Source organism: Cynocephalus volans, chromosome 4, assembly GCF_027409185.1.
Source record: "Cynocephalus volans isolate mCynVol1 chromosome 4, mCynVol1.pri, whole genome shotgun sequence".
NCBI classification, from domain to species: domain Eukaryota; kingdom Metazoa; phylum Chordata; class Mammalia; order Dermoptera; family Cynocephalidae; genus Cynocephalus; species Cynocephalus volans.
Window position 1 is genome coordinate 146,804,626 of NC_084463.1, and position 72,089 is coordinate 146,876,714.

A 72,089-nucleotide genomic window follows, 5' to 3' on the forward strand; every position below is an offset into this window, starting at 1 on the left:
TGAGGATAGTTTTATTTATTTATTATTTATTTTGCTTCTTGGTTGTTTTGGAGAAGGACAGGAGTTGAATTGTTATGGTTCTCATTTTCTGGTTTCTTCTTACCAGAGCTTTGTATGGAGTTATACCGATTTTTGTCTTCCTTTTGTTTTTGAGATCCTAATATAATTCTTGAATATGGATAGACTAAGAGTTAAGGCTTTTGGCTGTCTTATAAGATTTCTAGTTAATAAGTGGCCCCTTTTTATTTTTTAATATACTCATTTTTTTTTATTGAGGAGAAAGGATTAGAGTATCTTTAGATTTTGTCATTCTTCTTTGCTTCTTTAGGACCTTAATTCCCTTCTTGGCTTTTACCATTATATTAGTCTGTTTCTGTTGCTTGTAGAAGAATACCTGAAACTGGGTAATCTATAAAGAAATGAAATTTATTTCTCATAGTTTTGGAAGCTGGGAAGTCCAAGGTCCAGGAAACATATCTGGTGAGAGCCTTTTTCTTGATGTTGACTCTCCACGGCAACTCAGGGTGTCCCATGGCTAGAATGGGCTGAGCAAGAGAGAGCTCACCTGCTCACTTGTTTTCCTTTTAAAGCCATCAGAACCACTCCAAGTACTCAATGAATAGATCAATCCATTCACAATCTAATCACCACCTAAAGGACCCACCTTTCAATGACCATAATGGCTTTCCCATCCTCTTAACACTCTTATGGTGGGGAATAAGTTTCCAATACATGAACTTTTGGGGGACACATTTGACCCACAACAATCACCAAGTCTCCTAAGAGTACCTTTCATTTCTACTCATCCTTTTCTCTCCCAGAAGTGATGCCTTTTGAGAATCCATCATAGGTTCTATGTACTTTCATTCTTTCCCTGTATTCAGTGCTCTGATTTACACTCATATCTTGGGACTTTTTCTTTAATGATTATCAAATTAGAGTGACTTACTCTTTCGTGGGTGATTCTGACTAAGCTCCATCTTCTTGGGCTTTCTGCTTCTCTCTCTTCTTCTCTATGGTCTCTCCAGGTTCCTTCACTCCCTTCTCAGGCTTGAGCCATAAGCTGCAGAGGTATCTCTGCTGGAACTTGATGTTTATTTGTCTACTCAGAGGAAATATGAAGTTCATGGTATTCTCAGTGTCTTAGTTATGATGAATGTATTCGTTACATGTGATATTATGTTCTTGATCTGTGGCATGGTTTTTTAGAGGTTGTATAGAGAGATTAAGATTTAAGGAGCCATCATTGCTATATAAAAGACATCTGACTACACAGTGTCAAATGTTCCTGGACTTTATTTTAATTTTTTTCTTATATAACTTTATAATAATCTCCAGTAGTTTTAGTTCCTAATTACTTGTTTCTGTGTTTCTTTTTAAGAAGGATTCTTTTCTTCTGGACAAAAACTTCTGAGTTCAATTTGATATGTGGATATTATCTCACCTGAGTTGGATTGAAACTTTAATAAGTTGGTTAACAATGAACTTGTGCCATTCCCATTAAGTATGTGTCATGTAAATGTCCACCAGATGTTAATTTTGGTTACTTATACAAAGCCCTAAGCTTCTTTCATCACTCCAGTGCCTTCATGGATTTGAGAATTTAAAATATATGCTGATGAATTGAAAAATAAAGTGATTCTTATTCACGTAAACTTATGTTTTTGCTTTTAACAAGTGACTTGCTCTTTGCTGTAAGATTGCTATTTTTTTCACTTAGTTGTCCTAAATTGATTATCCAGGAGAAGCCTCTGAAAATATAAAATCCGCTGGTAGAATCATGCGGAAGGTCTCAATTCTCTGGGGTATGATTCCTCAGTGAATTTAATTTGAAACAAACAGCCTTGGGGCAAACAGTATTTTGTTGTTCATTGTTGATTAAGTGCCCGGTCATTCTCCTTGGGTATCAATGTTACTGTCAAGATACAAAATAAAAGCCATTATCTTCCTAGACATGTACCATATTAAAGCAGTTATAGAATGCTTAAAAAATATCCAAAACAAAATCCATTTCTTAGATTATCCAGCTTTATGCACTATTGACTAAAAATATTATAAATGGTTTATTCAATTAATTTGGTCTATAAACATAATAATGAAGTTTTAATTTGTTTGATTCTTTATACCCATTTTCAACAACAGCTTTCAGACTTAATGACTCATTGATCATACCAACTGTTTATGTTTGAAGCCAACGCTGGATAATTTCATAGTTCAAATTGTACAATATTTATGAAAGTTGGGGGAGATGATCATGCTTTGTGCAGGCAAAAAGAGGTATATCTCTGTGTGACAAAGCATTTACAGCTTCCGTGACAGTGTGTGCCCTTGTCTATTCTTTGCAGTTACACTTGGATTGATATGGTTGCAGTCCTGACTTATATTTATGCAACTAAGCTATCATCTTCCAGGACCAAAGATAAAATTGGAGAAACTTGGACTGGGAACGAGTTACCAAAGAGGAAATAGAAAACCCAGGTAACATATTTTTAAAAATTCTTTACTGCTATTATAATAGGGCAAAATAGCCTAACTTTGGATAAATTGTCATTCTTAAGCAGACTTTATCCTTCGTTCTCAAATATTTTATGTCAGAACCTCCAAGAATAAGATAGCACATGCATCTTCTTCATTTTATAGAATATTATTAGAATAAGTACAATGACAACAATTTTTTTCAGATATAGTATTAAAGTTGTATAAATACATACTGAACTAGAGAAAAACGCATAGCACAACAGAACAATATAACAAGACACATATGAGAGTACTTCAAAAATTCTGTGGGAAATTAGAATTAAAAGATAATACAAATCTTTCCATGAACTTTTGAAATACCCTTGTACATGGTCTTCAAAATAACTTTTTTAAGATTGCTTTATATAATTTAGAAAATCCATCAATTATTTTGTATCACTATACCTTAAAGATAATAGCTAGGATTACTATAGCTCTTTACAAATTGCTACTTTGTATATGATATTTTTATTTATTTTTTATTGTGGTGAAATATACATAACACATTGTTGTGCAAACATCATTACTACCCATCTCCAAAACTTTTTTATCATCCTACGGTGAAACTCTGTACCCATTAAACAATAACCTCTCATTTCCCTAGCCCCCCCAGCCTTTGGCAACCACTCTTGTACTTTCTGTCTCTATGAATATGACTGTTCTAGGTACCTCATAAAAGAGAGCACATAAAATACTTGTCCTTTTGTGTCTAGATTATTTCATAACTTAGACTAATGTCTTCAAGTTTCGCCCATGCTGTAGCCCATGTGTCAGAATTCTATTTCTTTTTAAGGCTGAATAATTTCCCATTGTATGAATATACCACAATTTGTTTATCCATTCATCAGTTGATGGACACTTGGATTGTTTTCACCTTTTTGCTGTTGTGAACATCAGTGTACAAATATTTGTTCCAGTCTCTGCTTTCTATTCTTTTGTGTATATGCCTCAAATAACATTTTGATATGTAAATTAATAGCCTGTTATTACAAAATGTGGAAACTCATCTTCAGAAAAATTTAACTATTAGATTCATGAACCTGCACTTACACCTTCTAAGAAAAGGCATTTTAATGTCTGTGGAAAGAGAAGATATAAAATTTGCTGGCTATGAGATCTACAGAATCTTAAAGAAAATGCCAATATTGCTCTCAACTGTGTGTTAGCTACATAAATATTTTCTCATTTTTCTGGTCTTAAAAATAAAGTGACTACAACTAGACACATCACATTATGCCACCAGTTGACCCTTTCAGATTAAATTCAGTTTTAATGATAAATTTCAAAGAGGGGAATGAGGTATGAAGAAAGACAGACAATGAATTTCCATATAGTAATGTGAATGGTAAAGGACAGGACAGCCTCATAATTGTATACAGTAATGACCTAATCAATCTATCCCTCCCACAGGGAATGCTTCTTTCGATAATTAGAAAAGAGAGTGGATTTTGAGGAAACTCATGTAATACTAATAGTAAAGATGTGACAGTAAAGTTATACAGGGAAACAAATAATAAAATTAATATTTTGAACTTATTTAGTGTTTATTATTTCCCAGACATTTATTTCTGACCTTTATTTGCATTATCCTATTTAATCCTTAAAACCACCCTATATGTTAGGTACTATTACAATTCTCATTATACAGATGGTGTTGAGTAATTTACACAAGAACCCACAGTTGGTAAATATAGATTTGGAGGCTCAAATTCCAAACCTAATTTGGAAACTGAACTCTCAAAACTACACTAATGCAGGCATCCAAGACCACCCTGCAAAACTGCAAAGCAAAACAAAACAAAACTGATGAAGACTGTAAATGAGATAGGCAATCCACCCTTTCCAATCGTTGCTTTTCTGTATTTGTCTCTAAGGTCTATTTAATCACATGCAAGTTTGAGGTAGCATTTTTCCTTTACTATGAAAAAATTGACTTGGGAAAAAATGTGATATTTCCTTAAAATTCATTCTCATTTAGAAAAAAATCTGATGAGCTGATTAGATACTTCTTAGGACCTCAAATTTTTGCTGCATCCTTTCTAAGGTCATTACTCAATTACTGAAAAAAGCTCCTGCTAACATATGAAACAGTTTTTACTATAAAGAGAATTAAATAGAAACACATTTAGAACCATATCATGCAGTGTGATTGTATGTTTCAAAAGACTCTGGATTAAAATTTAAAATTTCAGAATCTATAATTTTTGATATCTTCGGGATTAAATGTGTTTCCCAGTATTTTACACCTCAAATACCACATAAGTGCTTTGTTTTTCTGTCTTATATTGTTGAGTTTGGTATAGTGTAGATCTACTCGAATTACCTTATTTTAATTATTATTGTGACATACTTACCACTGATTCACATTTTTTGAGCATTCCTTAACAATTTATTTGTTTTCATTTAATACATTAAGAAATCTGAAGAATTTCAGAAAAGTTTAAATCAGATATATTTCTTTTTTCATGCATACAATGCTGAAAAAATATAGAATTGATATTCTTGATACAAGTCAATAGTTTTCAACAGCTTAGAGTAGTAATAATGTCCTTAAAAACATTTTAATAGTGAAATATTTATTGTGCCTTTACAACGCTATTTAGCAAGTGTTATAAATATTGAACGAGTATGCAGGAAAGAATTTCCTACTGGAAGTTATCTCTTGAATGCTCAGACAGCTCCTATGAACTGTGAGCATTTATTTTCCATTATAAATGCAGATACAGCTTCATAATTTTAGCGAAGCTATTTAGGTTTTTCATGTAATAAATTATCAGAAGCCTCAGAGATCGCGCTCCTTTTTTAGTCAGCTGGTCTTTTCTACCGATATATGCAAAAGTTTAGAATCTGATTTTTTCTTTCTTTTCTTTTAATGCAGTTTGAAGTCTTTATTTTATTTATTTATATTATGAATATTCATGAGATAGAAAGATAATTGTCACCCTTCGTGTCCATGATGTGAGGGCCAGATTCATACTGGCAGCATACCCATTAGCAGAAATTACTTTTGTACCCCATGTCCCCCACCCAATTATCCCCCAACCTCCCTCCCCCTGTCCCCTTCCACCCCCACTCCACTCTGTAGCCCTGAGTATAGAGATTCTTAGAAGCAAGTGCTGATACTGATTCTGAGTTCCCTGTCTGGGCCACCTCCCAACCAACAGCTAAAGGAATCTGAAATTCTCTACTCGCAACTTACTCAGGCCCCTCAGCCAAACTGTTTACCTGTTTTAAAGCATATTTCATTTAGCTTATGGCCTTTGCTGGTTTCTAGCTGCCTTTTCTTTGTTATCTTTTATTTTCTTTCTGTCCACACTTTTACTCTCCCTGTGATGCCTGAGTATAACTTGGCTTGCCCAGAAGCACAAAGGGTAGAATCTTCTGACCTTCACAAATGTCGGTCAACAAATGCAGACAGTGAAACAGAGCGTATTTAAGATAATCTTGCCAATATGAAGTTATACATGTTACACATAAACATGGCCCTGGATCACATCTGAAAGCACCAACAGATGATTTATTTTACTCAAGTGGGAATGAATATCTTGTATTCAGCACAAACTCAGATAGCCAGGAACAGATAGTATGAACAAAATAATTCATGTATTTATTACTTTTATAATCAAATAGCATTTAGCTCAGGCTAAAGCACAAATGTTAATATAAAATTTTTTAATAATCATACTGATTAATATAAAAATTGTCTACCAGCAAAAATGTTATGATGTCATTTAAGATGAAAGCATCAATGATAAGAATTCAGAGACTCATACATCTGGAAAGATCATAACATTTCCAATATATATAAGGTGAGGCATAATTTTTTCAAAATGACTGAGCTAAAATCAATTAATATTGCCAGATTTTTAGTGTAGAATTCTTTCTACTACACCATGATTCTGCTTAAAATCTTCATTTTTGACATTTTGAATTGATCCATGACTATCCATAATCAATTCCAAACAAATTTGAAAAGTGGGGAAAATGTGTATGCAGAGTGTGTGTCCACTTTGATTTGCATTACTCATTTTTTTTCCCTCCAACAACCTAGGTTGCAATAAATGTCAATTCAGTTAGAGTGTGTGTGTACGTGTGTGTGTATTTTTAAACAAAACATTGCTTTCATTGGGCTTTCATGGCTGAGAAGAATTTAATGCATTTATCTCTACTCAGTTATTCTCTGAGTAGCTTTGAAATTCAGTTTAGTTAAAGTTTAATAAATATTTGATAAGCACTCACAACCTTGTTCTACAATTGCTGTGAATGAGTTATTTCTAGATTCTAGGAACTCATAATAAAGTTTCCCAGGAAGGCAAATATTTAAACATCTACCTATTATTTTATGCTCCATAATATATAAGTAAAGTCATAACATATGAGATTGTTTTCATGATAGATCTCAGAAGGCCAAAAAGCCTTTAAGAAAAAAAAAAAAAGAAATGATGCATAATGTCAAAAATGCAGTCTGTGTGAGAGATATTCTAGAAAAAGCAGCATTCTTGATTTTTGGGAGGTCATCTCAGAGACATATCCATGCACATGTATGTCCCAGTTAGAATACTAACGTCCCATCATTGTAGTTGAAGCAAGAAATTGGGAAAACGAATAGAGTAATTGTGGGAGGAAATTCCAAACACTCATTTCCTAATGGGCTACTCCGTGGAAGGACCTGTGGAAGAAAAATTGTTGAGAAAAACATCACTTTTTTGATGTGGAGCTTGCAATCATCTCCAGTTCATTATCTGTCCTTTCCTTTGCAGGCTTTGACATCTGAGTTCAGCACCTTCAGAAGAACGCATGGAAAATAGGAACAATGTAACTGAGTTTATCCTCCTGGGGCTCACACAGAACCCTGAGGGGCAAAAGGTTCTATTTGTCATATTCTTGCTCATCTATGTTGTGACAATAATGGGCAACCTGCTCATCATGGTGACGATCGTGGCTAGCCGGTCCCTGGGCTCCCCCATGTACTTCTTCCTGGCTTATTTATCATTTATAGATACTGTCTATTCTACTGCCATTGCTCCCAAAATGATCATAGACTTGCTCTATGGCAAAAAGACCATTTCCTTCCAGGCTTGTATGACTCAAGTTTTTATAGACCACTTATTTGCTGGTGCTGAAGTTATTCTCCTGGTGGTGATGGCCTATGACCGATACGTGGCCATCTGTAAACCTCTTCATTATTTGGTCATCATGAATCGGCGGGTGTGTGTTCTCATGCTCTTGGTGGCTTGGATGGGAGGATTTCTTCACTCACTAGTTCAATTTCTCTTTATTTATCAGCTCCCGTTCTGTGGCCCCAACGTCATTGACAACTTTGTGTGTGATATGTATCCCTTACTGAAACTCGCTTGCACCAATACCTACCTCATCGGACTTTCTATGATCGCCAATGGAGGGACAATTTGCACTATCATCTTCTTCATTCTCCTGGTTTCCTATGGGGTCATTTTACACTCTCTTTATGCCCGTGGCTTGGAAGGGAAACACAAAGCCTTCTACACCTGTGCATCACACATCACTGTGGTTATTTTATTTTTTGTCCCTTGTATATTCCTGTATGCAAGGCCCAATTCCACCTTTCCCATTGATAAATCCATGACTGTGGTTTTAACTTTCATAACTCCCATGTTGAATCCCCTAATCTACACCCTGAGGAATGCAGAAATGAAAAACGCCATGAAGAAACTTTGGAGTAAAAATGTGACCTTTATTGGAAGAGGTCTGTATCTGTCATGCAGAACGTGATATTCATTCTTTCACAGAAGCAAGGAATACTTTCACTACTAGTGGTTACATTTTTATCATTCTTTTTTGGTTATTTAGCCCATTTATTCTGAAACAGCAATATAAATTAATCTTTATCTATATGAAATATATTATACTCCTTAGAGACCAAGAGAATTGCATAGGTTGGATATGTTATTATGCAATTTTAAGATTCTTCGGTGGACAGTTTTTGGTTTTATTTCAAATCCTTGTTTGTGGGCTATGATACCTCCCTGGCACATAAAAATGTGACCTAATATAACTTGCTCCCTTTAGTTCAAGAGATTGATATTATAAATTTAAAAATTCAGATTGTTAAAAAATTGTTAATGTGACAGTTAAAAGCAATGTGTTGGTCGAATTAATTGATTTACAGTTTTATAGCATATTTTCATAGCTGAGGATAAAACCATGAGAAATGAGCTTTGCTGACTTTATGCTGTGATTGAGTGAAGACGTCCAGGTAGCATAAGGCTGATTTTGTGGATTCAGACCAATTTTTGGACAGAAAAGTGACTTAAACCCATTCTGTATGTTTAGATCAGTTGGCCTCCTCCAATAGTAGAAATACGTATTTAAGTCACTCATATCGCAGTAGAGTCCCAGATTCTGCCTACACTAAATTAAACTCTCTGTGAGCAGTTTTCTTTTTTTCAACACAATGAATGGTAAAACATTTTGGTAACAGTCTATTTTTATTTTACACAATGAATGCCTTTCTGATTCTCTGTGTATTGTATGTTCTAAAGGAGAATCCAATGTGTCACACTTACATTGTTAATCAGAGATGTGTAATGAGTTTATGAATAAATGCAAAACTGGTTTTATGTGCAATGGTCAGGGAAATCATTTGAACTTTCACCAGACAGCATTTGAAATTCTGTGAACAAGAATTATTTGAACTATTTTCAGTTGCCTACAACTTAGAGTTGTAAAACAGATCAAAGACAGTGAAAGGTATGAGCTCCGTAGGATCATATAACCTCACAGGATGTTCTATAGACAACACACAGACGGAAGACATCCAATAAACTTTATGTCACATTTCAAAGTCTTTCACAATATCCTGACAAAAGTTAAATATATTTAGCAGATAAATATCAAAAGAAGCACAGACGATTTCTAAATAAAATAAATTTATATAAAAGGAAAAGCATTTTCTCATTATTTCTGTTTATTTACAAAGGAATAATCCAAACTTTCTCCATCTATCAGAGTCCTGACAAAAAATAGCATACTCAAAATGAAAGATTAAAGAGGATTTAACTGATTACTTATCAAGTTATGACTAGGGTTAAAGGAAACTAATAAGGATGGTAAAGCACCTCAGGGCGAGTAACAGTAGGCAACTATTACCACAAGGAGGCCTGAGAGAGAGAAAGAAGGTGATTATAGGAACCCAGCCGGAACTGCAGCTGTAGGAAAGATCCACCCTCAAAGGTACAGCCTTTGTAGAAGGCACCCAGTCATTGACAAACCATAGGAAGGAACTAGGAAAAGAAATACCCGGATGTGCTGTTCTTCCCTCCTTGGCCTCTAACATTCAGCTGGCGCCACCTGTTGGCCAGAGGTAAGGAAGCTGGTTGCAGCCCACGACACTAGGGGTGGAGACGAGTGAGAAGATCTGAAGGGGTGAAAGGAATATAGTCCACTTTCTAACACTTTATTTAATTTTTTTCCAAGTAAGATCATGAGCACCCTTTTTCGTACTTAGCTGGAAAAAAAGAAAACATACAGGAAATAAGTAAAAGGTCTTCCAACGCACTTATTCACTTAATATTTATGAAAATCTTTATGAATCAGACACTGAACCAAGTGCTGGGGACAAAGAGGTGAACAAAACAGACACAGGCTGCTATTCTGAATTCAATTTGTTTGTAAAAATAATTTCAAATATGGGTATGTTTTCTTTTAGTAGATGATCCTGACATGCCTCACAATTGGTGACAGCATAAACGTGGCATGACACATTAGTTGCAAAACAATAATCTAAGGATAAGGACTCTGGCCCAGGATTTAGGAGGCTTGGCTTCTTACTTTGCCTTGGCAGACGATGTTCTGATTCCTTGACTTAGTTTTCCATGTCATAAAGTGGGGATGCTGATGCCTTTTCCCACTCTATAGGGGTATCATTAGAGTAAATTGAAAGGGATGAAATAAATGTATTTTACTATTCTGAATATAATCCAAGAATGTAATTATTTTTTAGCATTATCATGTTAAGATAATTCCAAAATTGGCATGAGAAACAGCTGCATTGAAGTACTGTAAACTACACTCTCATAATAGCGGTTATAACTATCACTTAATATACATCTGAGAACAATGTTTAAAAATTATGATAACCAGGAAGGATAGGTTGATAAACAAAATATTATAATAAAAATATAAAAGTCAGATAATTACCCAACTAAATACTTAATTTATACAATACCAAATACTCAGACTCTATACTAAGTTCGTTTGTTATCAGACATCCAAATTCATAAGTTGTCAACTGTTTCATTTTTTTCTCTTGACACAGTGATTTGTCATTAACTGGACTTAAAAAATTAAAGATAAATTCTGTAAAAGTTCTTCTCTGATGTTCAGTTAAGTAACATGAAATAATTGGGTTGTTGGCAAGATCTGCTGATGATAGTGAAATTCCCCCGAGGTCTAATTAGCCACAGCTAAGAAACTTCACAGAATTTGCCTGCAAACAGGATATGTGGTAGCCCTTGTGAGGCTCAGGAGAAAGACGTTATCCAAACTTGCCATTTTTATGTCAACAAAGACTTACTGTAGCTGGGCTAGTTGGCATTTTTAATCTTACAGCTTCTTCCTTTGTGAACTAACAGCTGCCTGGGGCCCTGGCCAAGGAGCTATGTCAGACAAGTTGATAGGTGAGGTATTTTTTTTAAAAGAAAATCATGTAAATATAGAATCTCAGGATTAATGGAACTTAAAAATCATAGAATCATCCCTCATCTCAACCAATCTGAAGTTTAAGTCCCTTTACCAAGAAAGATAGAATCACCTATAATTCCATTAAATTAGAAGTAAAAATATTTTGGGATCTTTTATCCCACTGACATATGTTTAAATTAAATAGGCTCATATTATACATTCAAATTTGCATCCAAGTTTTCCCCACTTAATATTACAGCATAAGATTTTTTTCTGTAATATTGCACAAGTTTAAAAAAATCTCTGTTAAAAGCTATATCTTATTCCAAAAGAAACACTGTATTTTACTTATCTGTTTCATTCTCCACAGCTCTTAATAATCATGTTGAACATATTTGTATATAATGATTTTTCTCTTTTTAAAATATTTTTCTTTAGGATTTATTCCTGGAAAGATTACCACGAAGTCAAAGAAAAAAGACAAAGCAATTTATATTTTTCATAGGTATATCTAAATTGCTTTTATTAATTATGTTTTATTCTTACTTTATGCACAACATGCTCTTTTCAGATCTTTTTGGGATGCGACCTCAGAATAAGGAAGTTCAATAAAGCTGCTGTACTTTGTTTTCATGTATGTATAATATTTTCATTTTGGATAATTAAAAAAATAAAACCCTTTATCCTATTACCTTTGAAAGGAAAAAAATATTTTGCACAGAATATATTTTGTTATATTTGTTTTCTTTTTTTGTTGTTTCTTTGGGAGACCTATGTCTCCAAATTGGGATGATTTTCCTGATCTTATTAACAATGTGATATCCTTTAACCAAAAGTGAAGTATAATGGATTTTGTGGGAGGATGGGAGAAGGAGGCATAAGAATCTATATTGCAGAAACAAAAGAGTAGGGGTGATAATTCATCATTCATCTTGTGGATGGGTGAGTTAGGGCTGTGTGATAATAAAATGTGTGGGCGGGGATTACTAAAGGCATTTGAGAGGGACATTTTTATGACTTTGCATAGACAAACATTGGCTAATACACAAGAATACTTCAAAAAGTTCATGGAAAAATTGAATTACAAGGTAATACAATATTCCCATGAACTTTTTGAAGAACTCTCATACAAAGGAAGGGTCCAGTAAATATTTATTGAGTGAGTGAATGTGTAAGTAACAGGTACTTACTTAAAGTCATTACTAGATTTTATATATGTTTGTGTTTGTGTATGTGTGTATATATATGTATAATACTTTATCTTATCTAACAGTCTATTTCTTTCTGTTCCCCACATTAAATTTCTATTTTTAAGATTTTGAAAATAAGAGTTTCCTTTACTTGATAGATCTTCACGGACTGAAAAACCTGTCCAAGAGATTTTTATTCCAGTCTATTGAAGCTATAAATTTAGAGTGGGACTATGTTATATCGTATGTGGATCATAATTTTGAAGAATGAACAATATTAATTAGGCAATGTTATAATTATCTTAAAAGTCAAATTACCCAGTAACATACTCTTTCCTAGAGGTAATTAATGTCTTATGCTTATCCTATAAAATATGCTAGAAACTATTAAACTGGAATATACTTCCTTTTAAAAGTTGATTTATGTTTTTCATAAAGTAGAGAGCATGGATAAAGAGAGTGGGAGGAGAAGAGGAGTTGAATTCCTACGTTTATGGGCTGGAAAGCACGTGTATGTGTATTCTTACATATGGAGATGTAGGAAGTGTGGCAATTCACCAAACATTTATTCATCACTTAAGAGGTGCCAGACACTGAAGACACTATGCCAGCACTGAAAGAAGCACAGCAAAAAACCAAACATAAACAGCACGTGTGTTATGGTAGATTCCAGGGAGAGTATGTCTCCAGCCACTTACACATTCCCCAATCTGCCTGCTTACAGTAGATATTTCTTGACTGTGTCTTTTTTTCACAGTTAGAGGTGTGGGTATATTCTCCGGGAAGAGAGAATAACCCTCAACTATATGCAGCATTTTACAGCTCACAAAATACATCTCAAAGGTAAATTTGTAAGCTTGTGGATACAGAGGAGGATTCCAAAGACTGGGACATTTAGCACATAGTGACTTAACAAAGTCACATGGAGTTGGAACCAGGAGAATACAGATCTCACATACATAGCTCAGTAATTTCTCACTAACTTATATATTAACTGTTGCCCTGTAGATATTTTAGAGGTGACAGATAATAGGTATCTGAAGAGACTGAAAACATCACGGAGGAAGTGAAAAAGAATAACTGAAGCAATTACTGGGGTGGGACGTGCAAGGACGTGTTCTGCAGTTGCACTGACTACTCTATCTTTGTACTATGAAATCCCAATTATAATCTTTTCATGACTGATTAGCTATCTTTCTTTATCTCTTTGTAGGTAATTCAGGCTCCGGGAGGGTGTTACTTCCTGAGTGGATCACCTCATGCCTCCGAGCAACGTGACTGAATTTATTCTCTTGGGACTCACACAGAATCCACACTTGCAGAAAATACTCTTCATTGTGTTTCTGTTCATTTTCCTATTTACCGTGCTGGCCAATCTGCTCATTGTCATCACCATCTCTCTCAGTCCCACACTTTCAGCTCCCATGTACTTCTTTCTCACTTACTTGTCCTTCATAGATGCCTCCTACACCTCTGTCACCACCCCTAAAATGATTATTGACTTGCTCTACCGGAGGAGAACAATTTCCTTGGGTGGCTGCCTGACTCAACTCTTTGTGGAGCACTTCCTGGGAGGATCAGAGATCCTCCTCCTCATTGTCATGGCCTATGACCGCTATGTGGCTATCTGCAAGCCCCTGCACTACCTGACTATCATGCGACAGGGGCTCTGCCACCTCCTGGTGGTGGTAGCCTGGATTGGAGGGATCCTGCATGCCATGGTACAGATTCTTTTCATGGTCAACTTGCCCTTCTGTGGTCCCAATGTCATTGACCACTTCATGTGTGATCTCTTCCCATTGTTGAAACTTGCCTGCAGTGACACCTACAGGCTTGGAATGGTAGTGGCTGCCAACAGTGGAGCTATGTGCTTGCTCATTTTTTCCATGCTACTCATTTCCTACATAGTCATCCTCAGCTCCTTGAAATTTCATGGCTCTGAAGGACAGCATAAAGCCCTATCCACATGTGCCTCCCACTTTACCGTTGTTGTACTCTTTTTTGTGCCTTGTATATTTACCTACATGCGTCCTGTGGTCACCTACCCTGTGGACAAGTTGGTGACTGTGTTCTTTGCAATCCTTACCCCTGCATTAAATCCTGTAATTTATACAGTTAGAAACACAGAGGTGAAAAGTGCCATGAGGAGTTTGTTGAAGATGAGAGTAATGTAGCCTGTTCATAATGCCAGAAAAGTGAAGATGTATATAAATAGGCAGGATTATATCTGTGGTAAACTGTGCAAGAGAATAAACAAAGTTTACAGATCATTGGCAAAACAAACAAACAAACAAGCAAATCCCAGAAACTAACGATTATTGAGCACTTAATGGTGGATAGGGCTTTTACTAGGTGCTTTTGATAGCTTTTAATATACTTTACCAAGGTTTCAATGTTTGTGTGCATAGATTCTGGATATGCAATGGAGAGAACAACTATAAATTCCTAGTCTGATGGTTCTAGAGTACGCTTTTCTCCAGAGTCTCATTGCTACTTTACTAAATTTTTCACATATATTTCACTAGGGTGAAATTGGCTTTTCCATAGCATCTTGATCTCAGAACTTTGTATTTTTGCTTGGCCTGTGGTAAAGCAAGAAAGAGGCTAGAAATCCCTAGATGGATATATGGAAAGTGAACAGCTAGGAAGTGAAAAAAACACTGTCGATTTTCTTTTCTGTTTTATTTTCTTTACTTTTTTTTCTGGTTGGGAGAGGAACCATGAGTCTACCAAAAGCAAAAGGGAGACATCCACAAAAGTAAAAAAGAAACATTTCATAACCTACCTCTCAATTTTTTTCTTTGGTACAAAAATTATGCCAAAATTTTTTGAAAATTACTCTTAATTTGTTCTTATTTTCTAAAATACCCTCATGGCTCACAGTTTTTCTTGAATGAAAGAAGTTTTTTTTCTTTTTTCCTTACCAAGACTTGAGGAACCATCTGAAACATGAAGGGTAAACATTCTTTTATTTGACCTCAACAAAAGGGCATATTGTAAGTTTCCAAGGCTATTGCCCTATAGATGTCATACACACATTTACATTAAATGAGCATTTTATTATCTATCGGACACATTTGCTTAAGTTAGGTGAGTTAATCCATGTACTAAATTAGTAGTTTCAATATTACTGTCCCCATTTTACAGAAAAGCAAATTGAAACAAAGAGAGATTTACTATCTTACTGCCTTGGGTCATACATCTAAGAGTTTAAGCCACCCAGTTAGAATCCAGGTCCTCCAAATCTCAGTCCTGCTTTCTTCAAATAAAACATAGTTGTTTTGGTATATTTACATCTCTATAGACAAGAAATTTATAAGTAGTTTTAATGGTTCACTTTATCCTTCAAAAGCAATAATACCAAATTTGTTATAGCCTTATCTCACATTTAGCAATTTATTTAAGCAGTAATGCTCCTCTATGCACATGGAAAACACCAGGTTATTCTACATTACAATGGAACACATTATGAATCAAAGCTTCTCTGACTATCATATTCCAAGTCGTGCTAATTCTCACAAATGTCCATTTTTCAAACTCACTGGTCATCTGGAGCTGTTTCTTTAGTAAGTTGACAATACGGTAATGATAAAGCACAAAACACTTATTTTTTAGGGTGACTGGTATGTTCCAGCTTATGCATGGATGTCTTAAATTCATGAGAAATAGAACCATTTCCCACAAAGTCTAGGCCAGGACGATGATATAATCAGCAATTAATCTATTAAAAAATGATCAAGTTTGCAATTGCTGGTGAGAATTAAACATCTCAACAGAATCTAGACTGAATGATTTACGGTTCATTTTGTCTTATGGTTGTTAGACAGGAGATGAGGATTAGCCAGGGATAAGAACAGGAGAAGTATTGAGAAGATGTCACTTCTCTTCTGAGTCAAAAGGTAGGATTGGAAGAGGGAAACTGAGGACAATGATTGCATCTTAGAGGCTATACCACGTGCTCAGGGAGGAGTGAGAAGATTAATGGGACACAAATTATAAACTGTCAACAGCGAACTTGGAAGGTATAGGAAGTAAAGGAAGAAATGTAAGTAACAGTAATGTTCTCATGGAATGGAGTTTTGGTGGTTTGTAAATAACTTAAGGAAATATTAAGATGTTCCTTTGTACTCATCATCGTGAATCTCTCATGAAGACTAACTGTCATCTCATTATTTCTGGTGCTTACAAATAAAGCAAAAGAAGTTTTTTCCTAAAAATTTTTCTCCTAAGAATGTTTTCTCCTAAAAAATAGTAAGATAAATATTTGAATATATTGCATAAGGATACTTTGGTTTAATCTGGACATTTAATTCAGTGAAAATATTAGGCATTATTTAAATGAGAGGAGTGAGCTAACCATCATGAAGACCAACTAGGCATATATTTTGTTAGGTTTCTTACATAGTTTAACTCTCTTAATGCAGCCACAGTATTATTTGATAAGTCTTCACACCACGTTACACAAGAAAAAAACGAGACTCAATGAGGTTAAGTAACACGTCAAGTCTTTTAGATTTTGCCTCCCCTACTCTTCCTATTTCACAATACTCCTTGCTAGCATGATGAAAAAATATAAAAATAGGAACTGATGGCTGGCCATATTGTGAAGATTCTCTTGAGTCTTCTCACCTTATTTTTTTTTGGTGGGGAGGTTTATTCTGTCTTTCAGCTCTTCCTTGACCTCTACTTCCCAGATTACTCACACTTTCCCGATTCCTCTTATGTCAGGCACAAGCCATCTGCTGATCTCTTTCCCACAGATGTATGAACATCATGAAAAGTGGGATGCAGTGGGCTCAAGAAATGCCTAATTAATGGTTGCATTTCAAAGAAATTGACACATGGGTAAGAAAGATATTTGGAGGAAGAATAAACAACCCAATCATGGAAGTGACTTGATACTCTATTTGGACATAAGAGTAGCTCCTTAAATTGCTGCTATAGGGATTTTCCCATTATTCTCCCATAGTGTTAACATATATTAACTTGAAAAATGGCTCCATGGACAATTAAGTTTAGGAAATGTTGACTTATTTGACTTATCCCCAAAATATTGTCCAGTGCCCACAGAATGTCAGACAATTTTGAGGGCTGGATATACAATGTTGAACAATGCAGACAATGTCATGTTTGCTTGGAACTTAAATTACAGTGAGGAATAGATGGATAATAAAAAAGTAAAGAAATAAATGAACAACATAATGTTGTCAGTAATAGATGTGTTGAAGAGAATAGTTTTAAGTGGGTGATGCAGAAGACAAAAACGGGGTATGGATTTGTGCAGTTGTTTGAAGCATAGCTAGAATTTTAGGTAAGCCCAAGTTAAATAACCATGTGTTTTCTATTTTAAAAAATATAAGTAAGTTACATAATAAATGCATTTGCAATGGACATGATATCTTCCCAAGTATGTAAAGATGACTTCCGGGGGGACACAAATATTTTACGGTTTTTATATATACAGCACAGATGTATATAAAATACATAAATAGGTAGATAGTATATCTGTGGTATTAAAATTTCAGAGGCAGGGTATTAAAGGAAAAAAACACTTAAAAAGTCTCCCCAGAGGGACCATCAGGAAAAACAAAAACAAAGGTTGAGGAACACCACCCTAACCCATGTCTAAATGGTTGGGTGAGAGCAGGAGTAACTTAAGAGTGTTAGTAAAGATAATCCAAGTGCAGAAGTTGGCCCATTACTTGTGAGGATCATATTCTGCAAAACTGAGACACTCTTACTTCTCAGGAGACTTCCCAGAGTGTACAGTCAAATATGTTCATGAACTAGTTGTAATCTGTGAAGTATGTTGTAATTATCTGCTATTAATATCTGTTTTTATTATTGAAGGTAGAAAAGGAATGAAGGCTGTAACTCCAAATATTCCTACATCCAAGACATGTTATTTGAGAATACTAATTGTTATGGAGTGGGAAAGAATTTAATCCTGATTTTTTCAGGTTGAGGTACATTTATTTTTTAATCCTTAATAGTGACAGCTATCCTGCAGTTAGATGTGACACAATTTCAGTAACAGTCTGAAAATATGAAGAGGCCACCAAACTATGTGAGAGGCCACCAAACTATGTGAGAGAAAAAATTCTGTCCTGATACTTGGTAGGTTGCTAAGTGATATTGCCTTTTCTTCACCTGTGTTATCAGGCAGATGGATCATTGTGCGGTTGTTCTGTCACTGAAGAACAGAGCTTCTTTGCTAATCATTGAATGGTAAATTACATGACTTTTGTGCTTGTGGTGCATCAGCTTGGCCTGGGCACCAGTGAAGCTCTGCCCCTGGGAAAAAGTGGATCACAGCAGGGTGGATGGGAATTCTCTGGTATGGAGATTAGCTCCTCAGTCAGTAGAGACACAGCCTCAAAGGGATGTAATTGGAATGATGCAAGTCTGCACATTTTGAAATTCAGTGCCATTTGAAAAATGGCACTCTGCCCTCTTTTAGCGCAGGTCCATTACCTGAAGGTGAATATCTTCTTAATGATGTTTCTTTTCAAATGTGGTTTGGACACTGTTTACAAATTAAGTTCAAAGCACAGCCAAATGACAGGCATAGTCCTGTGAATGATTTTTGTAAACAGCTTAGCTGCCTGCCTTTTTGGGCAACTTTTCATATTTAGATAAAATTTAAGTTCCTTGCCAACCACAAGTGTTGTTTTCTATTTAGGTCCTTGGACACTTAGAACATCCATTCCAAAAATTTCTTTAAAATTACTAAGAAACTCTAGTCCTATCAAAATAATTCTCCATTGAATGATTGGGTGATTTGTCACCTGTGCAAGTCTTGACTTGCTTTGAAATTCTAATATGTCAGGGTTCCTAGATCTTCTGTAGAAGAAAGTTCACGGGAGTACATCTGGTTGGGGCCAGACCCTTGGTCACCCAAACGTGATTGTAGAGTTTACTTGAACAATCTCAGCCTTCTGCTTACTGCGATCATCAGGTAACTGGCTTTTGGAGATAACAGAGATGATAACGGAGATAACCAGATGGTTTGGAGGTGGCCTTAAAAATTTGAGCATTAAACATGTTTCTATTAATTTGAGCTACTATTCTGAAAGTTTTGCAATAATCAAATCAACTAAATACATGCACAATTATATTATTTTTAAAGTGTGACAATAATTTGCTTGTTGGTTTTATCTGTATGGACACATTGTGGTTCTCAGGCTGAAGAGCCTTGAACTATCAACAATTTGTCCTTTAATTTACTTTAATTTCTTTTGGCAAGTAATCAGAAATTGAATTTCTACCTTTGGCCTCTATCCAGGTATTGAAGATTAGCGAATAAAAGAGTGTGTTTATGTTTCTGAGATGTGCTCTTAGGAAGAGGAGGAACAGCTTAGCAACAGCTGGTATGTCCAGGAAGGTTTTAGAGAGATTTTCTGTTTCTCTCTCTTTTGACTCTTTCTTTCTCTCTGTGTATGTGCATTTGCATGTGTGATTGCATGTAATATGTGTATATATATACTATTTTGGGTATTCAAAAATTTGTGGAAGGATTTGTATTATCCTTTAATACAATTTTTCCACAAGCTTTTTGATGTACCCTCACATATATGTGTATATATGTTCATATGTATTTCTGCTTTCCTATTGTAACAACTTCCTTTGATCTTTATTTTTCTACTAATCGCCTTTGAGAAAGAACTTATGTGGTATTCCTCTTTCTGTTTTAATTGGTGAATGAAACTTCAAATTCTGATTTTGTTTTCTAATGCAAGGATGAATTGGACTTTAAAAATATATTTCTCTATCTATATAATGATATACACATTTATCTGTGAGCCAGTCTGCCCACGGGGGTGGTTGGTGGTGTCAGTGCTGATGCTGAAGATTATGCTGATGATTTGCTGAGCATGGGGTGGTGAAATCAAGAAAGGTTGTTTAGGGACTAAGCCCATCCCTCCAGAAGCATTCCAAGAAAACATTGATTTTTGTATCTCCAGTGGTGTAAGTAATTTCCATCCAATAAAGGTGCTACTGCAGATAATCCTATCTCCACTCATCTCTCAGTGTGTATTAATACTTAGGAATGAAAATGGTCCTTTCAAAGCCCTTAATTTGAGATGTATGACATTGATGATGCACGTGCTCAGGGGCCACTGAGTGCTTACTAAAAATGACGACCCCGGACACTGCAAACTGTTTGCTATCACTTTCTTATTATTTAAGATTTTATTAAAAAATTATTTAGATTCATAAGAAGTTCAGACACAAGAAACACAAATGAGCTGTAAAGTCAGCTTCCTGGATTCAAATCCAGGCTCTATCACTTACTAACTGCATAGCCTTGAGCAAATTAATTATTTTGCTTTTTTTCTCAGCCATAAAATGTGCCTTAGCATAGCTAGATGTGAGGAGTAAATGAGAAAATATGTATAAACTACTAGTGAAATATCTGGTACATAGCAGGTGCTAACTAATATATTAATGTTATCATTAGTTTGATATGAATATCCATGTACTGACAATATATTTCTACATAGATATTACACTGACTTTAATTTAGCTTTATACAGAGACCAATAATACACTTATTGTTATGCCATCAATGAAATCCTATGACTGAATAATTGAATAAATACAAATTAAAATGAGATATTATTTTTCACCTTACCATTTGGTGAATATAATCAAGATTGTTAATATTTAGTGTTTGTAAAGCTGTGGGAAAAATTACTCTTTGATATAATATTTCTGGGAATAAAATATGATACAGGATTTTGAGAGAGTAATGTTACAGAATCTATGAAAGTTAAGCATGTGAATATTTTTGGACCTGGTGATGATATTTCTAGAAATTTCTCCACCAGGAATATTTAAACCAGTAAGTAAAGATGTCTGTAATGTGGTGTTCATTGCGGTATTATGTGTAAGGCATTAGATATTAGAAACAACACACATGTCAACCAAAAATGGACTGGTTAAGGGAATTATGGTGCAACCATAAAATATAATAATATGCAGCAATTAAAATGAAGGAAAAGTTGTAAACACTGTCATGACACACATGTCCAGGATATTATAATATTTTATATACTTTTATATAGTGTAAAATACATAAATGACTGTACATATATAATACACCTGCATACAAATGCACTTCTGAAGAACATGCACTAAGTTTTTCTTTATTTTTTAATTTTCAATTGACAGATAATTGTGCATGTTTACATGGTACAATGTGGGGTTTTGATGTATGTATACATTGTGGAATGATTAAATCAAGCTAATTATATTCATCTCTAGAGGGATGAGTGAGTGCTTGTGATTGGAAGTGATCCTTTGGCTTTATTTTACTACTATTTTTCTTTTTTGGAAGCTGGCTGGTATGGGCATATGAACCCTAGACTTTTCTAATGGTCAAGGTGTTATAACAACCTGCTCTAACCAACTGAGCTAACTAGCCAGCCCGATCCTTTGACTTTAAACTTTCTATTACTCTATCTATGTAAAATATTTTTCAAGGGCCATGCTTTACTTTCATAATTTATAAAAATAACAGTAAAAAACCCTTAAGTATTATTTAAACTATTCTACTTTTGATTAGAATACAGGCATTTTAGAAAATGGTTTTGGAAGGCTTGTTTTATAAGTCAATTAAAAAACTTACATCTGTTGAGTGTTTGGGAGTCATTAAGCTGATATCTTGCTAGTCAACTGAGCGTTAGTAGAAGTCTTTGTAAACATGTTTGTTGAAGATCCATCCAAAAGATCTATTTTAAGATAGTTTGTGTTCACTGTCATTCTCCTCACCCTGAGAGAAGAAATAGGGGCACTGATATAAGCCTTTTATGTTTCTAAAATCATTTAATCCTTACAAAAACCCTTTGCGATGTGTAACATTACTTTCCCTTTTTATAGAAAATGAACTTGAGGCACAGAGAGGTTATCTGGCATATCATAGGTACTCAGAGGGAAGAACTAGCTGTAATGTGGAAAATAAGGAGTTTTACAGAGGTTTATTTAAAACTATGGCTCTGACTCTGCATTCCCAACTGAACTGCAATCTGACTAAGTGCATTTATTCAAGATACCTTGCACCTAGGATCAGTAGGGGTGTGTATGTGACTAAGTTTTGTGAGATCCCTGCTATATGCAGGACATTATAACATTTAATAAACATTTAAAATATAATTTAAATTACTGTCTTATTATATTCTAATGTCTATAAGTTTAAATGTTAAAATATAAACCATAATGCTAGGCATGAAATATATTTAATACAACAACTCTGGAAAAAGCAACTGAGATTTAGAGAAAATGTATGACCTCTAGTTAGTGACATCCCTGGAATGTCCGTAAAGAAATCCAGGTTTTGTGATATCAGAGTCCATATATTCCAACTATGTACACCACATTTTTCCTTTCTCTCTTCATGCCTTGCCCATGCTATTTTTCTTGTTGCTCACTTTGTAAATTATGAATTTATAAAGTTAGAATTTTCTAAATTCCCCTGTCAAGGCTTAACTCATTTCATCTTCTTGGAAATCTGTAGATCATACTGATATTTTCCTGTTCTGGAACTTATATAGTAAATGCATGGTTTCATGTGTGCTCAGTCTGTTGCCCTATTTATGAATAGAGAATTTCCTTGTTGGACATGCTATTCTTCAAAAAGAGACTACCTAGATTCAAAATCCCCACCCATCTTAGATGACACACTTAGTGTCTCGAAGCCTGTTTCCTCATCTTCAAGATGGGATTTGTGATAGTTCACATCTTGCGTGGTATGAAAAATAAACGCAATGATGCTTGTAACAGACCTAGAACCTTGATGGTACACAGTGAGTGCAAGAAAAAGGAGTTTTTAAAATTGATATTTTGATTACTCTTTAGAATTCTCTGTTTCATTTGGGAGCACCCCTCCACAAAGAAAAATGGAAATGAGTAGGTGTGTTATGAGGGAAGAGTGATCATGGATTTAACATATGCTTTGATGATACGATATTCACATTAGCCACAGGATAATTTATGCTAATTCAGTCTCATGTGCAGGGATGGTGTCAGCTACGTCGCATGTCTGGGTCTTCTTGGAGCAGAGAAAGAGGCTTAAGCTTTAATTTTTTTTTTTTTTTTTTTTTTTTTTAGTCATTATACCTGGAAAATTATTAGAACACTTGGAAACTTAGTTAATGGTTGTAACTTCCAGTTTCAGGATTGAAATATGTATATATTCTTATATACATAAAATTAGAACATGCTGTTTATTGTAGAATTGTTATTGAACTTTTTGTACAATTATTGAATAAAGCAAGCACAGGAAGCATACATCTATCTCATTGAATTGTTTCAAAAATGAACTTATATCATGAGGGACAATATCTCATTCATGTTGAGCAGTTGATATTATTATAAGAGAAGCAAGGTAGATTGTTATTGGTATTAATTTTGGAGCCAGGAGAAGCTGGATTTGAATTTGGCTTCCGTGTTAACTACCTGTGGGAACTTGGTGTCATTTTTTCCACCTCTCTGAAGACTCAGTATCTAATCTCTAAAATGAAGAATATATCTCATAGCATATTCCACTGCCTGAGACATAGCAGGGACTCATTGAATATCAGCAATCCATAACAATAATAATATTATTATCAATAATCCAATTTTAGAAGAAAGGCATGCAAATGGAAAAAGTATAGTTCTTAACAAGTGGAGAGTCCTGGGGATATGATATACTTGTCTCGTAGGCTCTTCTACTAGCATATTTTAGGTGCTCAATAAATATGTGGAATAAATAAATGAAAATTTATATGACATTTTCCAAGTTCTTTGGTGTGTCTAGTGATAAAGGAAGGTCAGCATCCTAGCTTAAAGTTTCTGAAAAGGAGAGGCTGAAAGAGAGGTCTGTATGTAGGTAGCTTCTTTGGAAAACAGAATGGAGGCGTTGGGAAAAGTAAAAGAGGGAAGGAAGGAAAGTTAATCCAAGATTGTGTTGAGCTGGTTACCATTTATCCATTGGCTCCTACCTACTAATGGCCAAAGGTTTCCCTAAGTGTGTTAATTCCTTCATATTTCCAGGTGTGTGAATGCACCGAATGATGAAGCAGGGTCTCCTAAGTGTCTGAAGCAGCAAGCACCGGAACAGAGAGAAAGAACTGCACCAGTGTTGTTGTGGGGATCACTAGCATCAAGCTAGGCCAGGCTTTTATTATCAGCAACTGGTTTCTGTAGCAACAGTGAGAGAAAAAAGTAGGTTAAGAGAGTGTGCGACAGGGTGCAAAAAATGTCCAACATACCCAGTGATTACTAATTAAGAATAATATTCCTTTTGCAGATTTTCCAGCTCAGTGATGTGCTTGCAACAGTCCACATTAAATGGAGAATCCAAAAAACATGACTGAATTCATTCTTTTGGGCATTACGAAGAATCCAGAGCTTAGGAAGATATTCTCTGCTGTGTTTCTAATCATGTATGTGGCTACAGTGTTGGGAAACCTACTCATTGTGGTAACTCTGACTGCAAGTCAGAGTCTGAAGTCACCTATGTATTTGTTCCTTACTTCTTTGTCACTCATGGATGCCACCTACTCTTCCGTCATTGTCCCCAAGATGATTGTGGACTCCCTGTCTGAGAGCACTACCATCTCCCTTGAAGGCTGCATGACCCAGCTCTTTGTGGCACATTTCTTTGGTGGTGTGGGGATCCTACTTCTCATTGTGATGGCCTGTGACCGCTACGTGGCCATCTGTAAGCCCCTGCACTACAGGAGCATCATGAGTCCTCGGGTGTGCTGCCTGATGGTGGGAGGGGCTTGGCTGGGGGGCTCCGTGCACGCCACGATACAGCTTCTCTTCATGTGTCAGATACCCTTCTGTGGCCCCAATGTCATTGATCACTTTGTGTGTGACTTGTTTCCATTGTTGAAACTTGCCTGCATGGACACCCACATCCTGGGCCTCTTTGTCACCCTCAACAGTGGGGTGATGTGTATGGCCATCTTCCTCATCCTCATCGCCTCCTACACGGTCATTCTCTGTTCTCTGAAGTCCTGCAGCTCTGAAGGGCGGCGCAAAGCCCTCTCCTCCTGTGGCTCCCACCTCACAGTGGTCGTGTTGTTCTTTGTACCGTGTATTTTCTTGTACATGAGACCTGTGGTCACTTACCCCATAGACAAGGCAATGACTGTGTCTGATTCAGTGATCACACCCATGTTAAATCCCTTGATCTACACACTGAGGAATGCAGAGGTGAGAAGCGCTATAAGGAAACTGTGGATGAAATAAGGGACCCTGAGTGGTTACTAGCTTACATGCTAAGAACAAATCTTTCCTACAAGGCCAAAGAGGTCTTACCCTTCCCATTTAGTCCAATCCATTGGACATATAGCAGCCAGAGGCATCTTTTAAACATACAAAGCTGGTCAAGATACTGCACTATCCTGCCTAATTGTGTTATTGCCTGTGTCTATAGTACATTGCATACTTCATTCCCTTTCTCTCAAGGCTCTGGGCACACTTTTTTTTACCTGTATTTTGGGCAATCTGGGCCTTTTCCAGTTCAGGGCTCCACCGCCCCCCCCCCAACCTCTGCTGGATTGATCATTCCTCAGATCATTTGCTTGCTGGCTCCCTGTCCTGTTTTCCATCATCAGATGAACTCCCACCTCCTCGGAGAAGTCTTTCCTGATGACTTTCTCTCGTTATTTTCTTCAATTATTCTCTAATTCTACATCCTGGTTATATTCTTAATGTTTATGATTACAGTTATACTTTAAAAAATATTTATTGACTCAATTCTGTTTTCCCCCAAAGATCATAATCCTTATCAAAGCAGGTATTATGTTTATTCTTTCATGCTGTAAACCTAGTGATTAGAACACTCCTAGTTACCTAGTTTGTGCTTAATAAATATTATTGGATGAATATAAGTCTAAAAGAGACTTAGGGTTTTTAAAAAATATTTCCAAATAAATATTAAGAAAGAAGTGGGGAGAATAAATACATATAAACACTTTAGGAGTTAGTATCCTCCCAGTTTGCACGACTGGTATACTTTTTGGAAGCAAAGACAATCTCAACTTATTAGTGTGCTATTTAATATGAAGGTCACCACTTTACTAAAATTCTCCACTACCAAAATAAAAGAAATTTGTAGTTGAATCAATATATTGTAGAGTCAAGTGTCCATGTCTTGAAATTATATATTCTCTGTGGGACTAGAGCAACTCTAGATCTATTTTATTAAGTATGGGACAGTGATTTTGCTGTTACCTTCATGATTTGGGTTTTCAAATCCAAAGGATGTTTATTTTCTCCCATATATTCTTCTACGAAAAGCTGCCACTAGAAAGTTTTTTAACTATCTCCCTTGATGAGGTATATGGAAAGCCTAAGGTCATAGTATGGTTTAGCATTCTGTTTTCTTATTAAAACAAACATATATGGTCTATATGAGCATGATAATAATTACAGGATCAATTACAGTATTCAAACAGAACAAAACATTTACCTCAAGATTTTCATTTTTAAGTAAAAATGTGTATGTGCAATAGGTATCTAGCTTTAATAATCACCAAATATATTTAATAACTAGAAGGTTCATTTGCTCACTACAGAATATTTGCTGAGTTTGTACAAAATTTCAGATACTCTTCTAGGAGCTGGGTATAGAGTGATGAATAAGGCAATATGCTTTCCTTATGTTTTGGAGCTTACATTTTAGTGCAGGAGACAAACAACATAAAAAATGAAAATAAATAAAATCATAGAGTGATAACAAATTCTGAGAAAATAGTAGCGAAGTCGTGGGCATGTGACTGGGTAACTCTAGTTAGGGAGGCATGAGGACTTTTCTGCAAGGAATTTCTAAGCTGAAATCTGAATGATGCAATAGAACCACCCTTAAGCATATCGGTGGGAAGAGCATTCCAGGCCAAAGAGAAAAGGTCATGCAGAAACCCTAAGGCAGAAACTAGCCTGGAGTATAGAAGTCCAAATAATCTGCACAGTGGAGGAGGGAGACCAAGGTACAAAGTGAGATATGAAAGGTAGGCAGGGTCCTGATCAGAGAATGTTATTATTTTTTTATTCTTAAATTTAAAAAGAGCATGGACATCAAAGTGACTGTATTAGAATAATAATTAAAAGTCACATCCTTCATGGACAAATAGATGACTTCTGAAACTTAGCATCAAAAATCTTTGCACATAGCTATTGTGCTATGTCAATAGTAGAGCATAATATTCGCTGCCTGCTTATAGAATTTTAGAATTAAATTCTTGGATTCATTTTATACTTCTTCACCTTGCTTTTTGTAAATGAAGAAGAAAATGCCCTTGATAATATCATAACTTTGGTCTACAAGAACTTTATGATGACCATTTTTTTTGTTCAATTATAAAATTAAGTCAAAGGATCATAATGAGATCCCTAATCTTAAATATTTGTAATCTGTTTGATAATTTTTTGTAGTGTCAAAAGTAGGCCTAGAATTTACATCTTTTATTTCATAAATAAGAGCTATTCTGACCATTCATGCTGAAATTATTACCGGCAAGTCAGATTTCAAAAATTTTTTCTCTTCTATGTTCTATAAATCCCTCAAATTAATTCACATTAAATAGCTTTACTTATTAAACACATTATTTAGCAGCTTAATGTGATTTTTTTTTTTTTTTTTTTTTTTAGCACTCTGACTTCTGAAACAAATCTTGGTCTTAATTTTTTAAAGGAATTTGTTACCAATAATAGTTTGTAAACCATATAATTATCTACATATTAGAATTTGAAAAATCTAGTACTACTCATGATACAAAGGCATAGCAAAGTAGGAATAGAAGGGTACATTAATTTGAAGAATGATATCTGCCTAAAAACACACTGTAAAGATCAAACTTAATAATAACTGTTAGGCAAACTTCCTATTTCACAGAGAAAAGCTGCTGGAAGAGAACTTGCACAGACCCTTTCAAATACACCTGTCAATCTGCCAGCATCCGTTCACTTGTATGCTGCCTTCCTACCTTCTACTATACATGCATTACCTGTGCCTAATCCAAAGCCAATGAAATCACTTTACTAGTGCACTGGACTTAGGTTACCTATTGCTTACACAAGGGCATTGATCTAAGTATCTCTTCTATGTTTCTTCTTTCATCTATATTTTCCTCTCTGTTGGATCATTTTCATCAGCAAAGCAGCAATCTTTTCCTCTCTTATTTTAAATAAAATCTTCTATTGTCCTCACTTCCTTCATCAGCTACTCCCCCACTTCATTCTCCCTCCTTGGTAACAAAACTCAATAGCTCTCTAGAATGCTTATCTCCCTTTCTTCACTTCCACTCTCTTTAAACTTCTTTCAGTCACACTTCAATACCCAATACTTTCTGAAAATGCTCTTCTCAAGGATTCCAATGACCTCTGTGTCACTACGTTTAATAGTCATTGCTCATTGCTCATCTCACAATCCATTAGCAACATTTAACCGAGATTTTCTTGACATACTCTCTTAACATGACCAAGATTTCCAATTTAGTATCTCCAGCTCAGACTTCTTTCCTGAGGTTAAAACCTGGAAATCCAACTTCCTCCATGGCATTTTCACCCGAATGACTAACAGACTTCATAAACAGAAAAAGTTGAAGCTGTTCTCCTGGTTCTGCCCCATTCCCAAACCTGCTCTACTCACAACATTTTCTGTCACAGCTAATGGCACATTTGGTCTCTCCATCTCATACCCCATATCCAGTCTATCAGGAAATCCTGCTCACTCAACCTTCAACATATATCCCAAATTCAACCACTTCTAGTCACTTTTGGAACTCTCATCTAGTTCCAAGCCTTCATCATCTGTCACTTGGATTCTTGTTATTGCCTCTTACCTACTCTCCCTACTTTTATCTCGGCATCCCCTGCTCCAGTATTTGATCCTCAACACAGCACTCAGAGGTATCTGAAACTCAGAAGTCAGATCATATCACACGTCTACTTAAAACTGGGCAATGGCTCTCCACATCACTTAGGGGAAAAAAGATCTTGTAGCCATTACCTGGCTACCCTCTTCTCTATCTGAACTCTTTTCTTACAACTGATCTCTCTATGACACCTGGTGCTTGTCCATTCCTTTTCCTGTCCAGACATGCTTTTGCTGTAGGGCCTTTACATAGGCTGTTCTCTCTGACTGGAACACTTTCGGCCAACTGTCTTCATGACTAACTCACTTTATGTTCGTAGATTTAAAGAAACAATATTTTCGATAATACTGCCCTTAGACATGGACAAGTGGGGCTGCTGTCCTAGGGTCCACACTTTGGGGTATCTTCACTGACATTTTCTAAGTTCCCTTCTAGTGTCTGGGGACTGGGCAGTGTCTACTTATGGGGCATCTCAGCCCAGACTCAACTGTATGGATCTCATCCCCATTTTTCCCCTTTAAAGTGCTCTCCAAAACTCTCTCCTATCCAGGGGCCAACCAGAAGCTCTGATTGCTGCACCTGTGAAGTTATCCCAGGCGTGTGGCCAGGATCATAGTTCCAGGAATACAGCCTGACAAGGAAATGGCTTCCACAGGCTAGTTCATTATCTCCTTCATAAGATTGTACTACATTGGTTACCAGAATGGTGTTGACATGCTGATTTTGGGTGATGTAGGACAAGTTCAAGATTCTGGGCAATGAATAGTCTCCTGCTGACCACTGGCACTGGCCATGTGTGTGGGCCTTCATCAACTTTTACCTGTCCATATTTTGATTATGGTGACAGCATCTACAGCACTGCAGGTGGTGGAAGTGGTGGCAGGCATCTTTTACCCTGTGCATCCCTCCTGTTGGCACCCACCTCAGCCCTTCCAGAGTCTCTAGGCCACTTGCCAGGCAGTTCTCCAGGGATGGCTGTGCTGATCTCCTTCCAGAGCTTTCAGGACCATGGCTCTACAATGCTGACTGGCCCCTCCAATTGGTACTCTATCTTGCTCCATTACCTATGGTGACACTGTGTGCTCCGGTGTTGGTCCTAAGCCAGGTGTGATGAAGGACATGCCTAACATGAATGGAACCGTTTTTCTATATCTGTGTCAGGTCTTTCATCTGTCCTCCCAACTGGTGGTGGTGTCTTGAATGCAGGGATTATGTCAAAACACATCACATTCCAGGAATGCAGTGTTTATGGTCTAAGGGGTTCAAGGGAAGACACAATTGGAAGATGTATAGTTTTATACTTATTCGAAACAATTTGACACGAGCAAGAAATAAATTATTATTCACATTTTCTTGCTAATTCTGGTCATCAGTTGTGTGTGTGTGTGATCATTATCAAGCAAGTATCTTTGAGGGAGTCATTGGAAGCCAGCAATCATGAGTAATGATGTGAAATAGAGTTAAATAAATAGTGCTAAGGAGCTTCAGGGACATTCTTTCAACATAAACAAGTTCTGAAGAGAAGAAGACATGGTTACTGGACATGATAGGGAGAGAGATGCTTAAACACTAAGAAGAATTTTAATGTGCTCTAATTGGGCAATAAATAAGTACATACGTGTCTTCTTTCTGCTCACAATTCTAAATCTCCATCAACAAATCACTACATCTAACACTAGCTCATGAGTTTTGTAATGTACTCTTTAGTCCAATTGTTTATTTATTTTTTACATAAACTAATTATATAAACAGGGTTCTTGCAAAAAATATTTGGCTGGCTCTGCACTCCCTGGGGTAGGCCTTGATTTAACAGACAATAATTTTGTGATGAATTAATACCTACCCCTCTGACAAAACATTTTTTCACAGAAATTGATAAACTGATTCAAAAATTTATATGGATGTATATCTAGGTCTGAATAGCAGGCTTGGTAATAAAAAAAATGTGAGAACAGAGATGGAGGATTAGCCCTACTAGATATTGGAACATATTAAAGCTCTGGTTTGTAAACATTTTGCTATAGGCTGAGTAACAGAGAATTTTGAAGAGCAGAATAAATTGCTCGAAAATTGAGCCATCTATCTTTGGAAACTTAGCATAAGTTTTTAAATTTAATAAACAATGAAGATGGAATTTTAAGTCAGTGGGAAGCAGTGGAATATTGGATAAATTCTGGAAAGGCTAATTGCTATTCGGCATCTCCCATTTCTCACATCTCCTAGGCTGTGGCTCCCTCTGTCTCCATCTTTCTCTTTTCTGACTTGGACTTTAAAAACAATCACCTTGTTTTTTTTTTTTTTTTTTTTTTTTGTTTCTTTTACAACTGTTCAGAAATAATATATTTCTTACATTATCTGTCCTACTCCATCTTCACAATCTCATTTGTGTTACCTCACTCTGTTACTCTAACAGAAACAAATAAAAAAGGATGAGTCAAAGCAGAGCATGGAATACAGTAGAAGATTCTCAGTGCAGTGGGAAGTGAGAACCAGGGTCCTGGAACGAATTGCTGAAGTCTTGTTGCTGAGAGATATCTCAGCCCAAGAATGTGGTCCATGTCAGGTGATTCTTCTGTGTCAGCACACACACCTAAAATTTAAATTAAAAGAAAAATGACATTTCTTCTTTTAATTCCACAGATAACTGAAGTGACCGTGCTTCCGGACCTTGACTTTTTGGTGAGTCACTTCATTTCTGCATTTTTCTGCAGAGTGTAAATAGATATAAAAATGGGTAAGATAAAATGCTTAAATGCTGTATAAAGCAACACATTATTTGGTGCGTGCCCTCTCTGAAGGGACCTGATGAGCTCAGTCCAAGTTGTTCCTCAAGCTTCAGTCTCCACGCTAAATTCTATTGGAGTAAACTGACCTGCCACATCTTCTTTTCAAATAAAATGAAAAGAGAATAATTCCTTTAACCTCTAGAAATTGTGCTTTTAGTTTAAAATCATGGAATCTCAAGATCAGTTTCTGAGGGAGAAACACACTTTGATTAATGTATAAATCTTTGCATATCTATACATAAAATGTTATTAAGAAGCACTCATTGTCACCCTACTCCCCAAACATCATGTGTGTCCTTATGGATTGATGATGCCCAATCCTAGAACTCAGCTTTTACATTTAGAAAGTACACAGGCATTTTGCCCTAATTCTGCAAAGAGACACTGTATTACATCCCAGTTTACACAATATCCTATTCCTGAGTATGAAGGGAAATGGAAGCATCTTCAAATAGAAAAGCAGAAGTTCCAAAAAAAAAAAAGAAAGAAAGAAAGAAAGAAAAAATCTTCTAATTGATCAGGGATGTAAAGTTTTGCAAACACTTGAGCAAGTTAAACTACACACAATTGTGTCTGGGAAAATCATACTGATGGGAAAATTGTAAACCCTGGAGGGAACTGAGAAGCAATTCTATAGGTTCATGATGTCTTAGGAAACCTCTTTAAATTCCAGATGGAAGTCAAGAAGGAAACTTTTGCTTCTTATTTTTTTACTGAGACATGTTGAAGACAGCACTTGAGAAGCAGTGGGGAACATTCTCTACCTTGTCTGCCAGAGATACTCTTCTCCTCTTCCTCAGATGTAGAAGGAGGAGTAGGAAACAATCTTTATGTTCTGGCCAGCCACTGAATGGACTTTTCTCCATAGAGTAGGAGATTGCCATCACCAGAATTTTCAAGGAAGTGCTACATGGTGAGATTTATAACTGACATTTTTGCATTTTCGGAGAGAATTTCGAATTTTGGTGTAGTGTTGTGGTGTAGTATTAGTATTGTGCTCAGGCTACAAAGTTTAATGCAATGCATGGGCCTATTACTTAAAAACTGTAAACACTTGTGTGAGTTACATAACCTTTCTGGCTCTCAGATCCTCATTTTTAATGATGATTATAATATTACCAAGCTCAAAGGATGTGGAAGCAAATACAATAGTATATGTGGAGCCCATGGGGTAGCACTTTGCACATAATAAGTGCCAATAAACAGCAGCTGTTATAACAGAGTGTTAAGTCTTTTTGGGGGGTACGGGGGAGGGTTAGGAGCACCTGTTACTTGAAGTCTAATGAAATTAGACCTATCTCCAGCTTTCCATCTTCAATAAATCCAGGTAACTAGAAATGCAACAAGTGCATTCTTTTGTCCTCCCTCTGCAATAGTATTTTATTTGTTCTTTCTAGATATAGCCTCATTTATCACTTATCCTTTAATGTTTTCTCCATCCTGATGTTTTAGATTAAAAAGTGAAATTCTCTGAGGCTATATGAACAATACTAATGTAAGAACATAGTAAATTCAAGTGCTACAGTGGCATTTACAGAGTTATTGATATAAAATATGGTATTTGCTATTTCTACAATGACACCCTAACAAACGGCACAGGGAAGGACATTAGGGTAAGAAAGAGTGACTCAAGTCTCAGAGTGGGGTCTTCTGATTTTAATTATGCCTACTTAACTTTTCACAAGTGCATTTGATGTCATAAACAGAATAAGGTTCCCGCCTCAGAATTGTTCAAGAGAATTTAGGTGGCTGAAGTTCTGAATTGCTTTAGTGTTAATTGTAGTGGCTTTGTCTCTCCTTTAGAATGAGCTAAGTCGCTAAGACAACAGAAAAAGAAGGCTCAAGCATCCATCAGAAAGAACACCAGTGGAAACAGAAAAAAGTTATTTATTTTTCAAAATAGTAGAGTATAAAAATTGAGACATTTAGGAAATCAGCAGAACAACACTGAGAGGGAGAAAAGGATGTGAAATCAATAGAGAACATATTTCTTAGGTTGTCAGGGAAAGAAATATGATTAGTCAGACAACCAAGGAATAAATCTTTTATTGCTGAATGATAATCCTAGATCAAAAATATGGTGAATTGAAAGAATTTAACAGGGAGGATAATTACAAGTAGAATTTTAATTTTTAAAAAAATTTTATAATAACCATATTTATTTAGAAAAGTGTTTGCAAATGTGATTGATATGTACATATATGTACATATAAATGCATCGAAAATTTACTGCTTAAAATATAATTACGAAATACTGTTTAGGATGATAACCGTATTACTACTTCCTCTTATAGTTTATGATGTTACATATACTTTAAAGTTGAACCAGAATTTCTAATATTTTCAGAACGATTAGTGCTAGAATTAGTTTTGGTACTAAAACTAATAAGAAGTAAATAGTAGGCAGTGGGGCACAGAAGGCAACTTTCCCAAGGTCACAGCCGGTAGAGATGCCACAGACTACACAGTTCATGCTGGGAGGGGGCCCTGAGCAATCTCAGGTGCAGCTGCAGCATATTAAAGGCTATGGCTACTAAGAAAGGAAAGACCATGGAAATATAAGGAGAAACATGGACAGATAAGATGCTACCTATAGGAGAATGTGAATTTAAAACTGATACAAAATTAAGTGCATAGAGCATGGGGAGGGCTTGCCTTATGGTATAGCCATTTATGGAAAGTATGCAATACTTTAATTTTTTTTGACCGGTAAGGGGAACGCAACCCTTGGCTTGGTGTTGTGTGCACCACGCTCAGCCAGTGAGCGCATGGGCCATCCCTATATAGGATCCGAACCCGCGGGCGCTGCACTCTCCCGAGTGAGCCATGGGGCCGGCCCATAAATTTTTTTTTTTTTTTTTTTTTTTGCCTTTTTTGTGACCAGCACTCAGCCAGTGAGTGCACCCGCCATTCCTATATAGGATCCGAACCCGCAGCGGGAGTGTCGCCGCGCTCCCAGCGCCGCACTCTCCCAAGTGCGACACGGGCTGGGCCCCGGCCCATAAAATTTTAATATAAGATTCTGTGCTATGTTAGCATGTTAGTTCCACCTATGCAAACGAATTATCCCCAGACCTCACATCCTTTTTCTGAATGATTGAGATGATGGAAAATATGGTGTTGTGGGTTTTGAATCTGATGTTAATTTTAAATATTCTTGTAATTATAACAAGATATATATAACAAATAAAAAGTCTTTATTATTTTTATATGTTCTCTTCTAGATGGTAAAAGTATATTTAAAATACCTGTACAAATGGGCAGAGTTATTACAATTTTTCTTCTGTTTTTCTCACTTAACATATTATAAAAATGCTTCACTTTGTATTTCCTCATATTATTAATTAGTACGTTAGTCATAACATGTGATATTAATTCATAATAATCTGATTTAGATAAACATCTTCCTATTATTGAATATTTTGGATACTTCTCAATTTTTACTATTACAAATGAAACTGCACCAACCCCCATTATAAAACTTCCCCATCTCATTTTACTTTTAGAATAAATTTTTAGGGGTGAGGTTTCCAGTATAAAGAACACAAACATGTTTATGCTTCTAGAATTATTTACTAATATGTTTTCCAAAACATTTATATGAAAAAAGCAGTTTCATTGAAATTTTAGAATGGGTATCATTAAAAAATTGCATGATTTTAAAAAACACATTTTATTTTAATGACTGGTTCAATTTTCCAACTGACTTTGTGTATGTAGGCACTGCTTAAAAATAATGCTGACAGCAATATTTCACATTTTCCTTTTGACTTATACTTTGCAAAATACATTCATAGTAACTGCTTGACTCTTTTAAACCAGGGGGCTTGAGGCATAGCAGTTTATTCAATGACACACGGCTATTAGACAATGGAGCTGGGATTGCTAGCTTTTTGATAGAGGAAACTGAACAATTTTTTTTCTTGTAAATTAAGTTTTATTTGGAGTAATTTTTTATAACAGAAAAGTTACTGTGAGAGTATACAGAATATAGAATTCCTGTGCACTACTCACTTGGTTTCCCTTAATATCATCATCTTACATCACCATAGGTGTATTTGTCAGAACTATGAAATGAACACTGGTACATTACAAATAACTGAACACTAGATTTTATTCATATTTTGCTAATTTTCCTTTACTGTCCTCTTTCAGTTCTAGGATTCAATCCAGGATGACACATTGCATTTAGGATAATTACCTCTCACATCATTAAAATCCTAAACCTGTGATTATAAATCTTGAGGATGCAATACTCTCCACTGTCAAAGTTTGGAAATTGACACTAATTTTGGAAATTGTTTTTATCTGAAAAAAGGGGTTGGTTTGTTTATGTCTAGAGAATATTTTAATTCTAAAATGGTATTACTATTAGAAGAACTCAGATAATGAAAGTGGAAAGATTAATAATTATTTAATCATTAGATTAACATAGAATCTTGTCTTCTTTTCCACCTCCCACCTAATTTGGTCATCTTTGTACAATGAAGTTCCTGAAATAGGAGTGGATGCATGTGAGTCTGAGGGCCACAGTCATTTATTCAGGATTACAAAGGACATTTAGAAGTGATGTTCATTTAAAAAATGTCATTTCTGCACTGTGATTGACCAAACAAAGTATTTTACATTTGTAAATAAATGATGAGTAGAAACACTTATCAGCCTTGGTCGTGGTAAAGCAGGGATTACATGCAAAACTGCTGTCATTCTGTTCTGTGTCAATGGCTCTGGGAGCTTGTTCACACTGAGGACCACACTCTTCTGTGCTTCTTACTGCATCAGTGTTTTTATGTCTATTGGTTTACCTGATTCTTATAAGAACCCTATTGATAGGCATTCTTATTGTATCCATTTACAGAAGTGAAACCTGAGGATTTGAGAATTTTAAGAATTTTAAGTAACTTGTTCCCTGCCATAGAACAAGTGGAAGGTACTGGATTTGAACCCAGGTCTCTACCAGTCAGGAGTTGACATTTTCATTCCCTTCACGTCATTGTCTCTCCCGCTTTGGCCTAGGCTAAGTTGACCACTGCTACAGCATGTATTGATATTCTTCACTTTGTATTAAATGCTTATTTATTGACCCAATGACATTATAGGGTTTGTTTTATATTCTTGTTTTCGTGGTGATAGTTGGTATCAGAACATAGAGTTCACAGTGCAGACACCAGTTAGGAATAAAACTGAGAACATAATAGAAATGGTTGTTTTAAAGTAAGCAACAGATATTTATGTACACAATTGTATATTTGTTAATTTGTTAATATTTTAAATTGTTCTTTTAACTCTAAGTGGCTTTCATGAGCTTATTTTTTATTCTTACAATAAATCCCATTATTCTTTTATCCACTTATTTTCAAAAAACATGTATTATATATGTATATATACATAGATGCAAATATTCACACACACAACATATATACATATAAATGGTACTTGACAGATACATTTCAGTTATGTGTACAGGTGAGGATACAATCATGCTTTGAAGCTATGTCTACCTGTGAAAAATGAAGTTGGAGTAATTATCTGGATGACTCATGCAAGATCTTTCTGCAGGTAAGGCGGCTGGCTGGCTTTTTAAGTGAACAAATAGTAACTACAATTGGGAAGGGCACTTTATCATGAGCAACATTTCACATTTTCAGATTTGACCCTCATCATAATCTGGGAGATGAGCAGCTATATATGAACATCTCTGCTTTACAATAAAGTCATATAAATCTGAAAGGTATTTATTTTGAAGAGTTATACTTGATCAGATCAGGCCACATTTTATATATAAATAATTGGCAAATAATTAATTAAAACCTCAGGACTCTGACTTATATTCATTGTGTTGTTTCTCTTCCTCACCTATGTGGGTTCCCAATTAGTATATGTAAGTGATTGAGCCATCACCTTCTAATTCTACATCATTTGTCCTGTTTCCTTCATCAAGATGCCTCATTTAAACATGAACAAAGGAATCAGAGGCTTTAATCTTCACATGTGGATGGAGACTGTAGAAAGGCCACCCCTGCTCTGAAGTTCTTACCAAAAAAGGAAAAGAAACCTCTTTTTCCTGTTGATCCAGCAGAAAGAAATTGGGTGTTGGAGACAGAGGTTCTGTGTTAAAATTCCCAATCAAGCATCTGCTGTTTGCTTGAACATAGTCTCCTTAGGCATGAATTCTCCACCAATAAAACAGGCATGATAAGACCCAACACAGACTGTTTCCTAGGCAGTAGGTCCTGAGCAATTACTTTCCTTGCATTACTTCTTGTAGTCATCATGATGACACTCTGAAGTAGGCATTACTACTTTTATGAACTTCTCATTTTAAGATGATGAATTAAAAAGAAAAAACCTCAACACAATACATACTTGCTATGAGTTAAGTATAGAGCTAGACACTTTTTCATAGATCTTTCTCTTTTATACAGAATGAATTAATTTATTTAAAGGCCCAATTTGGTTCAGACTTTTAAAGAAATAGTTGAGGAGGAGCCATGATTTTAAAGTGCTTCTTAAATTGTCTGCTATTTCTTCTTTTATTTGTAGATCAGGCAGTCTCCTGATCAGGAATGGCATGCTGGTCACCATGCTGGTCACTCCCATCCCATGCCAGTGGCAGGCTTGAATAATAAATAAACTACAGTCCTCCTTTCTCATAACTTGGATGTGTCTTCAGAATGCTTCTCAATAATCCACCCCAGGAAGTAATTAAGCAAAACTGGGACTTGAGGTAAAAACTATTTCTTTTCTTTGCCATGTGTGGGTGCTTCCTTTTCTTCATATTGAAACTCTGGCTGTTTTAAAGTATTCAATAATTTATCTCTATCTCCATTCTGCCTGACTTCCCGCTACTGCCTTCAACAAGTTTCTAATTTTGTATTCTCAATGACAAAAGAAGCATTCAAGATAATTTTGCATATTGGTGTGTCAACTTGTTAATGACTATAATACTATAAAGTGCTCTGAAGCAATTTTTTTAATCATAATTGCAGATTCTGCATGATCACTGTTGGAGCCTTCACTTTCTTCTTGGAAATCATGCGAAACCAAAGCTTTGTAACTGAGTTCGTCCTACTGGGGCTTTCACAGAATCCAAATGTTCAGAAAATTGTATTCACTATATTTTTGTTTGTCTACATTGTGACTGTTGGAGACAACATGCTAATTGTAGTGACCATCCTCAGCAGCCCTGAACTGCTGGGCTCTCCTATGTACTTCTTTCTGGCTTTCTTGTCCTTCCTGGATGCATGCTTCTCTTCTGTCATAGCCCCAAAGATGATTGTAGACTCCCTCTATGAGAGGAAAACCATCTCTTTTGAAGGTTGCATGACCCAGCTCTTTGCTGAACACTTCTTTGCTGGGGTGGAGGTGATTGTCCTCACAGCCATGGCCTATGACCGTTACGTGGCCATTTGCAAGCCTTTGCACTACTCTTCCATCATGACCTGGAAGCTGTGTGGCATTCTGATGGGGATAGCCTGGGCAGGGGGTTTCTTGCATTCCATGATACAAATTCTCTTTACTTTCCAGCTGCCCTTTTGTGGCCCCAATGTCATCGATCATTTTATCTGTGACTTGTACCCATTACTGGAGCTTGCCTGCACTGACACTCACATCTTTGTCCTTTTGGTGGTTGCCAACAGTGGGTTTATCTGCATCATAAACTTCTCCTTGTTACTTGTCTCCTATGGTGTCATCTTGCTCTCTCTGAGAAACTATAGTTCTGAAGGGCGGCAGAAAGCTCTCTCCACCTGTGGATCTCACATTGCTGTTGTGGTTTTGTTCTTTGTTCCGTGCATATTTGTGTATGTACGACCTCCATCTACCTTCTTCTCTGACAAAATGGTGGCAATATTTTACACCATCCTAACTCCCTTGTTCAATCCTTTGATTTATACTCTCAGGAATAAGGAAGTAAAAACTGCCATGAGGAAACTATGGAACAAATTGGCAGTGCTTTCTGATGAAAAATAACACATTAAACTTTTTAAAAAAACAAAAGTTGAGAATAAAGAACTCAAAATGATCTTAGACAAAAGCTTTATGGGATGTTACCTTGAAAGTGGTAACATAATGCTGTAGAAAAAAGCATTATGTGGGGGTCAGAAAACGATTTTACCCTCAGATTACTAATCAATTCTGAGTTGGCTACTCAGTACCCTCATCTGTAAAATTAAAGAGTAGAATTTTATGCTTACTTAGAATCTAATAATCAAGAAAAGAATGAAAAGAGAAATTACCTATCAGACTGCTCGTCATTCACTCCATGCTTTGAAAAACCTTTTTGGAAGGAAGACAAAAATATCTTAGAGATTAGGAACAGAAACTTACACAAACTATTTCACTTGAAAAGAAGTTTGTATCTAGGACACTGATCTAACTGACTAGAATGAAATAAACAACCAGGATTCAAGAAAGGCAGAGACCAGAGCTTGTTTAGAACCCCAGCTCTCGGTGTTCCTGTATCACATTACTCCATCATTTATGGTGGGTTCATTATCACCTGCTACAGAATTTGTGTCAGTGAATTTTTGAGAGATAAAATCTGATTGGCCCAGTTCTCCCTATGGATTAATTCTTCTTGGGTGAGGTGAGCTCCCCATATCAATCAGCTATGGAAGAGTAAGACAGATTCCATATGGGCATCTCTTATTCAGAAACCATCAAGGGGAACTCTTTAAAGACCACATTACTAGCAAAACCAGTATCAAAAAATGCACATATAGTGAGCTGTCTTCCCCCACTCCCTCACAGAAGGAATAGAAGCCAGAGGCACCAGAGCATAAAAAGTTGATTGCAAAAGAGGATTACATTTCAATTTTCTTGACTTTGTTTATCCAAGTGAGAACAATTCTATTTGAACAATTATCAATAAAGAGATCATTCAAATTTAGACACATCTTCTATGCCATTCCCACCTCAGTTTCTGTCTTCCACCTCTTTCATTACTACTTCTGGTTTATATCTCTTCTCCTGTCCATGATTTTCCCTAGCTTTTAGTCTCAATCTGACTTGCCATACTCTACTCTTCCTTTTAAAAGTATCTGCTGCTTTTGGGGTCATTACCCTTTATTTCTTGAAGGGGTTAGCTCCTTGCTCATTGTCACTCAACATGATTCTGCCATACTTCTTAGTTATTTTCATATCTACATAGATAATCCTTCCAACATACAGACAAATTGACCCCTTGATCATCCAGGAATCATGCCCCTTAATCTGTCTCAGCTGGTTACTCCCATGGTCGTACCTTAGACCTTGTCATCACCATTAGTTTAAATCTTTTATAAACACAGTTTCATACCCATTAATTTTCAACCACATCTGCAATATTTCCAGCTTCCTTCTACGAGTGCCCAACTCTAAGAAGTCTTTGACTCCATTACAATATACAAATGCATACTTTTAACATGACCACAGACATACTCTGGCCTAAGATATTTGGAAAGTCTGATCTTTGTGTCTCTATTATTCTTCCTCCACATACCTGCATGGCTTACCCTCTCACCCCCTCACTTCCTTTGGTTGATTATTCAAATGTGTCTTGTCAGTAATGCATTTTCTGACTACCTCAAAGAATTGCAAATCCCACCCAATAACATTTGTGACTTATATTACTCCATTTCTGTTTCATTTTTCTACTTAACACCTGTCATTATGTAACATGTCATACAGTTTGGCTCTTTATTTTGTTTATTGTACATGCACTAGAATGTAATTTATTTGAGGGTAGGATTTTTATTTAAGTATACTGTTAAATCTCCAATGCCTGCAGCAGCACCTGGCACATAGTAAGTGGCCAATAAATACTTTTTAAATTAATAAATGAATGATAATAAAAATACATAAATGGGCTTCTGCTCCTGGGTGGGATGCAATAACTTGTAGCCAAAATTGCTCTTGCTGTGGACAACTAAAAAAGCCAGATACAATAGAGGAATTGCCTGTATGAGGTACTGGAGACCTGCTGAGGCAACCAAAAGTGGAAGGAATGAGACTCCAAGAGACATGACTTTCAATAAAGTGAGTTGAATTCTGTGGCTGCTTTTACCCTGGGAGCATTTGTTGATTCTGGGCATGGACAGGAAGTTGAGAATCTGGGCTTTGCAATGGTGGAGGGTCACTGCTGGAGGTAGGGTGAGGTGGGGGCAGAGACAACAGGAGAGCTTTTGAAGAAAATTTTGAGAGCCTCAATACTGCAGCACTTTTTCCCTCAGGACATCTTCTCAGTTCTAGGGGCTCTATAGCATGTGTTATGGGTCAAATTGTATCCCCACAAAGATGCTAAAGTTCTAACCCTCAGTTCCTATGAATGTCACCTAATGTGAATAAGGTCTTTGCAGATGATAAAGTAAGATGAAGTTAAAACAAAATCTATCATTGAGATATATGGGCATAGTCATGTATTGCTAGAGAGAATATAATCAATCATAAAAAGAAGATGAGGTTATTAGGGTGAATTGTAATCCAACATACCTATGTGCTAATGAAAAGGGAAGATTTGGTCACAGAGACATATATGCAGAAATTTGGACACAGAGACAGGGAGAATGCCATGTGAAGATGAAGACAGAGAGAATGGGGTGATGCATCTACAAGCCAAAGAGCTCCAAAGACTGCCAGCAAACCATTAGAAGTTAGAAAAGAGCCATGGAACAGATTCTCCCTCACAGTCTTCAGAAGGAATCGAATAATAAAATGAAATAATAAAAAGCAGGTAAAGAAACAAACAAAGCCAAAACATAGTTCTTTGACTACATAAATGAATTGATAAACACCTGCTATTGTAGTGGTAGTTACATGGATGTATACATTTGTCAAAACTCATGTACTATATATTTAAAAATACTGCCTATTATTGTATTTTAATACCTTAAGAATTGTACCTTAAGAAGTTGATTTAAAAATAAAAATTTGTCAAATATTTTTTTCTATTCCCTTCTTCTTTTTCCTTCCTTTCTTTACTGACTTCAAAATGTTTTAGACATTATAGAAATTTTAATTAGTAGATTTCATTGTAATTATTTATGTTATAATATATCTTATCAATATCATTAGGATTAATGGTAATTATAATATTTAATAATAACATTTTCCAGAATAGAATACTAGGAGAAGTTAAGAAAATTGCTTAAAGTCACAGAACCACAAATGATGGAGCTGGAATTCAATTATGTAATATCTATCTGAACCTTTATATGGGCTCAGAGCTTTGCCTGCCAGTCAAAAAGATTTGGCTTAAAGGAGAAAACCTTTGGTAACTTTTAGCAATCTACATCTCAATGTGACTTTGAATCTGAGCTTAGGTGGAACACTTGGTAACCAACATGGGAGGTGCCCCTCAGGAGAGGTGAGTTCTGAGGACAGAATCTGCCTGTTGTCAACCTTGTCTGGGATTAATTGGCCCCATGGTTTGCCATGGTCCTGGATTCACTGTGTTAAGTAGTTCATTCAACAAGTTCTTCAGGGTCTGTGGAAAGTCTTTGTCCCTCTGGAGGCTGAGCATTTGTGAACTTTTATGAAATCTCTATAAATATTTGGTGAAGGAAAAATAAATGTTTAGTTCACATATACTGCCAGGGAATGTTTTGGGGTAATAGAACTGACTTTAAAGATATTTCTACACAGACTAGTGGGGATATTTTCTTTTTGTTCTAGAAAGTTCTAGAAGCAGAAGTAAGAAACATCCTGCTGATATTTCAGACCCTTTGGTAGAGTCTAAATCAGGCCTTCTGGGAAGGTTGGCTGTTGGTGGAGCATCTCCTTTCCCCACAGCTTCTGCAACAGAAAGCGAGAGTGGGTAAATTTAAAGTACAGTTTACACGTTGCAGACACACTTCACACGAGTCAGCTTCAAAGTGAATCAGAGTTGAACAAGAGAAAATTATGAGCTCCCTATTGGATGTCATCTCTCCTTCACTTGCCTCCCATGTGGGACCAGGTTTTAGTGCAATTGCTGTCATCATTATCTAATTGACAGGATAATGGCCTAATGTGTTTCGAAATGATATTCACTGGGGTATGGTACAGCTATAAAAACGCATCTACAACTACATCCAACAACTGATATAAAACTTAGTAAATTAATGCTAAACGGAAAAATAAAATAAATTCCTATGTCTGCATAAAGTGTGCCAAAGTTTTAAAAATTCAAAACCAGATAAAACTAAACAATACATATGTTATAAAGATATTTTATTTTTTATATACAAGGTAATTATACATTAAAAAACAAGATATTGTTAATCTTTACTGTGAGGCAGTGTAGGATAGTAAAGAGATTAAAACAGATTCAAATATTGGTAAGATTTTAGTTCTTGGGATGGGTAGTAAGTTTATAAGTATTCATTTTACTGTTTAAATAAGTCTAAGAAAACAACAATATAAAATAAATAAAAGATCGTAAATCGTTTAGAAATGGTACAATTCTACACTGGAGATTTTGTTGTTAGAACTGGTTTCTTCCACTTGTACATTGAATCTGCTTCCTTTTCTGTTGACTCCATTTTAAGTCAGGCTCTCTCCACTCATAGTAGGACTATAAAAAGGATTTCTGGGTTTGTCCTCTCATAAACCCCATTAGAAAAAACTTTTCTCAATATTCGAAACAAAAGTATTGGCTTTGCCTCTCATTTATAATAGATCCCTGACCAGATCATTACAGCCTTGGGAAAATATTTTCTGGTGGACTGAGCAGGAGTCATATTCCCATCCTTGGATATATCACTGCTCAAACCATATTTTCTGAGTGGACAAGTTGTGGTTTCTCAGAGGAAACTCTGAGTTCAGTTATTCAATAAGCAAATGGATTTTTGTCAAGCATAACAAGGAGGGTCCACTGTCCACTAAGAACATTTTTACAACTCATCTTTAGTATCCTTATGAGGCAGGCAGGATGTATTTGCAAAGGAATTTAGATATGAAGATACTTCAAGAAGTTCATTAAAATGTTTCTATTATATTTCAATTCCATCTTGCTATGAACTTTTTCATATTGTGCAGCAAATGTCCACCAAAGGCTGAATGCATCCTTCTTATTGATACTACATTCCACTCCACACTACATCATGAAAATACCACATTCTATTATGGGGACAATCTAACATTTTCAGCATCTCATTTCATGTGTCCCAGTGCTGCTGATTGCTAGTAAGTCTCATCTATAAAAGCTCTGAAAAGAAAGTCTCATTTCTGAAAGATTACTGGAGGAGTGTTGTGTCCCAAGATCTAACCTCTGTTCTATCTCATGCTTTCTAAATGAGTGGTCTTAGTGTCATTCAAGAAGAATTAGTGATTCTTATTTCATTTACGATTACAGAGGTAGATTCCTGGAAAAGGTAAAACTTCCTTCTCAATTTGATTTCATTTTTTTCTTCATTCATTTCCTTACTAAATGATTGATTATTAATTGCAGACTATAAATTATAGTCTATAAATACTTACTATGGTAGATATAGTGAAGAACAAGGTAAATCATGAACCCAATCATCAATAAGTGCTTACAATTTACAGGACTTGCTTAGAGTTTGAGGAACAAAATAAGATTTTTTTTCTGGTTTATAGCCATTATTCAAAATTTTCCTATTTTTAGCTCCCACAAATAAGTGAGAAAATGTGGTATTTCTATTTCTGTGCCTGACTTTTTTCACTTAATATAATTCTCTCTAGGTCCATCCATGTTGTTGCAAATGGCAGTATTTCATTCTTTTTTATAGCAGAGGAGTATTCCATTGTGTAGATGTACCACATTTTCCATATGCACTCATCCGATGATGGACATTTGGGCTGGTTCCAACTCTTGGCTATTGTAAAGAGTGCTGTGATGAACATTGGGGAACAGGTACACCTTCGACTTGATGATTTCCATTCTTCTGGGTATATTCCCAGCAGTGGAATAGCTGGGCCATATGGTAGATCTATCTGCAATTGTTTGAGGAACCTCCATACCATTTTCCATAGAGGCTGCACCATTTTGCAGTCCCACCAACAATTTATGAGAGTTTCTCTTTCTCTGAAACCTTGCCAGCATTTATCATTTAGAGTCTTTTGGATTTTAGCCATCCTAACTGGGGTGAGATGGTATCTCAGTGTAGTTTTGATTTTCATTTCCCAAATGCTGAGTGATGTTGAGCATTTTTTCATATGCCTGTTGGCCATTCGAATATCTTCCTTAGAGAAATGCCTACTTAGCTCTTTTGCCTATTTTTTAATTGGGTTGCTTGTTTTTTTCTTGTAAAGTTGTTTGAGTTCCTTATATATTCTGGATATTAATCTTTTGTCAGATGTATATTTTGCAAATATATTCTCCCACTCTGTTGGTTGTCTTTTAACTCTGTTAATTGTTTCTCTGGCTGTGCAGAAGCTCTTTAGTTTGATATAATCCCATTGTTTATTTTTCCTTTGGTTGCCCGTGCTTTGGGGGTCATATTCATGAAGTCTGTGTCCAGTCCTACTTCCTGAAGTGTTTCTCCTATGTTTTGTTTAAGAAGTTTTATTGTTTCAGGGTGTATATTTAATCCATTTTGAGTTGACTTTAGTGTATGGTGAAAGGTATGGTTCTACTTTCATTCTCTTGCATATTGATATCCAGTTCTCCCAGCACCATTTGCTAAAGAGGCAGTCTCTGTCTGTTTTTATGCCAGTACCATACTGTTTTGGTTATTATAGCTTTGTAGTATAGTTTAAAGTCAGGTAGTGCTATGCCTCCAGCTTTATTTTTTTTGCTCAGCATTACTTTGGCTATGCATGGTCTTTTGTTATTCCATATAAATGTCTGGATAGTTCTTTCCATTTCTGATAAAAATGTCATTGGAAATTTGATGGGGATTGCATTATATTTGTATATCACTTTGGGCAGTATGGACATTTTCACTAAGTTTATTCTTCCAATCCAAGAGCATGGGATATCTTTCCATCTTGTATCCTCTCTAATTTCTCTCAGAAGTGGTTTGTAGTTCTCATTATAGAGATTTTTCACATCCTTGGTTAACTCAGTTCCTAAGTATTTTATTTTTCTGGTGGCTATTGTAAATGGGGAAGCTTTCTTGATTTCCCTTTCTGCATGTTCACTATTGGAGAATAGAAATGCTACTGATTCCATGTCTACATCTCCCTCTGACTATTTCCTGCCTCCTTCCAGTTTTAAGAAGCTGTGTTTACATTCTGCCCACCTGGAAATTCCAGGATAACCTCACTGTTTTAAGGTCAGCTGATTGGGAACCTACTTCCCTCTATAACCTTAATTCCCCCTTTGTCATGTAAACTAATGTATTCACAGATTCCAGGGATCAGATCATGGGCATCTTTGGGACCATTACTCTGCCTTCCACATAGTGTGCCATAAATACAATGAAGATGCAGGAAGTTCCTTGGCACAGTATTGAGGAAGGAATTAGACTGCTCAGAGTGGTGAGGATGTTAGAATCTAAGGCCAGAGAATACATGAGTTGCTTGTGTTTTCTGTGATGAATCAGAAGACATTCTTTTCACTAATACAATTCAAAGTACCAGTAAGGTGAGCACGAACAGTTTTGAGAGGCTGGTGGAAATTACAAATGATGATGGTGCTTCCGTATAACTTTGCTCCCTGGTATCAGTGAGGATGATGACATTCTACAATTGCAGGTGGCAGGAGGTAATAACTAATACAGGCAAGGTGGGTATAAGTGTATTAATAATAGCAATTTCAAGGTGCAATCAGATTCCTTTTCCTGTAGGTCTCCATGACAAAGGCAAAAATATGGTGTTTCTAGGGGTAAGATGATAAGCAGCCAACTAAGTTGATGAATAAATGTCCAATTACAAGATTACAGGAGTTAAAAAAAATAAGATGATGATGATGGTGATGATAATAATAATAGCTCACAAGAAAGGAGTCAAGTTGGTGGGGTAGAAGTGCCTATGGTACATTATTCCCACAGGAAAGGACCAGAACAACTAACAGCCAGCTAAATATTGATGGGAACATTGGTGCAAGAGTGTAGGAGTGCAGCAGGAGACTGGTGAGATCCGTGTAGAGCATAAAAGTCCAGGATGGTGGCATAGAGAGGAGAAAGAGTTACACAGTCTCAGCTGCCATGGCTGACACAGGAATTGATGCAGAAAGAATTTTCTTTTGTAGCTAAAAGGTAGGCAGAGGGTCCACACCAACCCCATCCTCACCACAGAGATGGACAGATCCTTTGACAGGAGGAACCTGGAGCTGAATGTGCAGAGAATCCTAGAATACACACACTGCATAGCTTTAGAACACTAGCACAAACTGTGCATTCCTACCCTCAATCCTCATGACTCAAGCCAATGCACCATCTTGAAACCAGAACTGTTAGGAGAGTGCATTCTGCTCTGGGTTCAGTAGCCATGGCACTACTTCAGCCTTAAGACACTGCTGTCATCTCAGTGCACTCACAGGAGAGGCTACAATGCCATGGCCCTAGCGACTTGAATCCTGGGCTCAGGGGGGCTGTGTCTCCAGTCCTGCAGTCTGGGAACCAACCGCAGTCCTGCTGAAGTGACACACCCCCATGTCCCCAGCCAGAAATTAGAAAGGGAGACCCTCCTTGTGTAGGTCACCCCTTGTTTCTCCCCCTTCCCCCTATCCCCACTGGCTGAGTTGTGTGAGCCTGAGGCACCAACCCAAAAATCAGCTTGTGGGTCTCTAATGAATACACCCTTGGGCTAGTGGAAATAAAGTGCATTCGTCCCTCCTTGAGAAGCAGCCAGGCAGTTCTGCCCTGAAGAGTCTCACCTAACAGCTGTGCAAACAGTCCAAGAAGTAGATGCACTGGCCCCCTCACTGTGGGCCTGCCTAGTGGCCCTGCCCTTTGTCCAGAAGCAACTGGACTGGTCACTTCACTGTAGCCTTGCCTAGCAGCCTTGTCCATTGCCCAAAAACCTCTGGACAGGTCACTTCTGTAAGAAAATAATTTAAGTGATTCATTTTCAGAAATAATTCAGGCCCAACCCAAAAGTTATCTGACTGGTCTAGCCCATTCCTCGGGGGGGGGGGGGGGGGTGTCACTGAATAGAAAAAGCTCTCCTTCAGATGACAATGTGTTACCAGCCCTTAATTGTTTACTTCAAATTGATAAAGTTGTCCTTGAGATGGTAATGAGTTAATAGCCCTTTATTTTTCTCTTCACTTCCTAATGTTTCTCCTTTCACAGGGTTTTGGGTGGGCCTTTTTCAGAGGCTTGTCCTGAGCCCTCAGACAAAGAAATTTCCTACAAGGGGGTAGTAAATTGGGGTACTTTTAGACATCATCCGTGAAGTTTGTGTACCCCAACCAATGAGAAGGTGGGGGCAGGGACTTGCGCACTAGGAAATAAATTGCTTGCTAGCCCTTTTCCATCTGCCTGCCCTTCAGACACCTGAACCTTTCAAGGCTGTAATTAAAGTCTCACTTCGCTGTACCCTGTGTCTCCATGTCCATCCTTTGGTATTGGACGGGTCTGGGTGTTTCTCACAACTTCCTGGCAGTCTCGCTTAGTGGCCCAGCCCACCATCCAGGACTAGCTGGATAGGCCACTTCACTGAAGGCCTGCCTACCCACCTCCCAGAAAACAAAACAATACAAAACACTTAGGAATAAATTTAACAAGGAGGTGAAATACCTCTACACTGAAAACCAGAAAACATTGATGAAGGAAATTGGAAAAAATTCCCACAAATAAATAGAAAGATATTCTGTGTTTATGGATTGGAAAAATTAATATTGTTAAAATGTTCATGTCACTAAAAGTGATCTACATATTCAGTGTAATACCTACCAATATCCTCACAGAAATTTTCATAGAAATAGAAAAGACAATCCTAAAAGTTATATGAAACCACAAAAGTCCCCAAATAGCCAAAGCAATAGTGAGCAAAAAAACCCCAAAGTTGAAGGCATTGCACAATCTGATTTCAAAATATACTATAAAACTATAGCAATCAAACAGTAATGGCACTGGTGAGAAACAAACAACTAGACCATTGGAGCAGAATAGAGAGCCCAGAAAGAAATCTGTGCATTTATGGTCTTGGAGAAGGGTACCAAAAACACACAATTGGGAAAGGACAGTCTCTTTAATTAACAGTCTTGGGAAAACTGGATATCTACCTGAAAGAAATGAAACTGAACCCTTATCTCATATGATATATAAAAATCCATTCAAAGACTTAAATGTAAGCACACACATATATAATGGAATACTATCAGCCTTTAAAAAAAAAAGAAGGAAATCCTGTCATTTGTGACAACAAGGATGCCCCTAGAAGATATTAGGCTAAGTGAAACAAGCCAGACACTGAAATACATATACTTCATGATCTCACTTATTGTTATTGAACCAAATAGAGTCCATTTGTCCATGCCACAAAAAGCCAATCACCAAAGCACATGTCTTTGCAATAGAGAAAAAAAGGCTATTCACCAGGCAGCCATGTAAGAAAACAGGAGATTTGTATCTCAGATCCATCTTGCCCACTGCCAGAGAGATGGTATAATTATGAACTGGTCAGGAATGTGGTAAGGATCTGCACAGGTCCAATCCATCTGCATGCTGCTGCTGGTTTGAAAAATGGTGAGATCTGGAGGCAGAGTTTTTGGCACAAGCTCAGTGGAGAGATTTGTGGGCTCAATCAGCCTACCCCAGTTTGTGTTGGGCCAGATGAACTTCAGTGATCCTGAAAACCACCTGTAGACACCCAACTCATGACTTCTGCCGCAGAGGTGTTTCCTTAAAAGGCAGATAGGAAGAAACAGAATGAGAGGTTAGTTATGAAATTTTACCAAAAAAATGAGCAGTTTAAACAGAGAATAAATTTTAATTGAAAGCCACGGTTACACTATCTGCGGAATCTGAAAAAGTCAAACTCCTAATGGCAGAATGGTGGTTGCCAGGGTTTGGTGAAATGAGGTTAACAGGGAACTGTTTGTCAAAAGGTATGAAGTGTCACTTGGACAAAGTGAATAAGTTCTGGAGATCTAATGTACAGCATGGTGACTATAGTCAATAATGTAATATATGCTTGAAATTTGCTAAAATAATAGATCTTAAATTTTTTACAACCCCCCCCCCCAAAAGTAACTGTGAGGTGATGGACATGTTAATTAGCTTGATTGTGGTAATCATTTCACAATGTATACGTGTATCAAAACATCATGTCATGCATCTTAAATTTATTTAATTTTTATTTTTCAATATTACCATAAAGCTAAAATAAGAAGGCAAATTGTATGATGTAATTATTTCATAATATGTACATTTTTATTGTAAAGATACCAATGTGTGTTATTAACATCTTAAATACAAAGTGTTTGTGAAAAGCATATGTTGAATTTAATTTGGCTTAGCTATGACAGTTGATGGTAATGATTAGCACTAAATCACAGTACAAAAACACTCAGGAATGAGCTGGTGGTGGAAGCATGGTGGTCTAAAGAACATGGATGTAGGGATGCACCGGGGAGTGGAGAGGCAGACATCCCTGATAATATAAGGCTTTTTTTTTTTTCATGAAATTAAAGTTGTCCGATGATATGAGGAAATAGAATTGCATGAACTGTTGCTTTGCCCCCCATGGATTTGTCACCCCACTTCCCCTGGGTGATGGAGCTGCAAAGGATTACACCAAGCCCATCTCTTCTGAGCAGTGAGAAGCCCTAAAGTGGCTAACTTCCCTGGAATCCTCAAGCGAGAGGCATTCCTTCCTTGGGAAATTAACCCCAAATTGGGGTTCTCTTCCTGCTTTTATTTTCCAGACAAGGAAGTTACAGGAAGATAACATAGGTGGGGTTATAGTTTAACAGTATAGGCTGGTAACTTTCAGTGAAACAAGTCAGATGACATCCCATTAGACAATTAAGTGATCCAACAACAAAAGGTTGATCTTAGCAAACATTCCTTCTTACAGTGATTTTCCAGTATCTTTACATATTAATCAGTAACTAGTTTTTCTTTGAGCCAGTAGCCTTGCTGTGCCACAAATCTTTATCTTACAATGGAGACTCTATAGCCTGAGGAAAATTTCCAGTCCTCCGCAAGGTCAATATTTGAAACTGCAAAGCTTTGAAAAACCAATCCAATGTACTATGAAGAACATTTGCTTTAAGAATCCTCTACAATTAACAAAAAGTTGAACTAACATAATGAAGTGCAATGTGCATATAGGTCATCATTTATCAACCTTGTTTACCTAATGATCATGTCTAGGACCATCTGAACATGCTCAATGGAGAAACTCTATGAAAGTTCTAACAAACATCATCAGTTTCATTGACCTCCTTTCTGTCTGGGTATCTTTTTAAATTTCCTCACAACTCCACAGCGAGTTGAAAGACATCTTTGAGTTGTGCCCCAGGAATCTCTCCTGGCTCCATTTTCTACTGACCACTTTAAAATTTCTTGGATATCCTGGTGTATGGTGTCTGTTGACCTACATTGTGATTTTGCCTTTTTGCCAATTTGACATTTCAATCATCTTTGGATACCAATTCTGTTTATGTCCCTGTATGCTATCTCTTTCAGATTTTTCCATAATTTTACTTTCTTTTTTATATTCCTGCCCCCTTTCTGGTGCCAAAGTCTAACTCCTAAAGACCCGGCATAAACCCCTTTGACGCAAGAGAAGAGACTATATCTTCCATGCTGTGAAGACTGCTACACTTACTGAATGATAAAAACTTAGTTAAAAGTTTAAATAATAGTAATGTTTAAATCTGTTCTACACGACCATCTCCAAGTGATTGTTCGTCCTCTGTTTATCTCCAATAAAAGTGTGAATAAGACACCAAACTATACCTAATGGTAAAACTATATGAAATAACCAAAAATTAGGTTATACAGAATCTTTCAATAAATTAAGGCTTTTTTATTCATTTTTAGGCTTCACAATGAAAAAGATGATTGCAGCTACCTGCTACCAACAAAGAAATGTGATTTTTACTTAGAGCTGTGTAATGAGCAGAAAATATGTAGGACAGAGTCATGTCTTAGTTTATATCTAAGTTCTGCCACTAACTTGATGTTAGTTCAAATCATGACATAAATTTGGGCTTCAATATCCTGTAAAATGTATTGTAAGAATTAAGGAAAATTGGGTTCCTCTTACCTATCAGAATAAAATTTGTGTGCCAGTCATCAATTTATTGCCTATCAGCCCCAAATATGTCCTTCATTGCCTGCTCCAAATTCATGAAAATGGGCCCTGTAAACATTTCTCCCCTGTACCTGGCCTAATATGATGTCAAGCTTTGTCAGTATAGGGAATTGAATGGGGCATCTCTTCCTGATTTTAAATATATTTCTGTTTTCCTCTTGCTCTATGTAGCTGCCAACAATGTGTGTGTTTTTGTGGGGGCAGGGGAGGGAAATCCCATGGTACTCATTTCCATTGAGTTTCATTGAAAACTTCATGGACAATTTCCCATTAAGTTTCAGTGGCACCTCTGCAGACAGATTCCAGTGAATCTCACAGGCATCCCAGTGATCAGTTTCCCACCTCTGTCTATCTACACTGTGGTGGGGTGTTTTCTGGCAGCCTTGGTTCACGTGCACCCCAGAGGGCTGTTTCCTTCTTGCCAGTCCAGGACATACTTCCTTGTTTGCCAGCCTTAGTCCACCAGCTTTTCAGTGGGAGGCTCCCAGCTTTCCAATTCCAGACAAGTTTCTTGTGTGCCAGTTTCTGCCCAGCTGTGATGAGCTAGTTCTGGCCCAGGACAACCCAGTGAACTTCTCCACCAACCAATGGGCAACAAATACACCTTCTCCAAAATATGGAATCCCAACCTTGAGCAGGGAGCTCAGCTTCTAAATGTGTTCCATCCTTTGATACTCATCTATTAGTCCCAGGGCATTCTTTACTCCTTTATAGTTAGTCCCCTAATATAGTTAATAAGTGTATATAAACTTTCTTTGCTCAAATCAGAGTAGCTTTTCTGTCTCTTGATTGAATTCTAACTGATACAATAGAAAATACTTAATATAATGTCAGCCTTATAGGCATTACATAACCAGTATCTTTTTTTACTATACAATCAATGTTTAATAAACAATAAAATTAACAAAAGAAAGAATTTGTATTAAGGCCAAAGTAAAGAAATATTATTAAACATGTTATTTTCAATAATCTTTAATAACCAACACCTCAATGTTGCATAATAAGATTATTTCAGTATTGGTCTAATATTTTAGATTCATAACTTTTAGCTTCTAGAGATATTTCAGATGAAGCAATAATTTGTGATAACAAAAGAAAAGAGATGGGAGACAGTTAAGTCTGGATATCACTTCAAGCTTTAGCTTTATGCGTTAAGTGTACATCTGCAAATATTATGCAACCCATTGTCTTCATCTACAGATTAAGAGCTTGGACTAGATTACATCTATTACCTGTATGTGTAATGCTCAGTGATCCTACTTAGTCATTATCCGAAGTCATTTTTTTTCTCCACAGTTTCCTTATTGTATTTTTAACCTCAGCATTTCTGAGGGTGTAGATTAAAGGATTTAACATAGGGGTCACCATAGTATAAAAGACAGCAACAGCTTTGTCAATGGGCAGAGTAGTCACTGGGCGCAGGTACACAAATACACAGGGCACAAAGGATAAGATGACCACTGTGATATAAGAGGCACAGGTAAAGAGGGCTTTGCACCTCCCTTCTGAGCTATAGTTCTTGAGGGAACACAAGATGATCACATAGGATACCATCAAGAGGAGGAAGTTTAACAGGCAGATGAGTCCACTGTTGGCAGCAACAAAGAGACCAAGGGTATGAGTGTCTGTGCACACAAGTTTCAACAAAGGGTACAAATCACACATGAAGTGGTCTATGACATTGGGGCCACAGAAGGGCAGCCAGACTGTAAAGAGGATCTGAATGGTTGCTTGGAGAAATCCTCCAGTCCAGGCCACTCCCACCAGGAGAATGCACAGCCTGTGGCTCATGATGGTCGTATAGTGCAGAGGTTTGCAGATGGCCACATAGCGGTCATAGGCCATCACTGTCAGCAGGATGATCTCAGTAGCACCAAAAATGTGTTCTGCATAGACTTGAGCCATACGCCCACTGAAGGAGATGATTTTCTTCTCACGAAGGGAGTCCACAATCAGCTTAGGAGCTGAAGAAGAAGAATAAATAGTGTCTATCAAGGACAGATGGGTCAGGAAGAAGTACATGGGGGAGCTCAGAGCCTGGTTGGTGGTAAAGGTGACCACAATGAGCAGGTTGCCTGAGAGCGTTACCATGTACAGAACCGAAAACACCACAAAAATGACTTTCTGCATTTTGGGGTTCTGTGTAAGACCTAATAAAATGAATTCAGTCATGTTCCTTTTATATTCCATCTATGTGGTGTGGGTGATAAAAACTGGAAGGAATATTTTACCTTTAAAACAGAAGAAAGGAAATAAGAACCATAAAGGAATCAAATAGTGCAAAACTCTCCCTTTTCCTTTTCGGTATTCTGCCACCTCACAGATGATTCCTGCTCTTCCCAAAAACTCTCTAGGAACAGGTTCCTCATTCTCTTAGTTGAATCTCTTGGTCATTTATTATTCTGACCTCAAAAGTATTCTTATAACACATAGGACACCCAGACGAAAGGAATTCCATTTACTAGGGTCAGGGTAATTGTTGTAAAACTTGAACATCAATATGATGGAATATTTTAGTCATGAGAAATAGTAATTTTGCAGCCTAATAAGACTTAAAAATATATACATATGTAATAACATGATTAAAAAAATCACAGTATAGTCTGTATACCCTAATTATAATTATGTAAATATACTATAGGTAAAAGTTAATGAATAATAGTTATGGAATTAGCATTTGAAGATAATTGGTTTTATACACATATTTTAAGAATAAAATTCAAATTAAAAATTTTACTTATATGATTTTATACAGGTTTTGTTTCACCTATGTTAAAACATTTGTTTGGGAAAAAGTTGATAAGGAAATATGTCAATATATTTAGGAAATTCCCTTCTGGATATTAGATTATGGGTCATCTCTTATTTCTTTGTATTTTTTAGTATTTTCCAAATTTCTACAGTTGGTATTACTATTTTATGATCAGAAAATAAATATAATTTCTATATTTTTTTTTTGGAGGCCTACAATTGAAACCATGAGTTTTTAAACTGAGTGGAGTATGTGGGGAAATAAACATAAGGAATTGTACATCGGTACATCTTGGGAACCCAGGAAACACTATGTGGATATCATTAAAGTAACTGCTGAAGTGTGCTCATGAAATTGTTGCTACCAATGTACCAAATGGACATAGAGTGAGAGGCCCTGACTGGATACAAACCAAAGATATCAAATCTGAACAATCAACCAGAACCTGTTTAATATAAAGTCTATTTTTATTTGTTTGATGAATAATGCACTTATTGCTCAAACTTTAAATTAGTATTTTAAACCAAGTTTTGCCACTTTTAATTGTCACTTTTTCTTAGACCTCAGATTCCTTTCTGTTTTCTTTTATCTTTATGTGTTCTTAATCACAAAAGCAATGAAGGGTAAGATGAATTGTTCCTGCTACATGTGGGCGTGATATAAAATGAGGTACATGGAAAAGAAACCTCCTCCAGATGATCCCACAAATGCTTCATTGAGAAGCTGGTTTTACAGCTCCAAGCCACAGGATCATGGCCTCCTTTCTGGATAGATCAATGCGTCAGAGGATCCTTCCAGAGGCAAGAACCCTTGAGAATAAAGGCGAGTGCACTTCCAATTACCAGCTCTTCTCTAAGGAGATGGCCTCTGGGAGAGTCAGCAAGTGGCTAACATGTTTTTCAACTTCCTGAAGGTCTGGGCCAAAGGTTAGGTTTCATCATCAAAACTGGACAGAAAACTCCAAACTTAACTCATTCATCTTCATTACTTCTCTAATAGTTCAGTTTCCTGCATATCTTGAACTAATCTTGATATGTTAAAAGAACATTTCTCTTTTACAGTTTTTATCTGTTTCCTTTTTCTCCACACCACAAGATACAAGCATACAAACAAAACAACTCAATTCTATGTCAAAATTGATGTCTTTGATACCTACTACTAAGTCTTAGAATCAAACACAGAATCAGTTTTTTCCTGCCCTTGTCCAAAGACCAATAGTGTGCTTATTATCACTCAAATCCTCTAATACCCATATTTGCAGAAATGAGAAATGGAGAAAAGTGTCAATCCAGCAGGAAGATCCTGATCTTCCATAAAAAGGCCCTCGGACTGCAATTGAGAAGCAAGGACCTAAACAGTCAAACTTCTTCCCAGAGAAACCTTTGTTACTGGTTTAAATTCCACATCCCCAAACATTTTAAAGTGCAAACTTTTACTATTGCTATGCTTTTCCACATTCTTAATAGCACGCAGAGATTTACTTTTGCACTGTGTACTTCCTCTAGTAGTTAATTTTTATTGAGTGTGTTCAGTACTGTACTAAAATTTCCTATACGTGTATTATTTCACTTAATCCTCACAACAATGTTATGAGGTTGGTACACTGTTATACATATTTTGAAGAAAAGAAAATTGTTGTTAGGAAAAGGTAAATGACTTGCCCAGTCATAATAATAAAAAACATAGAGGAGCCTGTATTCAAATTCAAGATGTCTATCTCTAACTCTTTAGCACTTATTCAATGCCTCTATGGTATAGTCCAGTCTACTTCTGGGAATCAGAAGTTCCAGAGTTTGTACATGTGGGTTAGTACCTAAAATCACTATTTGTGACCATGGGAAATCCATGGCAGTCTTTTTGCTTAGCTATGAAATGTAGAGTCAGATGTTAGTGAGTTCAGCGGTCCATTGGACAAGATTCTAGACTTTTTGTACTTTAGAAATCCTCAGGCACGTTGCATTTTATCAACTTAAGCACACTTTGAAGATCAGGAAACTGAGAACTAAAGAGATAAACTCCAAGGAAACACAGCTAATTGATTAGTAGCAGAGGACAGTGAGAATTCAGAGCTCCTAATGCCCAACACAGTGATTTTTTTCCACCAACTCATCTTGCCTTCCATAAGATGCCTTAACATAAGTGTATACAAGGAAAAACTCACTTTAAAGTGAGAAAGAGAATTAACTTTAATCTTTTATCTTAAGCAATACCTGTCTTGGCTCACTAAGAAAAAGGTCTAGGTCTGAATGCAGGGATACAGAAATTGAGTCACATCGCTGGGACCACATCCATCGTAGCAGAAACAAGGTCTCACTTGGATAGAACGATATCTGAGCAAGGTCGAATCGAGTCCGAATCTGAAGTGCTTCTGAGCCTGGAGTTTAACACAGATTCCCAACAGAGCAGAGGGTACACTCTTTCCTTGCAGATTATATTTTTTAATACATTTGCCTTTTGGATCTCAGTTTTAGAGCTTTTCCTTTGAAAAACAGAATCCAAATGCTATTCTCTTCCCCATGCTGACCTGTCTTGACCACAGTGAAGCTCACACACCCTATCTCAGCTCTACCTCCAATTCGCATTTCTTTATTCTCAGTTGCCTCTCATATCTCTTCCTATCAGTACAAGGTGAGATATTCCCCTTCTTTCATCCCTGGAAACTATCAAAGTTAGAGCATTGTTTCAAGGAAATGAGTGACTGTCCATAAGCGTCTAACTATCCAAACCACCATATCACATACCCTACCCTGGAGGAAACCCACAGTGACCCATCCAGCGACTGAAATCTCTCCACATTCAAAAACCCAGAAATCCTTTCCTTCCTTCCTTCCTTTCTTACCCCCCTCCTTCTAGAAAGAAAAAAAAACACAAAAATATGTTGTACTTAGAGAAGGAGAGAACAAACCTAAGGATATCAAAAATCAGGGGGAAGGAGAGAGGGGTTGGGGGGAGTAATAGGTCAGGTAAAGGGCATAAATAAAACTCACAATTTGTAAAAATGCATATATTAATGATAAATAATAAATTTTTAAAAAAAGCCAGTACATCTAAAGGTGATCCCCCACAAATTATCAAAAAGAAATTTTTCTTTCTTCTTCTCTTTAATTTAATTTAATTTAATTTTACTTCTCAAAATATATTGTACTTGATTTTCATGCCCCTTTGCCGGGTCCTCTCCACCCCTCCCCTCCCCCACACATCATAACTGTGGACTTGGCTTAAATAGTTCAAAGAATTTTTATGCTTATTCTGTTAAAAGTAATTTTTCAATGATTTTAAAATAAGCCCTTATGGGAGAAATGGAAATATAAAAAAATCAGCAATTGTAGATAACTTAGCGTGGTTGTTTGTAGTTGAGAAGAATACCCAATATACTCAGAAATAAGAAGTAAGCCTTATACTTGTAGATAGCTGCTCAAATAGCATGTTATTTAATGTATGCTTCCAAAGTCCCCACTGGCTGAACAATATTACAGGAAGCAGAGAAAGTCAAGATGGTGCAAATTTCTCCAAATAGATTCAGCAAGCATTTCCAAAGCTTAATGACCTTGAAACTAATGTCAAAGTAAAATGAAATACTTTGTTGAATTTGAAATCCAAATTCCTTTGGTACCAAAGAGAATCTTCTGATCTTCTCCTACACCTAGATCTGTGGTTTCAGAACAAGAGATACAAATATTTCTGTTACTTAATATCCCCTCTTTTTCTGCTCTTAATATAAGAAAACAGCTTGTTCTGGAATCATGGAGTTTTGAGAGGTTACTGAGAATGTTATATTTCTATCTATGCCTTTGCCTGCCCTCCCAGGAATTAATTATCTCTGTTTTTTAAAGATTTTTTCTTAGAAACAAATATTTAAGAGTATTCATCTATGAACAACATATCTTTACCTGATTAATTCTTTTCCCTGCACTTTAAATTAATCTATTAGCAGCTTACATTTCTGGTCTGGATTGTTATGTGATAAAGCAGAACTCTAATAAGCCCTTGGGTATCATGAACTGGGACATAAAGGACTCTAAACCCTCAGTGAATAACAACATGGGGTTTCTCTCAAGTTGCATATCCCTGAGGAAATTTCCTCACTGTCTGAGGTCATGAAGGAGGTTGAGATACTGAATCAATCTCTCAGCTGTGCTATAAACACATCTGGACATATCCCATCCATAGGAATGAACCTTGAAACTTGATGTACTTTCAGGCAGAATAATATCTAAAGTTGGAAGCTAAATGGAGGCTAAAATCCTAGTGTCAACTTTCCCAGTGTAGAAACCTAAACAGATTTTTATGCCTCCCCATCAAAATTTTTTGGAAGTTTAGGAATTACACCGAGCATTCAATGGAAGGAGCCTCCCCTACACAAGCAGACTTCTTCAAATTTTCTTCACACATGCATAATATTCCCAAGACAGTGCAGATTTGCATAGCCAAATACATTTTGCTGTCTTAAAAACGTATATTGTAGCAATTACCCTGAGGTCTGGAGGACAAGGGTTGTTTAAACCACATGTCATAAAAGGTAAAACAACTACTATATTTAAATTTATGGTTAGGCAGTGGATGGAGAAACCAATAAAAATAAAAGTAGCAGCTATCATTACTGAGCACTATGTCTTTTTTTCTATTAATATGGTATATTAGGGACTTCCGGGAAGATGGCAGACTAGAGGTGCCAAGAGCATGCTCCTCCCACAGAAGAAGATTGAAACAGACCCACCACTACAACCACTGCAGTCACTGAAGTATTGTTTGGTTCCAGAACTGTTGCACATAGCAGAGCAGCTCCCCGCAGAGCAGCAGTCCTGCAGGTGGCCCTTTGATGCACCACAGACATGAGGGAGGCTGCTGCCACTGCTGTGAAGTAACCACACTGCCATCAAGGACATGGCAGATGAGAGGGTGGGGTCTGCAATCAGCTGTGTCATTCCCACTACTACGAGGTAACCCTGTTGCTGCTGCAGACACTGCAGACACAATGGAGGCAGTTGTGCCACTGTCACCACCAGAAGTAACCCTACTGCCACTGAGGACACTGCAGATAAGAGAGATGCAGTTGCAACTGCTGGCACTACTACCACTGCCATGAGATAGCCCCACTGCTACTGCAGACACCATAGCTGTGTGCACAGCTGCTGCAGACATCAAAGCTGAGTGGGCAGGAAGCCACTGCAGCAGCCACTGCTATAGTCACTGCCATCACTGGCACTGCCAGGCAGCCACCAGCACTGTGTGAGCAGCATGCCGTCACTGAACCCACCACTATCATGTGGGCAGTTCACCAAAGCCACCACTGGTGTCACTGCCATTGTAAGGGCAGTCTGTCACCACAGCAACAGCCATAGCAGCCACTGTCATGGTGCAGGCAGACCACTGATGAGTCAACTGTATTCTAGTGGAATACCAGTAGAGTTCAGGGAAGGAAGTAAGACAGCATAGACCCTCTACCCAGTGGTCCAACCCACAGGAGGATTTAAGCTGTCCACCACCCACTATAGTAGTGCACTTGTGGGTGAGAGCTACATGGCAAGCCCACATGACTGTCTCTATCTGGGTAGAGACACACATGGAACCCCTGGAGAGTGAAGAAACCCAGGATAGCCAGAGTAAGGAAGAAAATTCCCAGTGCATCTATCAGGGTCACAGGATGCTAGCCAGTATGCCAGCAAGCCCTCTCAGGGTCACCCACCCCAACCAAAGAGTGACAGGTCACCTGGGCACTTCTCCCAAGAACTCAAGATCTCATGCAAACCCATGATGACCCAACACAGTGTCAATAACCTCAGTAAGAAATCACTAAATGCCACAGTGGCTAGGTCACGGAAACACTCACATAGAACTCCAACATTGAACATGGCTGAAGTGCCCACAAGGATACTACGCTATTTCATCTCCCTGGAATGAATACTAAAATACCCTACTCACCGCTAACTATAAAACACATCTACAGGAATCTTTCTTCTCAAAGTCCACTCTAGAGTAATAGAAGAAGCAACTGCTCTACCAGATGACTAGACATCACATAGCAAGTTGAAAAATACAAAAAACAAGAAAATATGAGTCACCCAAAGGAATACAATAACTCTTAAGTATCAGATCCCATAGATCATGAAACCCTTGAAATGACTGAAAAGGAATACCCAGTAACGATTCTAAGGAAACACAATGAGATAAAAGAAGACACAGTAAGATGAAACAATGCACTGAAAAAAACTATTCAGGATATGAAGGAGGAAATTTACATAGAGATTAATACTTTAAAAAAGAATGTGGCAGAACTCATGGACCTGAAGGAGCCATTCAACAAAATGAAAAACACAACCAAGAGCTTAAGCAGCAGGCTGGAAAAAGCAGAAGAAGGAATTTCTGAACTTGAAGACAGTGTCCTTGAAAAAACTCAGGTGGACAAAAAAATAATAATAATTTTTTTTAAAATGAAGAAAATCTAAGTGAGGCAGGCAACCTTAAGTGTACAAACATGTGAATCATGGGTGTTCCTGAAGGGGAGGAGAAAGGAAAAGGCACTGAGGGCATATTCAATGAAATAATTGCAGAAAACTTCCCAGGCATAGGGAAAGATATGGACCCTCAGATCTAGGAGGCTAAAGATCTCCAAACAGATCAATCCAGAAAGATCCTCTATGGGGCACAGTAGTCAAACTGGCAAAACTCAAAGACAAAGACAATCCTAAAGACAGCAAGAGAAAAGTCACGTATAATGGAGTCCCTATCAGTTTAACAGCAGACTTCTCAATAGAAACTCTACAGGCCAGAAGAGAATAAACTTAAAACAAACAAACAAAAACCTGTTAGCCAAAAAATAATATACCCAGCAAGGCACTCCCTCAGAAATGAAGGAGAAATAGTCTATTTCCGAGACAAACAAAAACTATGAGAGTTCACCGTCACACAACGAGCCCTACAAGAGATCTTCATGGGAGTACTGCATCTGGTATCCAAAAAATAATCACTTCCATGAATATGCAAGAAAGAACAAAACCTCCTGGCAGAACAAAAATGTAAATGAGAAAGAAAAAGAAACTGTATATTGCCACCTCCAAAAACCAAGAAACACCAAAGATAAAGTATAAAAGTGAAAGAAACAAACAATATTTAAAACATCCAAATAAAAATTGATAAAATGCCAGAAGTAAGACAATGCTTTTCAACAACAATGAAAAAAAAAATCTAAACATCAAGAATCACCAGCAAAATACAAATCAAAACGACAAGGAGATATTATCTCACGCCGGTTAGAATGGATATTATCAAAAAGACAGAAAAATAATTCTGGAGAGGTTGTGGAGAAAGGGAAACCCTTTTACACTGTTAGTGGGAATGTAATTAATACAGCTATGGTGGAAAACAATATGAAGACTTCTCAAACATCTACAGTTAGAATGATCATACTATCCAGCAATCCCACCATTGGGTATGCACCCAAGGGAATGAAAACCAACAAGTCGAATAGACACCTGCACTTTCATGTTTATCAGGACTCTTAACAATAGCCAAGAGATGGGTCCTACCTAAACGTCCTTCAATGGACGATTGGATAAATAAAATGTGGTATGTACACACAATGGAATACTACTCAGCCATAAGAAGAATGAAATTCTGCCATTTGTAGCTACAGGGATGAGCTTGGAGAAAATTATGTTAAGTGAAATAAGCCAGGCAGAGAGAAAGAGATACCACATGTTCTCACTCATATGTAGAAGCTAAAATAGTGGATTTCATAGAAGTAGAGAGTAGAATAGTTGTTACTACAGACCGATGGAGGGAAAGGATGGGGGGAAAGCAGTTGATTTTGTTATCTTTGACTGCGAGATTGGAGCAGAAGGGTCAAATCAAAGTCCATTTCAGAGCACATTATATTATGGGATTTATTCTCGGTACCTAATAGGGGAAGCTCTGATTCTAAGTTCCCAGAGGCCTGTGTCTCCACACAATGTGCCCCACAGACCTGATTCCAAACATCATCAGGATGGGTTAATTTACCACACACTACTGAAATTGCATTGATCTCCCTGCACACTCAGGTATGCCAGCATCCTTCTATGATGGTCCATAGCAGGAATTGAAATCTTGACAGTTGTTAGTTCTTCAGTAGCTGGAAACCCTAGGTCAATTTCTGTTGTAGTATGCCATGCTGGAAAGCAGTCCAGAAAGATCATTTTGGACATGTTTGTGGGTACCAAATCTTGTACCTAGAGCATTCATCATTCCCATGGATGAGAGCTTATTTTCCATCCATGCAATGACTGTGTATATTTAACTTCACTCAATATCCTGCTTCCTAATTTCTCTTTTTCTTCTTTCCTGCTGTATCTTAGAAACATTTCTTCAGCATCTCACTGGAGGTATTCATCCAGTTGTCATCACTTTCTATAAACATCCAATCCAGACAATGGCTAAAAATATTAATAAAATATAAATTTGCAGAACAGTTCTAGCTCTGTTAGACAATTTTGTTAATTTGTTTGAGGCAAGAAAATAAAACAGTATTCCATGCTTTAGCAATGAGATGTAATATTAAAAAAAAGGAAGAAATGAAAAAATTGCACAACTTTATTTTGCTTTGTGATCCTATTTATGCTTGTTCTTGAAGTGATTTAGTACATTTACAGCTGTGGTTGTCATGTCTGTGTCCACATTTTGGAAAAAAGATTAGTATTATAACTATATATTTTAAGAAAGTCAATATAGTTAATGTTTCATACTAACAGAAAATCAAAGTGAAAAAAATAAGACATATATAGAGATATTTTCTTCAAGTTTTGTTTGGAATGTTTACCTATATTGGAGAGAGAATATTTATACATTGACAATGAATCTGATTTTCATGACTAAGTTGGTATAGTGCCAGTGTGCAGATTGGACGTGATGATAACCCATGCAGACTTATGCCTGAAGGACAGACACATAAGAAATGAAGCTGATAAAGTCATTTATCTCTTCCATCTTTTAAGTGATGAAATATAAGTTAATAAATGATTTTGGCTGAATACCAAGGCTGAAGCCAAACTTCTGAGCAGCCCTATTTAAAAGTCTTCAACAAGTACTCAAATTTGAGAAACAATTGTGTATACATTAAAAAATGAACTGTTAGATCCAATATATATAAACAATGGAAAATTCTAAGAGACACAAAAGTCTTGAGTGAGGATGGAACTGAATCCATGCTCTGTGTGACAGGAAGGGGAAAATAGTGATTTCAGGAAGATACTCTGTGCAAAAAGCTGGCATAAGCCAATGGGTAGGGAGATAGAAAAGAGGTCTTAGTGGCAATGCTTGGCTGGGCAGGAGAATTCAGGCTGAGACAGAAACACCACACAAGGTGTAATGACTTCAGAGAATCCTTTACTATGTTGGGGGAATTGGGGCTTGTTAGCAGGAACCATTTTCAAAAGCTCAGTGGTAGGATTCAGCTCTGAAATTTCTTGCCAAGAAACCTTTGGCTGCTAGAGGAAGTAAAAACACTGGGGAGTTGATAAACAACAGTGCTTGTTAGTGCAGAAGTGACTTTGGCACCAAACATTCTGAATAATTAAATCATTGCATTAACCTTGGAACCCAAGAGATCATTTTGGACTGAGATGTTGACCACAGTTTGCCAAAATACCTCAGGGAATGCCCTTTCCCTTCCTTAATTCATGAGCCAGAGGTTTGAGTTCCAAGGAATCTGTGATTAGGGCTGATCTAAAGACTGCATCACCTCAGTATAGCTTGTGATCCCAAAATATTACAACTAGAGAAACATTTGGCAAATACATGTAAACATCTCCTAATAAGCTAATTAATAATATCGGGTTTTGAAATTATGAACTGAGGTGAAGGTAAATCTGTCTTTGGTTAGGCAGTCATTTTGAGCTTTTCATTTTAAGAATTTTTATTATAGGCAAAAGTATCTGCAATCAGAGTTTGCTATTAGGAAGTACAAGGTCCATTTAAGACTCAAAGTTCTGAATGTTCACGTACTTAATAAGATGTATAACAATCAGTAAGAGAGTAAAGGTGATATATATCCTTATCATTTTCAAACAGGAGATTTCTTATTCTACTTGGCTAAGCGTTTGATCCCAGACTACACTCTAAGAAACAAAGAAATGTAAGAAAGCATACAATATTCTAAGATTTTTCATTATTGAGCCTATGCTAAACTCTGCAAGTTGTGTTTAATTAATGTAGGCATGCAGGTGTAGAATGAAATATTTTTATAGTAACACCTCATTAATAAATGCATAATCATATACCTCAAATCTAATTTTCTAGATTACATATTTTAACAATACTTAATAAATACATAAGAGGAAGTCTTTATGCCTCAAAGAAACTCTTTCACAGACTTCCATTCTGTTTCAGTGTTGAAGAAATTTTATTCCAAATATGAAAGAAATCTAGTTACTAAAAATTGACATTTTTATATTGATAGTAAAAATATATAAGTGGAGATTGTTTTGTGGGTTACAGATTTACATGTGTATGTAATTAAAACACCAACAAAAAAAGTAAAGCATTCAACAAATTAATCCTTTCTTCTGTGTGGAGGGTAGTAGGTCTGTTCACAACTATTGTAACTTTCTCCTTCTTTTACATAGTTTGATTGTATTTCCTGGATCTCTTGGGGAAATGTATGATATTACCCTATAAAGCTAAATATTGGCACATCCTGCAACCAATGAATGCATTTTGGGGAGACATGTTAAAATAGTCATAGTTGCAGTGTTTATAGTAGTCAAATATTTGGACAGGATAATAACCTAACATGTTTTGAAATGATCACACAATGGAATACAGTATAAAAGTAAAAATGAACCTACAACTATTTCCACAACTGATTTAAAACTTAGTAACTTAATACTTTGAAAAAATTAATTTCTAAAAATTCAAAACCAGGTAAATCTAAAAAATACATATGTTATAAAGATATTTTATTTTTGGATACAAGATAGTTATACATTAAAAACAAGATATTGTTAGTGTTTAAGGTGAAGCATGGTGCAGGATAGGAAAAGGATTTAAACTAGACACAATATTGGTAAGATTTTATTTCTTGGGATGTGTACTAAGTTTACAAATATTCATTATACTATTTGTATAACTCTAAGAAAACAATAATATAAAAAAATAAAAATGGTAAAATAGTTTAGAAAGAGAATTCTACACTGGAGATTTTGTTAGAACTGGTTTCTTGTGCTCGTACATTGGATCTTCTTCCTCTTGTGTTGGCTCCATTTTCAATCAGGCCCTCTGCCCTCATGGTAAAATCATAGAATGGAGTTTTGTGTCTGTCCTCTCAGAAACTCCATGAGGAAAAAAGAAAAAGACTTTTTGTGATATTCCAAATGAAAGTATTGTCTTTGCATCTCATTTACACCAGATTTCTGACTAGATTGTTACGGCCTTGGGAAAATGTTTTCTGATGAACTAACAGTCATATTCCCATCCTTGGGAGATAGCACTCCCCAAACCTTATGTGCTGAGTATAGACAAGTTGGAGATTCTCAGAGGAAACTCAGGGTTCAGTTATTCAAGAAGGAAAATGGATTTCTTTCAGGCACAAACAACCAGGGTCCAGTGTCTAATAACACAATTTTTACAATTCATCATTAGCGTCCTTATGAAGAAGGAAGGATGTATTTGCAAAGGTGTTTAGATATGAGGATACTTCAAAAAGTTAATGAAAAGATTCTCATTACATTTCAATTCTGTTTTCCCATGAACTTTTTGAACACCCTCATGTTGTGCAGCAAAAGTCAACCATGGCTGAACGTATCCTCCTTATCGATACTACTTTCCACACTACATCATGAAAAATAGCACACTCTGTTATGGGGACAATCTAACACTTACAGTGTCCCACTTGATATCTTCCAGTGCTGGTGATTGTGCTAGTAAGTTGCATCTATGAAACAGATGACCAGAAAAGTGTTTGTTCTTTCCTGAGATCTGACCTCCCTTCTATCTGCAGCCTTCTAAATTAGTAGTTTATCATTATCCAGAAAGAATCAAGAGTTTCTTATTTCATTTTTCATTACAGACGTAGTTTTCCAGAAAGGTAATTGTACATTGATACTAACTTCTTTTAAAAATTGGTTTCAGGGCCGAGCCCGTGGCGCACTTGGTAGAGTGCTGCGCTGGCAGTGCGGCGACGCTCCCGCCGCGGGTTCGGATCCTATATAGGACTGACCGGTGCACTCATTGGCTGAGTGCCGGTCACGAAAAAACGACAAAAAAAAAAAAAAAAAATTGGTTTCATTTTTTCTTCATTCATTCACTTACTAAATGATTATTAACTGTGTAGTATAATTGTAGTTCATAAATACCACAGTAGACATGGTGAAGAACGAGATAGTCATGATCTCTATCCTCAATAAGTGCTTACAATTTACAAAACTTGCTAAGAGTCTGAGAAACAAAATAAGAAATTTTTTTCTGGTCTAGCCATTATTCAACATTTTCCTATTTTAGACAGATTGAAGTCTGGCTTGAGGAAGTAACCGCTTGAGCTAAAGCCGACCCTACATTTTCCTATTTTAAAGCTCTCTAGCGAGTGATCTTTCAATCAGGACTTGCATGTGTGTGAGTTTCTGCCACTAGTGCTCATGTGGACTTCCTATGCAGAAAACTCACGCACTCCTGTCTGAAAGTCTAGTCCTTTGGGTTTCATAGTGTTACTCTTCCATGATTTCATCCCAGTTCTTTAAGCATGCTTCTTGCAATCCTTCAGGGATTCTTTTTAATGGTGGTGTACCCCCCACATTTTGTGGTCAGCTTACTTTTCTAATCTCTCTGCAAGTTTTCTTTAGGTGACCTCATGTAATCTCATGATTTAAACTACCATTTACAAATAATGATTTGCAAATTGAATTCTTCAGTACTGACTTGAAATTTATACTTAAAAAATTCAACTCTGTACTGAAAATTTTCATATTTATATCCTGAATTTCAACCTGTTCTCATAGTCTTACTATTAATTTCAGGATCCTAAACCTAAGATATCATTACTTAGCCATTAGAAATTTCCTTCACCATCATTACTTTCTAGTATTAACTGATTTTGGTTTAGGATAGTGTACAGAAAATGTGTAGAATGAGGAAAAATCACAGAATAAGACAGACGTTAGTACAGATGAAGTACTGAATTTACTAAGTAAGTAACCTGGGCAAGCTGCTTAACTTCTGTGAGTTTTAGTTTTCTCTTATATGAAATCTTATTGTTAGTACCTGCATCATGGGATAGTTATATAAATTAAAAGGTGTAATTTATGGAAAGTGAGCTATTACATGAGAAAATTGATTATTAATTGATAAAAAATCAATAAATATTTGGGGAAATAGAATTTTTTCAATAAAATATATTTCTTAATAAATGTCTTTTACTAACATGGGTTAGTAAAATAAATGAAAATAAATTTTAAACAATATGAGATTCAGTGCTTCTTGTACATTTTAATCCTCAGACTATTTGCTGTAAATCTGTAGTTCTCTGGAGGGGGTTGTCTGTAGCCCACAGAATCAAACCTCTGGTTAAATGACACCACCCTGCCCTCCTAGTCTGTATTTGCAAATATATTACAAGTGTATTACATGAGCTGGAAAAGTTTGCTTCTTAATGCATGGAGTGGCAATTTAGAGCCTTGGTTGAGAATAGTTATTTCATGGTGATATTACTCTAATGACATTATTTTTCCTTCTTCCTGTTTTCTATCACCCTCAACACCATATGTTTGTATTTTTCCTCTTCTTCTCTGATACCTTTGGTGTGTCTGAGACACTTAACACCTTCATACCATTATTTGTATTTGGTTACTGAATATGAATAGGGTTAACTTACTATTATTATAGGCAAAATAGACAAACCAAAAGTCAAATTTATTATAGTATCCGAGATGTTTCTGATTTAAAAAAGAAAGGACACTTTAGGGAGCAATACTCTCTAGGATGCTAATGTTTTACATCATTATGTGTTAACATATTCCCTCTGGAATGCAGAAAGGAATTTTTTTTTTTTTTTAGTATTCTTTGGAAGGATGCTTCAAAAAGGAATAAAAAGTCTTGACACTACCTTAAAGCATCTTCTCACAGGTAAGTGACAGATTATTTTTATTTTTTGAGCTCAGAGAGTCATCATTACAGATTAATCCAATATAATTTTTATATTTATTTACACATGGTGTGACTATACTATTCTCACATCCTCTGAGAAAGGAACAGAAGAAAATGAATAAGAGGTTTTAAAGTTTTACTGTTAATATAGAAAATAAATGGAATGAAATTTAATTTTTGGTATAAAACAGTCTTTTGAAGTGGACAAATATTTTACGAACACCAGGTATATGAGAAGCCATCATCATTGTGTAGGGAGATGAGAATGCATTCCATGTCTTAAGTTAATTACTGTTTCTTGACATAGAAGAGTGAATAAGAGTCCATAATTTTTTTTTAATGTTATGTAGCTGGGCAAGATAAGTCCTCACCAAAACCTATGGGTATCAGAAACTCTGAAGAGGTTATGCCTGATAAACAAATAAAGAAAAGTTTAATACAGCATAGTAACCTTGACAAAGCTTGTGGAGAATGCCAATTTTTCCATCTCCAAGTCACAGATTTCAATAAAATATTGTATGTCACAGGATAGAAATGATCACTCCCTGCATGTTCTTAAGTGGTTTCATGAGATATAATTTCCAATTCATGCACATCTGGGATTTAGTTTGAAAAGTTGAATGATGACTCCTCATAGAATGTTCAGAGCAAATACGAAAATGAGGAGGCTAAACACTAAATATTGAAGATGATTGATGATATATCATATCTGTGGAGGGGTGTTGCTGAAAATATTTTGGGTAAAAGCCTTCCCTTTTCCTCAGTATTTGTCCCTGCATGACTTTCTTCCACTTGTCGTCTTATCTACCCCTGACCCTCCACAATATTCCTGCTCTCTGTCTAGTAAGATTTTGGAAAAGGAATAATTTAAATATTAATTTTATGACATTTCGGGCAACCAGATATAGGAAGCACAGAAAATGGGTATTGAATTTTATTTTGACCTTTTGGTCCTCAGGCCAGGTTGTTTTCCAGAGCATCACCTGAGCAGAGAGCAGGAATCCTGGGATTCGGTTACACAGGGTGAGGAGCTGAAGGTGGTTAGATTACATCACTCTTTAATTTGGGCTTTTGGGGGATAAAAGAGCTCTGACAACCTGTTTTCCTTTCCATAGAGAATGGTAAATTCTGCATAGAAATAAGGTGAATAAAGAGATTCTCCCAAAGACAGAAGTCTAGTGTCACTGATTTAGAGAGGGTTGGGGAGTTTAAGAGAGGAAAGCAATGCTTCTGCATCCTCTGCAATTCAGCACAGGAGCATAGGAGTCACTTAGCATTCTGTGTTTGACCCTCATTTGTCCTTGATCTTTTCTTGATTGCTTTTTTTTCAGCTCTTCGATGTTACCTCCAATGCTAACACTTTGTCTATTTACTATTGTTTTGACTAATGTGGCCATTCTAAAGTTGGCTAATCTTGAAGAGTTGAGGTAAGTGCAGTCATTATTAGAAGATGTGCTATATTACTAGTTTTGTCTCTAGTCCATTGCAACCCATTTTGTGTCTTATTCTTTTAGGAACCTGATGAAAGGTGTTAACACTCCTCTAAAAAAAATAGATATAGAGTCATACACCTAGACATCCATGATAATGTGCATTGAGATCGGCAGAAGTGCAGCATATTATGTACCTGTAAATAATATATATTTTTATAAATATGTATAATGAATATTTAAAGCATACAAAATGTATAAATAAGACTTTCTCTATGGGATGGCAGTTGTGTTTGACTTTACATTTATATTATGAAACTCCAAAGGCAGTTGAACATACCCTAAATGTTTAGTGATATACAATGTAAAACATGAGTATTTACTAAATATAAAAAATATAAAATATGTTTTATATTTACTAAATGAAAAATAAAGATATAATACAATTGATCCATACCTCCTAACTTTACATTCACTGCATTGGCAAAATTAATCAGAATATGCCAAAACTAACAAGGGCTTGTATTGTAAGAATGTTGTAGGAAAGTATCACATTCATAAGCCTATCTGAGACTCAAAATATCCCCATAAAGTGGTCATTTAAATTGAGGAACAAGTATTCAAGTGACTCATTAAGA

At 36.5% G+C, this 72,089-nt stretch overlaps 5 protein-coding genes across 5 annotated transcripts; 4 read left to right on the forward strand and 1 right to left on the reverse strand.

The window, feature by feature from the left end:
- Nucleotides 1-7,245: 7,245 nt before the first annotated feature.
- On the forward strand, nt 7,246-8,268 carry LOC134374900 (olfactory receptor 4A15-like). Its single transcript, XM_063093023.1, has one exon. It carries the CDS (start codon nt 7,315-7,317, stop codon nt 8,266-8,268), a length of 954 nt encoding a protein of 317 aa, XP_062949093.1. The 5' UTR covers nt 7,246-7,314.
- Nucleotides 8,269-11,155: 2,887 nt separating this feature from the next.
- Nucleotides 11,156-14,542, forward strand: LOC134376452 (olfactory receptor 4C3D-like). The gene is made up of 2 exons (XM_063094997.1): nt 11,156-11,174; nt 13,617-14,542. Exons 1-2 carry the CDS (start codon nt 11,156-11,158, stop codon nt 14,540-14,542), a joined length of 945 nt encoding a protein of 314 aa, XP_062951067.1.
- A 10,159-nt stretch (nt 14,543-24,701) lies between these two features.
- On the forward strand, nt 24,702-25,610 carry LOC134377024 (olfactory receptor 4C6-like). The gene has a single exon (XM_063095630.1). The coding sequence runs from the start codon at nt 24,702-24,704 to the stop codon at nt 25,608-25,610; it is 909 nt and encodes a 302-aa protein (XP_062951700.1).
- Nucleotides 25,611-39,057: 13,447 nt separating this feature from the next.
- Nucleotides 39,058-39,996, forward strand: LOC134375132 (olfactory receptor 4C15). Its single transcript, XM_063093314.1, has one exon. The coding sequence runs from the start codon at nt 39,061-39,063 to the stop codon at nt 39,994-39,996; it is 936 nt and encodes a 311-aa protein (XP_062949384.1). The 5' UTR covers nt 39,058-39,060.
- A 14,424-nt stretch (nt 39,997-54,420) lies between these two features.
- LOC134375333 (olfactory receptor 4C12-like) lies at nt 54,421-55,350 on the reverse strand. Its single transcript, XM_063093686.1, has one exon. The coding sequence runs from the start codon at nt 55,348-55,350 to the stop codon at nt 54,421-54,423; it is 930 nt and encodes a 309-aa protein (XP_062949756.1).
- Between the last annotated feature and the right edge of the window lie 16,739 nt (nt 55,351-72,089).

Excerpts from the sequence above, each read along its gene's own strand:
- LOC134374900 (XM_063093023.1), top strand. The coding sequence starts at position 7,315 with ATGGAAAATAGGAACAATGTAACTGAGTTTATCCTCCTGGGGCTCACA.
- LOC134377024 (XM_063095630.1), top strand. The coding sequence starts at position 24,702 with ATGGAGAATCCAAAAAACATGACTGAATTCATTCTTTTGGGCATTACG.
- LOC134375132 (XM_063093314.1), top strand. The coding sequence starts at position 39,061 with ATGCGAAACCAAAGCTTTGTAACTGAGTTCGTCCTACTGGGGCTTTCA.
- LOC134375333 (XM_063093686.1), bottom strand. The coding sequence starts at position 55,350 with ATGGAATATAAAAGGAACATGACTGAATTCATTTTATTAGGTCTTACA.